The sequence below is a fragment of the Crotalus tigris genome, unplaced genomic scaffold, assembly GCF_016545835.1.
Source record: "Crotalus tigris isolate CLP2741 ecotype Arizona unplaced genomic scaffold, ASM1654583v1 scf7180000017952.28453644438:3035480, whole genome shotgun sequence".
Classification (NCBI taxonomy): Eukaryota; Metazoa; Chordata; class Lepidosauria; order Squamata; family Viperidae; genus Crotalus; species Crotalus tigris.
This window is the reverse complement of record NW_024096741.1, coordinates 2,984,982-3,035,814: the sequence shown is the minus strand read 5'-3', so window position 1 is coordinate 3,035,814 and position 50,833 is coordinate 2,984,982. Positions and strand designations below refer to the sequence as shown.

The window sequence follows — 50,833 nt, the reverse complement described above, 5'->3', positions numbered from 1 at the left end:
TACAAACACCCGCGAAAACCTCAGAAAACATATATATTTTTATATATATATATATATATATATATATATATATATATATATATACACACACACACACATACATACATACATACATACACATACGCGCACACATATATACATACACAACTCTGAATGTACACACAAAGATTTATCACACTTTATTAACATTCCTCAAAATATACAAAATAAAATAGGTTTGCAATTTTTTTTAGAAAAAAATTGTTTTTGAATTATTTGGCTTAAACTTGAAACAGACTACTTCAATAAACCTTGATTGATTTAAACCTTTGTTTGATTTGAATTACTCCTTTTGAACTTATCACACCTCTGAAAGGCTAGAAATCTCTTGCTTCAAATGTGAAGTGACTGTTTTGAATTTTGAAACAAATTCTAAGCACAGTAGTTCGAATTCAAATTGAGTAGAGTTCAGAACATTTTCCATGGACCTGAAACAATTCTCAGAGTAGCAGAAAATTTGATAGCCATGTGCCTAAGAAAATGCCTGGCAAATAAGCAAATATTTAAATGGAAGCAAAATTAACTGTGCTTGAAATGTGCCTGAATCTGACTGAGAGATTATTCTGCAGTGTACGTGCCTTAGCAGAAAAATGCACTTCTGCTTCCATTAAATGGCATCCTCATCAAAAAGACTAAAGACACAAAAACATTTTATGGTTGAAATATTCTGACTTTAGACCATATCATTCTGACCTTACTAGAAATGTTTTTACCAGTGTGATGTGGTTGTTAAGGTATATCTTAAGCTCAAGGGTGACTTGAGATCAATTATTCTCTCAGCCAACCTATTCCATAGGAATCTTGATGTGAGAAGAATTGGAGCAGAGGGTACTGTATATGCTCCTTGACCTCCTGGAAGAAAGCTGGGATATAAATATGCCAAAGAACTAGACCAATTAACCAGTACTATATCCTAATCTGCACTTCAGGGTTTCACACAGAGAATTCCAAACCACAAAGAATTTTGCTTGCAAAGACTAGATCAGGGGTGTCAAATTGCTGGCCCGCAGGCCTGATGCATCATGCCAAAACCGCACCCACCCCTTTGCCAGCAATGGAAAAAAAAGTTGCGATACGTCGTGACATGTCATGTGACGTTGCGAGTTTGACACCCCTGGACTAGATGAATGGAGTGGCTACAAATATAATAAATCAATTAACAAAATAATCATAAGAGTTTCAGTGCTAGAGTTAAATATTAGAAGAAGATGCTACTGAATTAGCTGCGGTTCCAAGACCATTCTCAAGTTCAGTTTTGAATTTACCACTATGTGGATTAGTTTGACTAGGCCAGGGGTAGGCAACCCAAAACACTCAAAGAGCCACTTGGACCCGTTTCCCACCAAAAACAAAACACCGGGAGCCGCAAAACCCTTTTGATATCTAAAATGAAGATAACACTGCATATATCCTTTTTTATCTTTATTATAGGTGTGTGTGTGTGTGTGTGTGTACACACACACACACACACACATTAAAAATAAAAGTAAAAATATCACTCTTGGGAATATCCATACTATTAAAACAATGATCACCAAGAGAATGCTTTAAGAGAATAAAATTACATACACACACAGGTAAAAAAAGGATATATGCAGTGTTATCTTCATTTTAGATGTCAAAAGGGTCTCTCTCTCTCTGTCTCTCTCCCTCCCTCCCTCTCTATCTGCCCTTGGTCTGCCACTCCTCTTCCCTCACTCTCTTTCTTTCTCTCTCTTTCCTCTCTCTCTCTCTCTCTCTCCCCCTCCCTCTCTTTCCTCTCTCTCTTTCTCTCTCTCTTTCTCCCCCCCCTATCTGCTGCTTACCTGGCAAGCTTCAAGCTATTGTCCAACAAGCTCAGGGGTAGGCAACCTCGTCTCTTTTATGACTCATGGACTTCAACTCCCAGAATTCCTGAGTCAGCCTAGCTGGGCTAGCTAGCTCTCTCCTGCCCTTCCTGCTTCCTGCAGAGGTGCAGCAAAGGGAGGAGCTCCGCCCAATAAGCTTTTCAGCTCCTCGGAGAACACTGTGAGTGCACTCTCTTTTTTACACACACACACACACAGAGAGAGAGAGAGAGAGAGAGAGAGAGAGAGAGAGAAAAAAGCAGGGAAGCACAATTGCCTCTCTCTGTCTCTGTCTCTCTCTGCAAAGGCAGAGGAGGCTGGGAGCCACAGGGGAAGGCTCAAAGAGCCGCACGCGGCTCCGGAGCCGCAGGTTGCCGACCTGTGGACTAGGCAATCCCTGTCAAAGAAAGTTAAACCAACTGCAGTTATTACAGGAATTCTAAATCCCTCAGACCACTTCCAAGACCTCTAAGCAACAAAGGCAAGTCTTGAAAACATCTACAATTTTTTATTCATACTGAGAAACCCCGTTACCTACCTCTATGATTCAATCTATCTGAGGTATTGAATAATGTATTTATGATATCATTTTTATTACCTAAATCCATCAGGTTGATATAGAAAGAAAGAAAGCTGACCAACAATTCATATGGAATTTCTGTCTGTAATTATTTAGAGTCAGACTATTCTTGTGAGCCTGAACATTTGCAGCCTTGTTTTCCAAATACAAGTCTCTTTCATCCTCAAATTCTCTATACTATTAGACCCTAATGAAAACGTCTTGCTTTTTAGAATATTGGTCTTTGTTTCCTAAGAATAGGCAGGGAATACTACTTTGTATCAGAGCAGGATTTTCAATTGGTACAATGTGTGTCAGCCTTATATTACCCTGAAAGGCAAGCAATCATATAATTTATTTGCCAAAAATGTTATTATTACCCCAGCATGCTTGCTACTTAAAGAACTGAAGCCTACACACTATGTTGCGGCTAAGTATTCAGCTCCTAGGAACTTAATATAGAGGGATGGTATAACACATATGTGGGCCACAACGGTATGTCAGTTATGCAAGTAGAAATCACAATAGTATGAGAGGAAGGAAAGGAGGTTATAACGTTTATGTCCCCAAATTTATCTTATAATAGTTAATACTTTCTTAATTTTTATTAAAGGAAAATCACTGAAAAAACAAGAGTAAAGTAACATGAACACCGCTATCCTTTCTTACATATAAAAAAGTATTCACCTTGTTGACCTGTCTATCATATTAATCCATCCTCTCCTTATATTTAATACCATTAAAGTCAATCTTTAAGAACCTAGACATGGTAGAGAAAATCACATATTTTCCCCCCTTTGGGAGGTAACCAGATGTCAATAGCTGCAGCTGTGACTACATAATTACCTGTTTGCATTAACACAGACCACAGTTTAGATTTAATAGGTCAGATGACAATGCAGCAAAATGCATTTACCCTATGATTACTCCTTTTCAAACATTCTCTCACTCGCAACTTCGACCCTGGGAACATTGCAGGCACAGACTTGGGTCAATAAGAAACATTGGCCAGCACAATAGGCCTTGCCTCAAACAGCGCTGTTGACAGACACCAGCACAAAGAAAGTGAATAGAGTCCCCCTCAGTTCTCACACAGAGCGAAGAATGACTCAGTGTACTGCTGCTTTGGTGCACTGTTTGTACAGTGTATACAGCTTTTGTCCTCAGCCACTGTTCCTGGCTCAATGCGGGCTAAAGAGCCTAGGAAATGAAGGAGGAAGAATAGTTCTGCACTCTTTCCTGCAGCCAACAGAATATCCATATGCACATGACAAGGTCAATGAAAAGCCTAAAGTCACCAGTTGACTCTCTCCCACCTTAATTACTTCCACAGTACCTCTGGATTTATACTGAAGCTCCAGCTGTACTACTCAGGACAATTTTGCCTATTAGAATATTAGCTTGACTTTCCTTTTCCTTTGAAAATGTTTCTCCTGTTGGTTCTGGAACATCAGTAAATTACCATATCATTGGGACATCTGAGAACTGAAAATAGAGAAGTGCACCAGAATTCTGAGCTCATATTTACAGAACTGTCAGTAGAAAATGGGGAAAAATAAATTAGGTAAGGCAGCTTATGCACAAACAACTACCATGCATGGTCCTTTTTTAATAAAAAAGTATGAACACTCACAGAATGTATTTTAGAGTTATTAGCTGTTGCAGTTAAGAACTCACATACTTAAGTAGAGTTTCTTGAATCAGTAGAAATTAGAGCAAAGAGGGCTGCCTCCCCTCTCTTTACAAGTGTCCAATAGACATTGAGATAATCTATGTGCTGGATAAACTATATTATATTTGATCAAGAACAATAGAATACACTTTATATCTTAACTATTTCAAGAAAACAACATGCTTATGTTGAAAAATCTTGCCCACCCTACACAACCCAATATTGAAATGGGATTAAGTGGGCTCAACTGTGTGTTCATCAAAGGTTTTAGACCCAATGTTGGGCATTCAGTTTAAAGCTTCCACAAATTTACAGCAACTATAATCAATGGAAAAACTGCTCTATAATCATTGTTCAGCACAAGCACAGAATAAATGTGTGCAACAGATATATAATAAGTATATAATTAATAAACAAGTAGTCGTAACTAAAAGTACCACTATTCCAATTACATTGGCCTCTCCCATTCTACAATTTTCTTCTTTAGTAGCTATGCCATTTGTTTATTATATCAATTATAAGTTCAGACCTGAAACCATACATTGCTGAGTATCCCTAATTTATAACAGTAGTGGTCTTGTTCAAAACATCAGGCAATTCTAACAGTAGCCTTCTTCAAAGCTCCCAGGTTACACAGCTACCAGATTAAGGAAGAAGGGAAAGACTCTCTTTCTGATATGATTTCTCACCAAAAAGGACCAGGATCCAGGATGGCTGCTTATATCAAATTTTAGCATATTTTTGCATTTCACTGACAGACTGGATATACTTTTTGAAAATGGAGAGAGGGAAAAGTTAGGAAGAAAAGCTTGAAGAACACTCTTCCTGTATTTTCCTTAAGTTTTAACACACAAATACAAAATGGATTGTGGGGGAGAAAGGAGTAATTCTACATAAAGAAAAAGAACTGGATGATTTTTAACCTCTCAATATCTATTATATAAAGCTTTTCCATTTTGTCCAGGACGTTTAGAACAAAGTTACTGAATGCTTTTCAGCCCAAGCATTTCAGTCTTCCAAGCTAACTTTCCAAAGGCTGCATTTTCAGTGTAAACTGCTTTTAATGTCAACCTATCAGCACTACAAATGTTACAAATACAAAATGGCATTTTACATTTTCATGACCTTAAAATGTATCTATGTGCAACATGATGAAGTATATAAACTACCTTAACTGAACTTGCTAACCAACCATGCATCCATGTTGCTCCATTTCATCTCACTAAATTGCCATCTTTATTCCTTCTAATCCAAAATAATATTGCAAAGAAATAATGTAGAGGTAAGCTCAGGACTCCGCCTCTCTGCATGTCAGCAAGATAACCTCAATACAAGTACCAAATTTAGTGAAAGGTGGGTGGTGAGTGGGAGAGACGTCTGCAACAGGAAGATTCAAGTTTGAAATTGGGTAAGATTCAGCCTGTACAGTAAACCATTTTAGAAAACAAATCTACCAATGCAATCCTATGGGATAGATGATTATGCTGTGGCTTGAAATACTTCCAGCATTTCCATTCTAAGTCCCCCTACATCTTCCTTAGTCAATTATCCAGAACAAAAAGTATTGGAAAGTATTCCAAAAGGCATCTTCTGCATGCTTTTCCTAACTTGGAAAATTTTCTTTTTAACTGACACCATTCTATGATTACAAAGCTTTTGCAGTCTTTTATTTTTCTTAAATGGTTAAGATATCCTAAACCCAAGCATCTTTTTGTTTTTTAAATGTTCCAATTGGCTATATGCTTAATAACACTGATCACTTTTTGGTTTTAAGAGTGATTAACTTTGCAGCATCGAATTAGAATTTGCTTTTTATTTTAAGGTACCATTTATAACGATTGGTTAAAAATTGAGTACAATTTTGAAGTTATGCAATTTTTTGCAAGAAACATACTCATAAATAAAAGATACATCTGCATCATAGGCTTTTTTAAAATGTTTAAATCTACATCTGATGCAATAAAACAGTGCTAAAGTCTATAGCCATCTTAATGTATTTGCTACCCCTATACACTATCCCATTATATGTAATTATACTATTTAGGGAAAATTGAATTATTAATTATAATGTCTATTCTGAGGAAGGTGATTTGTAATGACTTGCATTTTGTCTCTAGGTGTGAACTCTGCTAGCTGTCTACATGATTAAAAAAATAGTCCAAAAATATTTACAGATTTATGGTTTCATCCATTTCAGCAACACCATCTTTGTGAAATACTGAACCGCAAAAAGCACGTCAGTTTGAGACTGAAAATAACTAGTAGAGAACAACGCAGTGGGTGGCAAACAAAAAGTGCACTGTAAGGCATTTAAACAAATAAGATGAAGTCCACAAGAGATAAAAAGTTATAATTTCCTAAGTGTACATTACTATAAATAATCCTGGGAGCTATTTGCTGAAAAATGCATAGATTCACTCTGCAATCACATTGCTAAGTCTGTAAAAAAAAAAAGCACTCTTGTGTTTGACAGTAGACATAGAGGCACCACATGCATTGTTTGGGCAAAGAGTTACTGTGAATAACCCTTTAAAAGCAGCTTTTTAAAAGCCACCTTCTTGAATCTAACCTTCTTTAAATATAAATAGTTGCTACTTTGTCCTTCCATTTCTATAATCTGTGAAAATAACAAAAGGAGAACAATCTTACCAAAGAGCTGGGATTTTAGTAAACTACATGACTAAGAACAAATAAAATAAACAATTTTTATCAGTCAACAAAAATTACTAAAAGTAACTGTGTCAGACCTGCCACCACTTAAACCTCTAAGTAGAAATGATCCTTGGCTCCATTGGTTGAGAAAGGTATAGTTTATTAGAAGTCTGGTATATTGCACTACTGCAATTCACTTGACTTCTAATAAAACTATGCCCTTCTCAACCAATGGAGCCAAGGTCAGACACACTGAGAATTACAACTAAAAAAAGTTAAAATCAATGCCATGCCATTTCTCTTTTTTAAAAAGGGGAGAGGGGAAAGGAAAATATAGAAAACCATTCTTGTCAGCAAATGTAATCATTTACAAGTTGAAAGTGTCAGGAGCAAAAAACCAGACCCACAGGTAAGATTTCAATTAGCTGTTTTATTGTTCTAGCCCAGGGGTGTCAAACTCGAGTTCATTGTGGTTGCCCTCAAGGGGGGAGGAGGATGGCGTGGCCAGTGCTGTCATGGCCAACTGGGTGGTCATGGCCAGGATGGTCATGGCCAGGTGGTCACAATTGACTGGATGGGTGTGGCCAGGATGGGTTTGGCCAGCTCGACATAACTTGCGTTGGGGGCACCTGTGGGGGCCTGGGCAGGGCTGGGGGGATCCAGGGGTCTTCCAAGGAGAGGGGTGGGACAGGGGTGGGTGCTGGGGCTGATCCACCAGAGAACCCTCACCAACCCTCTCGGGCCATGCAGGAGGCCCCGGAGGGCAGCACAGGCTGCCGGGGGCTCTGGATGGCAGATGTCCTGGCCCTCGAGTTTCTAGGGCGCTCGCTGGAGGATGTACCACCTTGCCCCATCTGCCTAGCTTTGAAGGGCCCAGATTTGGCCCAAGGAGATAGTGAGACAGTAAGATTTGGTCAATGGAGATAGAAAGGGACCAGTCTATCCCGCCCTGGCCCAGCCTGGTGCCCCCTGGCATGTGCGAGGTGATGAATGCACAGGGACCGATGGTGTTTAGCAGCAGCAGCCCACCGGATCCTCGACTGGCACACTCGCTGCGATGATTGGGGCCTGCCCTCCAAGCAGCAGGCGTGGTGATGGTACCAGCAATAGGTGGAGGCAGAGGTGCCAGCGGGAGGGCAGACATGATCGAGCCTGTTAAATGCAACGGCTGCGCAAAGACAGAAGGTGGGATGGAGCATGTGTGTTTGGTGGGCCAGATCACATGCCACCCACCCCCCATACCTGTGCTTCCGTCTGCTGCCAGCTCCAGAATGTGCCGGCTGAGGGGCAAGCAGGCTGCGGCTGCTGCCGGACACCATCAGTCTGTGCTCGCCTCCCATGTGTACACTGGGGAGGCGACCAGCTGGGCTGAGGCCAGGGCGGTGGGGACCAGTCTCTTGCCGTCTCCAGGGTGGTCCCATGGCCCAAATCTGGGCCCATCACGAGCCAGATCCAGCCCTTAGGCCTTGTGTTTGACATGTCTGCTTTAGCCCATACACTGGAATCTTCTCAGAATGATAAGTTGCACCTGGGTGAGACTACATAAGGTTCAATGGCATTCAAGAGGGATCTAACTTCGCCCTCTTGTGCCCACATAGGGATTCCAAACTAATTCTCCATTTGACCCGCTGGCTCGGCCAGTCTTTCTCCCACAAAAGGGGAGGTATCACCTATGTGATACCTCACTATTTCAGAGAAAATTACATTTTTCACATTCATATTTGATACTGACCTTATCTGATGATCAAATGCTACTGTAAGAAAACAAGGAATACATATATTCACACTGCCCCTTTGCTCTACTTGGACAGTGAAACAAATATGGAAGCCATAAAATTAGAAAACATAATGAATTCAGGAAGTAGCTTGATCTTGACACATTTGCCTTATTTTTTCGTAGTTTATATTATACTAATTATCATGTAATATAAATATTTATTTAATCTTATATTGCTTTTGGATCTTTTGCCCATTCTCATTTTATGGCAGTAGGAAGCTTACCAATTTTTATATTTTCTTGTGATATGTTATTATAAGGCAGTTAATAACAACTACATATATAACAAATAAATCTAGATTTCTTCACTCACCCAAACTTACATTACGATCAACCCACTGGCTTATGTAGCATTTGATATATGAGACAATCTTTGGAGATTTGTCCAGAATGCAATAGCCAGATTAGTAAAACCATTCCTCCAGAACAGAAAAGTACCACTTTTGAGATTGCTGCAATTCTGAAGTCCAATTCAAAGTACCAGTTACTTCTTAAAAATTCATTTGTGTCAGAATACTGGACTACATGAAGCATTGCCTTGCCAAAGTTGACTTTTAGTTATCATTAGAGAGTACCTCTTGTGAAGTTCACAAGACTAGAAGAAGCAGCAACCTACTCTCTAGTGATCCCTGTATAATGCTTGTGGTTTTTACATTTTTTTCTAGGCTGAATTGATTTTCTTTGCTGATTTTTTATATGATTGACCATCACTCAGAGACATATGATTGGTGTGGTAAATAAGACACTATAGTGCACACACACCCAACTTACAGAACTAGAATATGACCATTTAAACATGATCACTATTGATAATTATAACTACTTTTAAATGAATATACAGCATGAAAAAAATATGAGATTAAGGAATTCTGAAAACCGTATACTACAAATTTGGATACAGTGCGGTGGGCCTTCAGCAATTTTACTGAAAAAAAAATTAAAAGCCAAGTTATGATTTCAGGGGAAAGCTATCAAGATAACATTCCAAGAGAAAAGGCTTTTGAAAATATGTCCAGATCAAGTTGCTGGTGCTATTTAGGTTAGTCCACATAGGTATAGGTCTCAGACCCTTCAAAGACTTTAGTGTAATTCACAAAAGTAGAATTTCTTTTCTATCTTCTCTCTTTCTTTTAATTAGTTTTATTCTTTACATCTGAATAGAACACTGGAAAGAAATTATGTAAAGGGGCTCAGAACTCTGCCATCCTTCTAATTCAACAACTGATCACTCTCAGAAAATGCTCTGAACAGGACTGAATTAGGTAAAGCTGGAACAATCAGCAAAAGAAAGATCAAGCGTGAAAATGGATGAAATCTAGATGTGAACTCCAGACAAAAACATCTTACAAAATATTCCCCCAGGGTAGTCCTATGGAGAAGCATTTGGGCAGTTGTTCAAAATGCTGTTAATAGCTCAATTCTACATCTTCCTGATCCCATGGTCCAGAGCATATGGGGTTCATTCTGTGCTTCCTAGTGCATGCATACCAACAAACCACAAAGAGAAACATCAGGAAAAGAGTAGAAACACAAATATAGACATATCCCTATAGTACACAAAAGATGCTTCTTATGGCCACTGTGGGTACAAATGTAGATACTTCTTATGGCCGCTGTGGCTACAAGTGTTGGAAAGAATTTAAGAATTCATAACCTATATGTTTTCCCTTTATTTTTTCTTTAAATTTGATCACTTTGCATACTAACTACGAAGCAGTAAAAGTTTATACCCACATTGGGTTTTGTGAAAAAGGGCCCACTTATTCCAATTCGAAGAAACTGCCTCAAAATGTATTAGTAACATGAGGAGCTCTTATCTTTGCATCTTCTCCACACAACTGTTAGTACAGCTTAAGGGCATTATGGTAACTGCAATTCACAGTAGGAATAAGAGCAGAATGTTTTAGGAGAGTGTAATTGTGGAGAAAAATGATCTTGGGAAAACTATGCAGCAACAGTTACAAAATATAAAAGCCCGGGAAATGCATTTAAGCATTACAGCATTTAAAACATTAGAAAAAAACTCTCAAACTGGCTCTGCCTTAATACTCTGGAGCAGTATGGTCTCAACCTTGGCAACTTAAAGATGTATGGACCTCAACCCCCATGATGCTGGAGTTGAAGTTCATACATCAAGTAGCCAAGATTAAGAACACAGTTCCAGAATATAAGAAGGAGGGAAAAGGGGAAAAATCCTGAGGCTTTCAAGATTCTTTTACTATAGGCTAACTCAATAGAGTTCCAATGAATAAACAATGAATGTTTCCTAACCTAGTCTATCTCAAAGGAGAAGAGTAATATCATCAATTTTTGGTAGTATTTTCACTTGGGACACAAACCAAAAAATAGTCCTCTTCGTAGATTCAAACTTGAACAAGGATCTAATAAATGGCTTTTATTTATGGACACTTCCTCCTCAGTTTCTGCTCTTTCCCTCTACTTCCTTAAAGATAGCACATAGCTCCAGAGCCCTTTTCTCTGCAAAATATTTTTTCTTCTCCTCTCAAGCTTGATTTTCTAAGTCATTCTTTTCTGTTTCCTGCGCGTCTTTCTGGAGATCTGCCTCATACCTTTCTCTCTATTTAAAATGCAAATTTTAGTCTTGGCTGGGAAAATTCAAAAATTAAATGCAGCAATCTTGAATACCAATTTGATTTTCTGTTCTTCTGGATGTTGATTCATCAGGAAAATGATATTCTGTATAAATGTTGCCATATTTAAGAGGCAGAAAGATGTAAATTTCCTATATGCTGTTGAAGCTTTGCACATGCATGATCTCTTAAGCTCACTACTCTTTGTAAGGAAAAGAACAATTTAAAATGCTCAGTCAGTATTTTAAAAAATGAAATATTTAGGAAATTTGAAGAAATGTTATTCAACAATAATATCATACAAGTAGTTCATTATAATGCATATAATTTAGCTTCATGCACACTAAATATCTGTAATATGACTATACTTACTTGCCATCTGCTGGTCGCTTGCAAACACAATGAAATTTGCCACCAAAATCAATGTACAGATCATCTTCTAATATGTAAAAAATTTGTCCCGTGACAATTTTGTCTTTGGCAGGCCCCATCTGAATTAAAGGGCAGGACCTCAACATTGATGCAAAGGATTCCACATTCTTGGAAGGCACCTAGAGAAAGCAGTCATTTTAATTTAGGAAATTATCAGATTTGATTTCTTAACATTCAATGTAATCTTTTACAGGATTTTTTTTATTTTATAGAGAAATTAAAGATATTAAGAAACAGTAGCAGCAATGATACGAAGAATCCGAAACATCCATTCATTCAAAGAGCATTGATCTTGATCGGGATTTAGGTAGGGTTACACTTATTTATTCCTAAATAAAGACTTTTGCAAGAATGTTCTTCCTATCTCAGGATTAAGGATGGTGAACTATTGTAGCCTATCTGATCTCAGGAGCATGCACACATGGTTGCAATTATTATCTTTGCAATAATTAACGTATCTTTCCCTTATGAACTTAAGGTAACATGTAACACAGTATGTTCCATTTCGTAATAGTTAAAAAACAGGCAGTATAAAATAGAGCTACAGAACATCTTAAAGGCTAGACAATGTGATACCATACTAATTTTGTACCTGTTGTATGAGCATATACACACATCTGGAGGCAAGGGCATTTTACACAGTGGGCATGCAAGCTTAAAAAATATAAGACTGCTTTAAAAAAATTAAAAAGTTCTTTATATCACTTTTGCATTTTAAATATTTCTAGTGAAGATCTGCCTAGTCTTACAATGAAACAGGACTTTTTCAAAATCTCTCCTCACAAAACTTCACATAACCTTTCTTTTACAGTATTAACAGTTATATGCCATGATTTTAATCACTGTTTAAAATAATTGTAAGAGTGGTTTCTACTTTGAAAAATAAATTTAGAATAATGGGGTCCTTACAGTCTCTGAACTTGGTTGTTTTCTTGCAGATGTTTCATTACCAAATTAGATAATATCATCAGACTTACCTAGTTTGGTAATTAAATGTGTGCAAGAAAACAATCAAGCTCAGAAAGCACCGAGCCCCATAATTCAATCCTGAAATACAAATATTCTCTTTCAAATTTAGAATAAGATTTGCTGTGAAATTCCACATTCACTCAGATGCATGAGATAACACAGTAGATCATAGTATATTAAAAAGCAAATATGACTGGATATTTTAGGAATAAAGTAAATTAGGCTGAGCAGCACAATTTTAAATTATACAATATGCTATCTAGGAGACCCAAATGAAATGAAGGGGCAATAACACTAAAAATGCACTACTAATTATATGCTCAGCTACAACACAATAAATAACAGGATTATTTTCTATCATATTGTTGCAGAAGTGTATAAGCCAACTACAAAAACAATTTCAGAAGGTAAATTGAGAATCTTTGTGGAATAGCTATGTCAACACATGTGGAACAAATCTCTCTGGGCCTAGAAATTAGAAGACAGGTGTACTTAAGTGTTCTTAAACTAACAATAGAAAACCAAAGGAACATACAAATTACTGAATTTATTGCACAAATTCTTTAGAAAAGGTTTTGTTTACTAAAAATAGTGCCATATGTGGATACAGATAAATCAAATGAAAAGAGAAGTTTTAGAAAGGCTGAAGGACATAAAACCAGATAGTTAACACTGAATGAATAATGGAGAGCAAGCAATATACTTGAAAAAGTTTTCTTTTGGATTACTGCTTACAGAAAAGCCTTTGACTATATAGAATAGATTATGCTAGAAAATTAAATATACACCTATTGGACTGAATATGCCATAATATCTAATTACTTTTCTATGAATCTCTAAAATGACCCATTTAGAAATCAAAAGAAAGACTCCGTGCAGCCTTCAGGTACCGGACTAACTCAGGGTTAGCCTCAGGCTCGAGAACCTTAAAGGACCCGTTAAGGCTGCACTTCTCCAGTTCCGGAATAAAGTGGACACGCGAAAGAAAGCCGAGGGAAGAGTAAGAAAGGATGCACAAAGCCGCACCTTGCTTCCGCTATCGCCGCCAACTTCCCCTTCTTTTGAAGAAGCCTCCCGGCGACAGCCAAGCGTCACCCCAGGACTGGCGCAGGAGACGCGTCTTCCTACCGTAGAAGCTCCCCGATGTAGAGTTCGTCCACCAGCAGCAGCTAAGAGAGCGGCAACTACCATGACTAAATCCAACCGCGGCTGACCAAACTCCGCCCACACCGGAAGTGGTAACTTTCCAACCCGCCTCCACACAACAATCTTAGAGATTCTGAATAGGAGGGGCTTTAGGATCTGTTTGGAACAGAGCGGAAATTCACCGGATGTCACAGGGGGAAACTCTCGGGTTGAACAGAACCCGATTCCTTCATTCCGCTGAGGCGCAACGTTGTTGACGCTCGGCCGCTTTTACGCACGCGCTCTCGCCGTGTCTTTACGTGATGCATGTTTGGGAAGCTCAGCTGGTCTTTCTAGGAGCAGGGGTAGGCAACATTGGCTTTTATGACTCGTGGACTTCAACTCCCAGAATTCCTGAGCCAGCCATGCTGAGGTAAAAGGGAGGTTTCCAAGCTGAGCTATGCTAACTCAGGAATTCTGGGAGTTGAAGTCCACGAGTCATAAAAGAGCCAAGGTTGCCTACCCGTTCTAGGGCGACGTAGCAGGTGCTCGTTCTCAGCAAAGCCAGGAATTAGGAGGGAGTGTAGGAATCCCAGCTGGGACAGAGAATTCTTAAATGCTCTTTTTGTTTGTATACTTTATTATTTTAAAAAATAATTTTAAGGCTGTGAATATATCCAGCAAACCTTCCTATTTTCCCCACAGCAATCCCTGAGGTGGGTTGGGCTGAGAGAATGTGACTGGCTTTCATGGTTAAGGCAGGACATGCACTCAGTTTCCAGCTCTCTAGTTCTGTGCTAGGCTATTCATGATCTTGAAAGTGTCACACCTTAGTAATATGTTTTCTAATAAATCAATTAATGGTATTTATGTCATCATCATTGGACCACTTAGGGCATTATACTATAAGTGAATTTCAGGGGTTTTTTTTCAAATTGTCCCTTGCAGCTCCATCTGTTTCTTCATTTCTCAAATAAATATCAGTAAATGTTAGTCTTCCATTCAACTTTTTAACATGTTCATGAAGTTTTCTCAAAAATATCCAGAATTAAGCTATGGTTGATAATTATACTGTAAAACTGAAAACTCAAAATAGTTGCACGTATATGAACATTCTATTGCTTAATTCAGAGTAACCAAATCAATTGTGTCTTAGTTACCAAAGTTTAAAAAGATACTGTTCTTATATCAAGAGTTCAGTCTTTTTGTTCAACTACTGCCACCTTGTGGTTTTTACTTAGAAGTTATTTATAGCAAGAATTGTTTTTCTAAAACCTAAAGTATTTGTTTTATTCACCTAACAACTACAAACTGGCCTAGTGGGTTCACAATCCAGATTGTATTGTGTGTTGGGCAATTGGGTGGAATAAATCTTAATTAAACATGGTTAAGCATGTTATAGTAGCACACCAGTGTCAGTACCTAGAGCAGGCATGTCTAACTCACGACATCACATGACGTCGTGCAACGTATCAGAGCTTTTTCGCTATTGCCGGAAATGGGGTGGGAGCGGCTCCGGTATGATGAAACCAGCCCATGGGCCGGCAGTTTGACACCCCTGATCTAGAGTATCTGGAGGATAAATAAACTTTTCAAAGAGGAAATCCTGGATTTAGCACTTTTAGGATGCTACCTAAAACCATTCAAGCCATCAATCAATTGGCAAAAGGACAGAATGTAATACTTATCTGCAAATCCATTCTTGGAATATCAAGTGTTTGATAGTGTCTGTCTATATTAATTATTGTACCTGTGGAGAATGATTTCCTAAAACAAATATAACAACAACAACAATAATAATAAAAAGTTGGAAGGGATCTTGGAAGTCATCTAGTCCAACCCCCTGCTCAGGCAGGAAACCGTATACCATTTCAGACAAATGGCTGCCCAGTCTCTTCTTAAAAACTTCCAGTGTTGGAGCATTCACAGCTTCATTCATTCATTTCATTCATTCTTATATCCTCTATGTTGTACCTTATGATGTCTCAGTATCAGGCTGCGTCAAAATATATCTCCATTTGTAAGGAAAACTAAATTTTATCTGTAATAGTTATTTATCACATGCTTTATAATCCAAAATTGTATAATGCTGCTTTGTTTATAATTATGACCACGTGTACACATACAGCCAAAGATTATAAAATACTTTATAATCTTATAATCCTATTTGCTTTTTTACATGGCAGTTTTCATTTTGTTTTCCACTATCTAATCTCTAACATACCAGTTGGAAGCCAATATTTATTTTACAAAAGTTCTAACTGCAATTGCAGTGCAGACTTTTTTTGTATGTGGAAGGGCATATGAGTCCAAAGCACAGCAAAAAGTACAGCCTGATTATATAAATAGGGAAAAATTCAACTGAACAAGATTGTTGTAAACAAAAACAAAATCACACTATATGAAACTGACTGGAATAGTTAAGAAGAGATTCTCTTGTTAAAAGGACCTATACTCAGCACAACTTAGTTCCAATGGACCTGGGAAAGGGTGGTGGAATAGAGCTAGAAGGCATGGTAAAGCAAGAGAAAAATCTGTGGAAAAACGGAGTACCTAAAAGCTGGATGTGCAAGAAATAAAGCTTTGGTCTGGTATATCAAAAATCAGAAAACTGCCTACTTAATTCTTTAAACAAGTTCATATAATGACCACAAGCAGATCCTGGGGAAACTATGTTAAGAAGTATAGCTAAGTATTTTAAAGTAACTAATATCCAACTAAACTTCAATATGTATACAAATGAACTGTATGAAATATAAAACCATGTTTGAAAACATTCAGATAGCCTTTTGTGTTTGACAATACAAAGCATTTTATTTGTATACGTAATCAAGTATTCAGACTAAATCTGAAATGCTACAGAAAGCTGTCAAATACAGCGTAAGTTGACTTATATGATGTGTAGCCTTTTTGGTGCAGCTATAAAGTCAAAGCCCAAGTTACCATGCATCTTAAGGATGTGTTCTAGTTCAGTTTAAGCTTAGTGATTAAAAGAAGCAAAAACATCTTCAAAATATGTTTTATAATGTGCCAGAAAATAAAACATATTAATCTTTTTAGAGCAACAAATTTAATTAATATTTTATATATGAAATTGACCTATGATTGCAATATTAAATATATTCTCAAGCTTCAATATGGATTTTCAATTTAGACAGGCTCCTATTTCATTGAAGGCCTTTTCTTACAGATGCAAACTCCCAGAATCCACATACACATGTGTACAAACTGCCCACAGCTTCTACCAATTGTAATGGAGAGGAGGATGAAATATACTCTCCCATAATTTAAATTCATGAGAGTGGAATAAACATATAATACTTTTAATAGCATGGAATGATTTGAAAGCTGTATTAAGCTTTTACATTTATCATCTGCTTCATGCCTATAAACTCATTTTACTTCTGCAACATTCAGTAGACAAGGCAAAAACAATTAAATCCACTTGTAACCTTGAAGGGAAAAAAAGTACCGTACTTTCCGGCGTATAAGACAACTTTCGCAAGCGTTAAAATTGGCGCCGAAGTCAGGGGTCGTCTTATACGCCGAGTCGTCTTATACACCAGAAATAACGGTAGTTTCCGGTGTATAAGACGACTTTCTAGGCATGCAACTCGGCGCCGAAGTCAGGGGTCGTCTTATACGCCAGGTTGCTTTATAAGCCGGAATATATGGTATTTCGGGCTGAGATCTGTCAAAAGACATATTTTCTGGAAAATTTCAATAAATGACAGATGACATGCTTGGAAGCTACCCTCTTCAGCTTTCATAACTGCAAAAAAAAATGTGGTGCAATAGCCATTGCAAAACCCAAACCAAATTATTTGGCCAAAGAATATTGGTGAAAGAATATCAATTAATATCCATTTAATGGCTAGACAAAGACTTCCAAGGTTTGTCTGTGAAAGCAGACATGAAGTGATGACTCATAATGTCACATGGGCATAATGTTCCAGCTTTGTTTTTAATTTTTTGTAATGCAGTAACTTAGTGATTACCTAGACTGGAATTAAGCCTAATACTCAAAATACATAAAAATTCCTGTCCTGCAGATTAACAAAGGCAAGTGTATTTTCCTAGTTCAAAAATACTCTGAACCTCAAGAAACTATTAAATATTTAGAAAGCTAAGTGCTAAACAGAAGAACATATTGGAGGAGTCAATAGCAGAGGTGATGCACTTCAGCATTTGCTTGCAGCATCTGACAGTGGACAGTACAAAGGTGAGGCAATCATTGAGTCTCCTCTTCAGTCTGCTTTGGGGTAGCTTCTGTGGCACTGGCGTTGGCAGCAGAATTCAAGACATCTCCAAAGTCAGCTCCAGCAGGCTTATTTCCCCCAACCTTAGACTAAAAGGGCAATTAAAAAATTTATGAGGCTAATCAGTGGATACTATAAATCAGAGGTCCTCAACCTTGGCAACTTTTAAGACTTGTGGACTTCAACTCCCAGAATTCCTCAACCAGCATGTAAATTGAAGTCCACAAGTCTTAAAGTTGTCAAGGTTGATGACCTCTGCTGTAAATAATCTGTGTTTTAGACCAATCTTTTTCAACTTTAGCAACTTTAACATTTGTGGACTTTTAACTCCCAGAATTCCTCAGCCAGCATGTAAATTGCTGTACACTTATATATTTAGCAGTCATTTACCAATTTAAGGTAGCAAATCAACTTAAGAAAGGTTCCCATAGAACTCCCCCCCTCCCATCCAAAGTACCCTTTTAGCATTTTTCTGGGAAATGTGGCATTTCAACAGCTTTCCAGTAATTTGTGGCAAAATACTAGACTGAGGATTAAAAAAAAAAGACCTCTAATACTGAAGAAAGCAATTTTTCCACTGGAATATATTCACGCCCATTTTCTGTTAGAACACTATTTTTATTTGCATATTTTTTCCATGGAAACTATTACACCTAGGAAGCTTCTCATCTTGCCTTGCTAAGAGTATCAACCCAGAACTTTCTGCCCAAAAGCAATTCTAAAAAAAAAAATTATGAGTTCTTCAGATCTGCTGTAAGTATACCACCCAGAATTCCTAGCAAGCTTGGCTTTAATTGGTTTCATTGATAAAAGTAATGAATACTACTGGATTCATAATTTCCAGAATTCTGATATCATATTATGTACTAATGAAGTTAAAAAGTCTCGAAATGGAATAAAGCACTATTCCACTACAGTACAATATTTCCAAAGGTATTCGTACTGAATCTATGTTGTTCTATTTTCAAGAATAAAAGCTCTTCTCTATTCTATCTTGTAGTTGCAGTAAGTGCTAAATGTAAAATTCATTCCATAGATGGGAGAAACCTAAGTGTTAAACTATTAATATCTTGGTAAGTTACTTCCTTTATAACCAATTCCTTCCCCTTTAGCAACACATTTTATTGTTAAATTTTACCTTTAGGTTCTCCACTTTTTCTTCAAATGACTTGAATGTTGGAGAATTTCTAATGAAAGAAAAAAGAAAAGAAAATTCAAGTTAGAAATATACATGCAATCTCAGACTAAGCAGGGAGAACCTACAAACAAAATTAAATAGTATTACATAGTATTTAAAATGTAACCTCTGATACTTTAAATTTAGTAAGCACCCTTTTTCTTCATCACCATCTGGTTAGTGATGATGAGGAATGTATTAATTTTTAAAAGGATTGTCACTCATATGTAGTACTTATCACCATCATTTTAGATTTGTTACTGATTTCTATAGTTACATGAATTTTACTCTGAATTATGTTCAGAGCTGTAGTTTTACAGCTTTACAAATAGGTTCCCCCCCAAACAAGCTATTCATCACATTTTCAGTGTATCTCTTGCTTTAAATACAGATGATTGCCAAGCAGCTTGTATATAAATCTGATACTTTTATATACTTAATATCCTGGTGCAGTTGTACCAAACAAACTGAGCCATTCCTATTCACATTTTGTCAAGTTTGGGCACTCTAGTAAACAATACATACTTTACCTCATAGCAGGCATACTAATTGAATGCTGTAGACAACGTATACTAAATGGCAGCATTAAAAGAAAGGAAAATCTGGTTATAAAAACTGATTAGCATGTCCCTGAAGAGAATATTTTTTTGACAGTACTGTAGTGGTAGAATTTGTAAAAGAATAGAGGAATTTCAGATGCCTTTATATAATGACTCATCCTTTTCCCAAACCTTTTAGCCCAGGGGTCCCCAACTTAGGGTCTGGGGCCAGGCCGCAAGCTCTTCCCCAGCGAGCTGCGGAAATGGCTAGCCGTTGTGCGCATGCGTGAGCACGCATTCTCCACTTGCACTAGCACCCATGACACCATTTGCACATACTAGTGCGGGGCAGGTGTCCACAGCCCATTTGCGCATGCACCGCTAGCCTGGATGGTTTGCGTGGTCTATATGCACATGCGCGAATAGGCCGCTAGCCCCCGTGGGGGTGCATGGCCGTTCACACACGCGTACAGTGTTAGCGCATGCTGCATGCACGAACATGGCTGCTAGTGCTGTGCCAGTGGGTGTAGCTCCAATTTTGAAGCTGCTCTTCTTCCCTCCGGTCTGGGAGACCAGAAAGGTTAGAGACCTCTGTTTTAGACATCTCACTTGAAAGAATAAATGCATACACTCTGTAGGATAGCAAGCAACATTTAGAAATAAGAATATGATTCTATATAAAAGAATATATCATATAAATACTTTTTCTCAGTATTGTAAATATGTAGATATCTGAAGTTTTCAATAAGAACCAAAATAAGATTATTCTCTGCATTAAAATCCAGCTGTTTTTCAATTCAGCAGTTTTAAAATCAAATACAGTGATTTATTTGTGTAGATAGATCAACCAGATGATTCCAGCTTTAATTTGACATCTATATTTTGCTTTATCTAAATATTATTATATTCAGTTTTACTAATAACTGTCCTGCCTTCAACCTGCAAATCTATAGCCTGATGCTAGGGAATGGAATTCAGAGCTATAGTCTGTATAATATTAGTTTCCCAGGACACCTAAAGATCATGCATCACGGTGCAGAAGCATTTTTCTGCAAATTTCATCAACTGTACAATAATTCAAAACCATATTAACAGTTTAATTCTAAGCAATTCTGAGGTTTACAAGTCCAGGCAGGGGAATTCACAACATTCACAACATGCTAATGCCTAGAAAATTTTCTACTTTTATAGTCTGAGCTGCTTATTGCTCCTAATGCAAGTTTCAGAGCATTTCCTTTTGTCAATTTGTGCTTCAAGAGAAGCTTGTAGAAGTGGAGAGTTCATGTACATGTGAGTTCAATGGAACAATATTCCTCACGCCAACTGCAAATATATTTTAGTCAAGTCTCTGCTAACTATCTAATTCAGTGTAAATTGCAAAATTCTAAACCAATCACATACAAAAAAAAGTTCTAATACAAAAACAACACTATTAGAATCAAAATTATATTTATAATAAAAATTACTTGAATCAAAATTATATCCATAATATAGGCAAAATCTCTACGGCCTTTTACTGTCCTTTGATCATTATTTTGATTTATTATGCTTCACATTGTTTGGCAATCAAAATTCTTTTGAGTCTATTACAACAGAGTTCCCCAACCCTTCCGGCTTTGCAGACCGGTGGTGGTAGGGAAGGGAATGTTCTGTGAGAGTGATGAGCAAGCATGTGCACGCAGCTCCATTCGCCCAAGAGGCAGGCATGCACACATGGCACTCATGAAAATGGAGCACATGTGCACATGCTCACCAGCCATTTGCGCAAATGGAGATGCACGCGCATGCTCGCATGCCACTTCCATGGCCTGGTTTCAAGGCTAGGTAGTGGGCCGCAGCGCAGGAGTTGGGACCCCTGCATTACAACATTATTAAAATGTATTAAAAAGCAATTAATCAGTGGTTTAATTGTAAGTAATAAAATAGAGCATAGAGAAACCATTGTATTAACGTTCACCATTAGAACTCTGTTGCCTATCTGTTGGTGATAATCTGCTGAAACATTTCAAAATGACAGCCAAGAAAGAAAATAAGGATCTAGAGATTCTGCTGCATAGACAGCATTTTGTTTATATTTTGTTTTTAAAAAACTGATACAATTAATCTCCATTACAACATAAATAACTAAGTGGAGGGAGAAAATAAAACATACTTCACATCTTCCAGCTTCTTTGTGATGGCAGAACCCACTGTTGAGAAAGCAGCAGATGCTTTCTGTCCAGCCTGAGACAACGTTTCTGATGTCTTCTTATACCTGTATCGGAAAGTTAGTCAATTTCTGTCATCATGGTTTGTACCCTTGAACCTTAAAGGTTCAGATTGTCTATTTCCCTTTTCAGCACATTTAAAATTAAGAGATAATGTATCCCATGAAAAACATTAACAAAGTCTCTTAATAACCACTGAACATCAACTTTAGATTGAATTTTAAACAAAGCTTTCATCTATTAAGATAAATTAAGGTTACTGGTTTGTTATTGTATTTGATTTTTAAAAAAGGAACTACATAAAAGAAAAGTCAGACTGCTTTCATCTTAGACAACGGTTGGCCTTCAGCTACCAACATTTTTAAAAATTAATTATTTAGTAGTAGTAGTAGTAGTAGTAGTAGTAGTAGTAGTAGTAGTAGTAGTAAATTGAGCAAGGATGTTGATATATTTGTTTAGCAGAATTCTAAATATTACTTGCCTGGAAATGATCTGCCACTCTATTTTAATTAATAAAATTGCCATGGCATAGATACTACATACATATTAAACATTTGAAAGCTCTCCTCATGGAAGACAACAAACAACAGCTATATTCACATGCCATGCTAAACCATCATTTGTTTTGTTTTGTCTACCTGTGATGTGTGAACCCAGATTTTACATTAATAAACTTGATTTATAGTCTAACATTTTGCCTAGACTATAATGACTTATTCAACAACCATGGTTCATATGAAGTACATCAGAAAAAAGCAATAATGAGATATCCATGCAGAGAATTCAACTTCCCTCTCCACTAGACCCCAAATTTTAAAAAATGCTGCCCCATTAGATCTCAAATTATAGTTTTTTCTGGATAATATTCATGAAACTCAATTAATTAATTAAACTCAAGCACTTTCACATCACTCCCAAATAGCAAAATAAACATACGCGTTTGTTGAAGTTACATCTTGCCACCCTTTAGAAATATTTTGTTTCAGTTCTTGCAGTGAACTGATGCCTAGTTTCCTCTTTATTTCAGCTAGATGCTTCTCTTTGGCAGCTAACACCTGTGACAAAGTCTGGATTTCTTCTTCTACCTATGGGACAGAATCCACAAAGCAAAGCAATGAAAAGAATGTTATATATAAAGAAAATGCTACTTCACACAATTACTAGCATTTCTTTCAGAAGATTTGTGTCTATATTTTACTGCAGACTTCAATATACACATTAGATAGAATGGAATCAAATACATTAGGCCACTTCAAATTTAATAAGTATCTGGTATTCAACTACTGTATTCTAGTTCATATGCAATATCTATACCAGTTAATAAATTTAAGCAAGAAAACCTTTATATATCATAAACTTGCATAAGTGCTTTATCAAATCTCAACTTTACTAAGAATCTACTACAACACTATATTTTTATTTAATCAATTTGTATAACTGTATATGTCAACAAGTGACTAGGGGCAGAGAACAGTTTCAAGTAAAAAATAACTGCATCACAAATATAAAAATTAAAATGCATAGCAGCTGAGAAAAATATCACAATCAGCCAAGTCTAACACAACAAGGAGGTGGGTCCTCTCACAGTCAGGGGTCCAGGCCAAGACAGGTCTTTAGGACCACAAAAAAGGCTAGGAACATTAGGGCCATCCTAATTTCCAGGGGGAGAACTTTCTATAAGGTCAGCATAATGGCAGAAAAAGCATGTCTTCTAGGTTCCACCAACAGGCATTCCTTAACCAATGGGATCCAAAGCACTCCCATCCTACTGGCCCAGATTGGATGGTTAGAAACAAATAGACAGAGATGGTCCCTCAAGTAAACTATAACTATTTAGATAGAGATCTAAAATAACCCTTAATTACTGTATGAGGATTTTTTTTACAAAAGAGCAATCCATAGGAAGTATAGTTTGGGATGACATCACTAGACAGATAGCTTTTTTAAGTTCATGGGGATAGTGTTAAGGGAAGACTTAGATTATTTTAAAAAGATGAAATGAGTGCCTTGGGTCATTCATTTGCTTCATTACTCCACCAAATGAGAAATTTGTACATTTCTGTTGATTGTGAAAATTGAAATAGGTACCTTTAAGCCTCCCATTTCATTCCAACTCACCCAAAAGATGTTTAACATTTTAGCTCCCCCCACACCAGGGATGCTGCAGGAGCCACATGCTGATATGTGACTTTCCTAGAATATATATCATACCATTCAGGCCTTCTTGAAAAACTAAGCTTATTTTATTCACAGCAACATCAGAAAAAGGCATATTGACAATATACATAATTATGCCAATAATATGTAAGTCCCCGTGAACAGCTCAAAGTCAACATGCAGGCAGTTCTTGTAGCTCCAGAACCTCCAATAGAGTTAAATGGGGTTAAATTTTAGATCCTCCCATTCTGATGACATCCCTAGGTATAATCCTTGCAGCCCTTCAGAAGGACAGGAAGCAAAAGTGTGGCTTCCAGCCTACCGTGGTTTCTTAAATCATGGCTAAATACAAAATGACTTTGCACAATCTGTTAACTCAATCATTTTATCTTTGTCAAATATAGGTGTATAAGTAAATGTTTCAGATTAGTGTTAAAGATAGCACAAGAAGTTGTCATTTCAAATTAAATTTACCTTAGCAAGCTCTCTTCTAAGTTCTTCTTGTTCTTCTTCAGAGAGAGCTTCTATATTAATTGCAGCAACCACATCTTCTCCTTCAGGAATGGCTTCATTTTTCAGCAGACCTTTAAAAAGCAGATCAAAATTGTCAACCTGGCATCACACTACAAAGATGTTCTATAGTGAGGTAGAATGGAAGCCATTAAGACGGGCTCAGTATGAAAAAAAGGACTGATGTAGTGCAAGGTGTGAAAATATTAAGATAATAAGTTCAACTGACTAAAGCTTATTTTAGGGAAATTATAAAAATTATAAGTCAAGGGGCAAAGAAGCAGAGGTTTTTTTTAAATTTAAATATCAAATCAAGAATAAATTCCAATAAAAACCCAGACAGACAAGTTAGTTTCAGACATAACATTATCAACCATCATAGAGCACACTATTGATGGTTGCTCCTCCCCCTGCTCTGTCCAACAGTAAGCTGTGCCAAGCAATTTTACTTAGCCACCCTTTTAAACTCACATGACGTCAATGTCCTGTTCTCATTTAGTGTGAAAACTGAAAGTATGGCTGGACAGAACTCCCTAGCTCCATTATATTTTTTTTATTATGATCTACAAATAAAAGGCAAAAATATGTGTCCCAGGATAATGTGACCAATATGGGTCAGTCATCGGAGACCAGAGGTTCTGTCTTCTGAGCTTTCGGACTCGAGCTAGAACCCATTTTTAGGGAGCTTCTTTCTGGCCTAGAATTCGAAAGCTCGGAAGACAAAACGCCTGGTCACTGGTCCCCAGTGACCGACCCAGATTAGATCCTATAAACAAAGTATTGGATCAAAAATCTGTGCCTCACTGAGGGCTCCTTATATCCAGGAACCAATCCTGTAAGTGTACCTGAACCGGGTTAGGGTTAATATTACAGATTATTATTACATTGCAAAGCAATTACAGTAGCAGTATCTCCAAACATGACCCTTTTCTTTTAGGTCAAGGATAAGCAACTCTCCCACGGGTCTAACTATGACTGATGCCCTGATTTGCCAGTAGGTTGTAGGAGCTGCCACTCCTCTCCCCTCAGTGAGTTTAGCGTATTTTGAGTGGATGCCAAAGTCCATTTTCCATTCTTACTTAGTTATTTTTGATCTTACAAGCCCTGCATAGAAATCTGGCAACTCAGTCTTGGGGTGCTTTAGAGTTGCAAATGAGGTGGCAAAGTCCTATATGCATTACAGCATATAATCTCCACTCCCTGCTAGTAAATGTATTTATTTATAGAAGATAGGGGGGAGGAGCAGAAGCATGAATTTCTGTTGTGGAGAATTACTTCTGATGAAAAACCAAGATGTCCTCCTTAAAAAACACTTTAATAAAGACGGAAGAAACCCCAGCCATATTTGATAGTGATCAGCTAAAATAGTAAAACATTCCTAATAGTGACCTGTTTTGTTTTAAGAGGGGAAAAAAGTCACTTGTGATATTTAAATTGTCTACTGTGTGGCTTCCTTCTCCAGCCTTACTGTCCTGCCAAGATTTCTCATTTCACACTTTCAAAAAACTAGCCCCCTTAGAACTTGGAGAAGTTCATGACACAGCTTATTGCAGTAACTGTAAACAATGAGCACATACCTATCTCCAGACACAAGATACCACAAAGAGTATGCCCATCCTACTCCCCACCCCATAATATACTGCTGTCACAGAAATTTCTTTCTACAGCTCTCATTTTAGAGGAATGACATTTAATGTTACAAACAATGAAAAAGTGGCACACCACTTGTTTCCAGACCTCAAGAAATTAATACCATGACAATTTATTAGAGCCCCTGTAATTTGAAGAGTCAGAAGTTACCCGCCTGATGTGCTACCCATTTGCAATAGGATTGAGTTTATAAGCAAACTGAATCCCAGAGTATAGTTACATTGAATGAATGAATGAATGAATGAATGAATATAAATAAATATGAAAGAATTACAGGGTATGAGAAAAGACGCTTTTACAGAAAAAGATCAAAATATTCTCAAACCTGATATGCTAATTTACTGCAAGTTGTATGGAATAGGCTTTTTAAAATTATTGTTGATTTATTAAATTTGTTTGCTGCCCATCTCCCTGTCAGGTGACTCTGGGTTTCTTACAACATTATTGCAATATTTGCAAACTCATGCAAATTCATAATGAGTATTTTCCAATATTTAAAATTTACAAAAGTTCCACTCAATCTATTTAGAAATTAAGAGCAGCAGGGATATATAAAATGTGGGATGTTCCAGAGGTTACTGAATTTTTGCTGAACTCTTAGCATTTTACACCATGGATCACATTGTCTGGGACTATTTAAGCACTGCCATGAGCAATATTAAAATTTTTACTCCTGATTTAGGAATTAATGCTAATTAATGCTTATTTAACTCTATTTGTAAATATTCCTACTGTATATGCTTGGAAGTATCCAAAGCACGATTTGCATCATTGTGAATATTTAAGGGTAGGTAGCAGATGAAACAAACCAGTGAGTTTTTTCATGAACGAAGGAAACATAAAATCTACAATTTTCTTCTCTGAAGCCAAATTATACTCTAGGCTACCAGCTGCTCTGAGGTTGTTGTAATCAGATAGGAAATTCAAATTATATATCAATCAGAAGGCCTCAAAATCATTTTGAAGAATACTATTGCTTGTTAACCAAACGCAAAGGAAAAATTGCAAAATATGAATGATACCTGAACATTTTTATTAGCAAAAAATCTAGAATAATGTTGCAACTTGTTTTTTTATATCAAAATAATATATTATGAACAGCTGCATCCATCATCTAAGATGAGTTCTATTTAATCCCTAAAAGAGAACTCAAATCTAATACATTTGGAACACTAGTTTTCAATAATTACATTTTGGGTATATAATCATTTTTATTTCCCATGAATCAGAAACCAACTGTTCTCCCATCCTAAGAGACTCAAGACAGTTTTAGGAATTGCATGGCAATATCAAATATCAAGTATCAAGATTCCATTTCATATATTCATGTTCTAAACTAGGCTTTCAATAGTTTCTATCTAAGCACTAATATCACTGTATACACTAAGATTACAATATAAAAAAGATTTGTTTCTAAATAGAGAATCTTTTTACAGTATGACCATTTTCAGTTCCAGCAGATAAATCAGAGCCTTATTAAACTCTAAAAGCAAGCTGAGCTGTTATCTCCTCTTATAATAGATATTAAAACACAAGAGAGTTACCAGAATTCTTCAGTACAGGAGATTCAGGAGGGGAGAAGGTCATGCTGGGCAGTAAATAAAGGTAGTTTTTATTAACTCCAGTGTTAAAATCAAAAGGAGATTTATAATCTTCATACAGATCCGTATCTTGCCAATCCATCACAGAGATCTTCGAATGCATGAGCACTCGTTCTTTCCTGTACCTAGTGACATATTCATCTTTCTTAGCCTCTTTGCACCACTGTGCCTTTACCCTGAAGTATGTCTGAAGCTGATCTGATCATAAGCTTTAGGCTGCCAGATTGAAATGTCACTGCAGAAATACTCCTTTATTGCATGGACTAATGCGGGCAGCAAACCAGAAATATGTGGTTTACGCCCCCTCAATGCACCAGAATGGTCTTTAGACATTAAATATCTATGATCCTGGAAAGCCTTAGCCCTTGCTGGATTACACCAAGAATTTTCAGGGTTGTTTTTTTTAAGTGTCAGCTGACTGTTATTGCACCAGAATATCCTTAATCTTCTAGGACACAAAAGGATTACTAGACATAATCTATTCTATCAGCCATCTGTGTAAGACTTCATGCTTGATTAATGGAATAGATTTTTTTCTCCCAAAAACACAAGCTGAGTTTTGCAGCCATTATCCCTGCAAAAAAAATAATTACATCTATTTCTTGCATTGTAGCAATGCATATTTAGCAGTTATACAAAAGAGAACTGTATTCTGTTTCCTAGTATCTCCATATAAACTTTGAAAAATACACCTTTCTTAATTCACACCCATGCAGCTTCTAGCATTAACTGGATATGAAGCTATTGTGCATTCTAAGTTTTGAATAAATAGACTTTGGATCAGTGAAAAAGATCCAATGCCTCAGATGAAGCTATCCAATGTGTTATTTCAGCTTCAATAATATATTATCTTAAAAAATATAATTTGGCTACAAATTTTGGAGACTTCATCCAAGACCTGGCAAATGGCATCTATGCACCAGCATAAGATTCTCATTTAAATTCTAAAATAAATCATAGATTATTATGTTGAATATATGTGCAAGCATGAATGAGTAAACTTCTGCATACAAATTTAGCTTGTTTCTTAAATCAAGAGAATAGGACTTGCTTCAAAACTCTCTCCTGTTTTTCAGCTGAGTGCTTGATCAAATTGTTTTATCTGTCTGTCATCCTGGGTACTTTATGAATGCTGTTATTTCCCCATATTCATTTAATGCAGTGTTTCTCAACCTTGACAATTTTAAGGCATGTGGACTTCAATTCCCAGAATTCCACAGCCAGCAATGCTGGCTGTGGAATTCTGGGAGTTGAAGTCCACATGCCTTAAAATTGTCAAGGTTGAGAAACACTGATTTAATGGAACACTTTATCTAAGGGCTTTTTCTGAATACAGTAATTCTTCCTTGTTACTGGAAATCAGAGTAGTTTCTTCTTAAGTTTGTAATTCCAGTTCTTTGGACAGAGAGCTGTCCAGAGAGACACTATTTTATCACTAAAATCTATTAATAATCTGCTATTATGCAAGTCTTACTTGTTGAAGTCAGAAGTTATAGCAAAAATATCTTTTGGGCATGGAGCAAAGTTAAAAAAATTAATGATCCTTTTCAAGATTCATAACTGGTAAAAGTTGATTTGTTCCCTTTACTTGAAGTTACTAAAGTCAATTATTGTAATTTATATATTGAGTCAAATGTTATTAGCCACTGGTGACATCTTGGGTTCATTAGATGTTATTTTCTACAATCTACTGTAGAAATAAGGATATCAAATCTAGTCTTCTAAAATCCAGACATCTGCCTACATGGCAGCAAAGAGGATTAGAGAGAACTAGAACTCACAGTCTCCTGTTTCTAGCCTGGCGCCTTAGTCATAGACCAAACTGGTTCTCTATAGACCCATTACAGTAGGGGTGTCAAACTGCCAGCCCACGGGCCGGTTTCATCATACCGAAGCCGTGCCCACCCCATTGCCGGCAATGCAAAGAGTCGCAATACGTCACAACACGTCACATGACATAGCGAGTTTGACACCGGGGCATTACAGTATCTGAATATATTTTCCACAACCTCCATGGCTGCTCTATTAAGTGCTACTTTGCAGCCTGTTTCTTGACTACAGGTAGTCCTTGACTTAAGACCACAATCGGGCCCAAAATTTCCATTGTTAGGCATGATAGTTGTTAAGTGAGTTTTGCCTCATTTTATGACTTTTCTTACTGCACTTAAGTGAATCACCGCAATTGTTGTGTTAGTAACACAGTTGTTAAGTGAACCTGGCTTCCCTATTGATTTTGCTGGTCAGAAAATCGCAAAAGGTGATCACATGGGTATGAAGATATGCGAAAATCAGAATGCAGAGTCACTTGAGAGAAGCTGTCACTGCAGATGCTCACTCTTTACAATGAGGGGTCTTTGATGCTCTCTGCGCTTGCTTGTTTTCTTGCAGATGTTTCATTATCCAAACTAGGTAACATCAGTGCTAGTAAGGCGTGCTGTTTGCTGTCAGTTTATATTCTGGTGGCTTGCCTGTCAATGTTGGATGGGATGGTCTTAGAGATTCTTTGGTTGGGCTGTTTATTATTGGCTCTTTGGCAGTTTCTTGATTGGGGCATTGTTTACTTGATTGTTGGTCTGAAGTTAACCTTGGAGTTAATCTATCCTGATCTGGGTGCTGATTGCTGGTGGAGAGGTGTTTAGGTCTTTTTGTTCCCTTTTGGCTGGTTGATAGTCTCTTTTGCATAGTCTATAGATGTTGTTAATGTCTATGCATCTATTGATGGCTGATTTGTCAGAATGCCAGGCTTCTAGAAATTCCTTAGACTTGGCTTGATCTAGGATGGTCACATTTTCCCAGAATTATAATTGTAAGTGGGACTGATTATTAAAGAGTCACATGATCACGCCTAATTTTATGACCTTTATATTGCAGCAGTCATTAAGTGAATAAAACGATCATTAAGTGAATTCGGCAGTTGTTAAGCTAATCCACTGTCTGCAATGGGTATTTTTTGGGCCAAAAACTGGAAGTAAATGTCTGTGTACAGCAAAAAAAAGTCATAAATTGTGGTCATTTGACTATGGGATGCTGTGGACCAATTATCGAGTGCCCAAAATGCAATCATGTGATTGCAGGGAAGGGGCAACAGGCAGAACACAAAATGTTTTTAGCTACATGAGTTACCAGGAACAAGTCCAGGAAAAGATGCAATTGGTGCATAAAATATGTTTATGCAAAGGCTGCCACCTACCCCTTGAGCAAGAGCTATGAGTCTAGAACAGGGGTAGGCAACCTTGGCTCTTTTATGACTCGTGGACTTCAACTCCCAGAATTCCTGAGACAGCCATGCTGTCAAAGATGTAATATCACTCAGCTGGGGGTGCCAAAAAACTAATCAAGTGTCTTGCCAGGGTTTCTCCCCATTCAGACTGTTACAGCCTCCAAACACTTGACCAGCAATGCAACAGCATCACCTATCCAGTTAGGGATGGATATATGTAATTAAGCATACTGACTTATACCACACCCCATGTTGGCATCCAGAGGCAACCAACACTGCAGAGCCTAGGACTCGATCTCTTCTCACTCAATACTGAGTGAAACTGGATATGGAGGAAGGAGGAGAACCACTGTAACATAGTGCCTCCCAACTCTTGAAACCAGTTAAGAAGCTTACAGTATTTTGGTAGAAGGTATCAAAACCCAGGAGAGGTCCAGGAGGGCTAGAACGGTTGTACCACTCCCATCCTGAACTTTCCAAAGTTCACAGGCATGACCAATGCTACTTCAGTGCTATGTCCTGGCCCTAACTCACACTGAAAAGGATAATATTGCAAAAGTCTTGGCCCAGAAATATATCTTGATTTTTATTCCAATTATAAGCATAATCTCTGAGACAAGCCCAGCCTGAAAATTGCAGGTTTTTTTAAAAAAAGAAAATGCATGGGCCAACAGAGGTAATAATACTTTGAATCATCTAACTATCAATCAGGCTTTTGAATTATTGCAAATTTGAGTTTTTGCAAGAGGAATCTGTATTGTATACTGCCACTGTGCTATTTTAGACAGTGGGTATGTTTTTTGGTTTCACGGTTTGGCTGCATCTAAAATTCTTATTTTCAGCACTAAAATGCATACAGGATGATTCTAAAACCACAGTATTTTTATAAGAAATTGAAGGGTGTTTTAAGGTATTATTTATAAAAGGTTTGGAATAAAGTGTTGGAATACTCCATGTTAAGAAATAAAGGTTTTTAAATAATATTAAAGAATATTTTTGTTTAAACACTCTGAAAATGTTTACAAAGGTTTTGGGAGCATCTTCATTGTACCAGGAGTATAAAATAATAGAGGCGATACATCCTGTATGAATATGATATGGGATTGCTACTACCGGTGTTGCCTGTTTGGTTTAATAGCTGTAAGTTTTGTAACAATTCTGGAAAGAGTAATGTGGTTTACATATGTCAACATGGTTCTACTTACATAACATCAGTGTGAAATCTATAAATATCTCAAAACTATGGATCATGGAGCACAGCAAATTACATATGTAAGCAGTAAAAAATATTGCCAACCGAGATTTACAGTCTTGGATCAGTTTTTTCCCTGTCTGCTTCTGAACTGGTTGTCTATGGAAATTCCTCCTCTTTTCCCCACAACAACCCGCTGAGGTGAGTTGGACTTAGAGAGAATGACTGGCCCAAAGTCACCCAATTGGCTTTCATACCTAAGGCAGGACTAGAATTCACAGTCTCCGATTTCTAGTGTGGCTCCATTTAAAATCTGTTTTCTATACATGTGATATGTTTTTGTATTTTGCCTTTTTTCTTTTGTTTCTTTTTTATTTATGTATACTAAAGAGAAAACAAAATATTAGAAAAAAACCTTTCAATCCACCTCATGTGTTCACTTTTATGAAACAGTACTTTTTGCTCACTGCAGAAATTAATATTAAATCATAGTCTGAGGTAATTCACCATTTTGGTCAACTGACAGAAATGTATGTATTTATGTATGCAGATTTACTGCATACGCCAAATCAAATTTTTATTTATTTAATTTTCCAACATTATTCTAATTTAGGGGTCTTCAAACTTGGCCCTTTTATGACTTGTGGACTTCAACTCCCAGAATTCCTCAGCCAGCATGCCTGGCTGAGGAATTCTGGGAGTTGAAGTCCACAAGTCATAAAAGGGCCAAGTTTGAAGACCCCTGTTCTAATTTATCAATACAATGCCACTGCTTCTTTGAGGCTTCATTTGCTCTGTTATGTGTACCACTGTGTACTGCTGTACATAACTTTCTTGGAATATTCTTGGAATATGTTTTAACAGAAGAAAGAAGAAAGTTGATTTACTGCAGCCTATTTACTGTTTTACCAGATAAAAATTTGCTTCGGATTGGAAAAAAATGGAACTACTTTCTATCCATTTTTAAAATACATATTTATCTCATAATATAAGCATTTTCACTCAAATCATTATGCACTGAAAAATAGATATCAGAAATAAAACATAACATAAAAATAGATATCAGAAATAGATATCAGATATCAGTGGTGGGATTCAAATATGTTAACAACCAGTGCTCTGTGTAGATGCCGCTTCCGAAGTCCATTCTGAGCCTGGGCAACAAAAAATTAGCTACCGGTTCTGCCAAAGTGGTGCAAATCGGCTGAATCCCACCACGGATCCATTGGCTTAGAATCCTTAAAAAGAGTTAAAAAGTCAAATCTCTAAGAGATCATAACCAGCACCAATACAGCCCTTCCTCTTCAGGCATATTAAGATCAAATCCAGCTATGTTGGCTACAAATTCTATTAATGGTCTCAATAGATTTAAGGTTATGTTTGGTAAGATTAGACCTTAATGTTAGACTTTTTTGTCTATTTGAAATGATATGGCCATATAGGAAATATGAGGTAATGCAAATGAGGTAATGCATCTACTCTGTGCTACTCACCTATTCTTGGACTTTGACTATCAGCCCCAGCAAGCATGGCTAAAAAAAATCTCACATCCAAAACTTTATGGAAACTACTTTTTGCATACTTGTACTCCAGTCCATAGGCAAACAAAAAATTAACACATGTGGAAATGCTACGCAATAGATAGTCATGTAACAGGAAGCTTTATTCTGGGCTGTTAAGCAAGCTATGAAATGTGACTTGCCACACATTGCCAAAGTGTGCTCCATAAAAAATGCACATAAACTCTAAATGTTCATTTGTCTAGCAGAACTTGTTCAAATATTCCCTAGAAAGCTTTCTACTTATTCTTGGGACTTTAAACTAATTTTTGGAAAAGATAATCTGAAATTGGACAAAGACTATTTTGAATGACAAGATTTGCTCTACTGTAAATTTGGAAAAATTACAACATTTCTTTGGAGTATATTCTGTCAGAATAATGCAGTAGTACAAGAGAAATTCATTCTCTCTGAAATTAAAATAAGCATTTATAGTAGTTTTCTGTGGTTTAGTTACACCCTCTTTAAATAGCCTAATAAAAAAGTAAGATTTAGAAAGTAAAACACAAATTGTTTTTTTTTACATAAAACCCAGTTTGGAATCTTGGTTAACCTTAATCATAGTTAAGCTCACAAACAGCACTTAACACTTCCAGACTGTAATTATCTCTTGGTACATCATTGTAAAGAATGATCATTCAGATTAAGAAATTAGTTTATATGTAGTATTCACCATTTAAAACTAGTTAAAATGTTTTTTAAAAAGTAAACATTAAAAACACACTTATTATATATATCAGAGGAGCAAGGAATGGAGGGAACTACTTTCTCCTTTGCATGAAAAACACTGAAAATGGTAATTTCATTTTAAAAAGCTGGTTTTTGTAAATTGCACAAATATTGAAATGACTCAATCTTGAGCATATTAGTTATTATTATTCAGCTCCATTGTGAAATGGACATTACCCAAGACTTTGTTCTATGTTTCTTTTTCCCTTCCAGTCTATTCTTCCTCTGTGCTATCTTTAATGGAGAGTCAACTTCCTTTGATGTAAATATGGTACTAAAACAATATGGAAGACAAAGGGACTTGAGAAAGCATTTTACGATTAAAGATTCTGTTACTAATAATAGTCTTCAAGTTATTAGTACAGTGCATATTATTATGAGAAGATGCAGATCAGCTTAATTATTACTAAAGTAAAAACTCCCTCAAGTTGGCTTGTGTTGTTTTCTTGGCAACAAAATATAAGAGGCTTGCCAATCAATGTTTATTACTATCTCATTAAACCAAACCAATTTCTTCAAACTACAGATTTCAGGCTTGTGACCATAATGAAAGTCACCCATTATGATCGTAATTCATGATATTCATAAAGTGGGTCATCTCATAACCAACCAATTTTATGACCTTTTTTGCAGTGGTCATTTAGCAAACCACCATGCTCATGAAGTGACTTCGAGAACTCACTGCTTGCTATGGGGTGTTTTGCCAAAACCTTGATTTTGGCAAAAACATCATAAATTGTAGTCATGTGACCACAGAATGCTGCAAACGGTCATATATATGAGCTGGATACCAAGTGCCTGAAATGTATTAATATAACCGGGGGGAGCCATCTATCAGGACTGGGTCCATAAGTACTCTTTTGGGAGAGGGGTCCATCCTAAATTCAAATGGTCAGTAAGCCACCAGTCATTAGTTGAGGACTACCTGTATACATGAATTTCATCTGTTTTAGCATTTTACCCATTAAGAAATATAAATTGGGGAGAAAAAATAGAGCACATCAAGATGCTGATGAAGATTCTCAGTCATCCAGATAGTCTGGAAGCTGTTTTCTAGAAAAGAAGTCCAGTTCCTACAACTCAACTTCCAGGTAGAACACATCAATTTAGAAACCAGAAAACTGAGTTCTAGCCCCAAACTTTGACTTTCTCTTAGCCCCAGGAATGACAAACCACTACTAAAAATATTTGCGAAGAAAAGCACAGGGACTATATTCCACGGAGTTGCCATGAGTAAAAAACTGATTTGAAGGCACACACAAATTTAAAATAAATTAGCTATTAAAGCAGCTACCACACATGCTATGAAAAAAGTCCATGTATTAGCATTAATAGCCAACCATTATCAATTTGCACAATACACAGAGCCATAAAGTAAGCAAACACATTTGAGGTTAGCATGCTGTACAAATCCAGATGTGCAGTTAATTCATCATGCAAACTGTGGGTTATTCCAAGTCTTAAACAATAAATCATTATTTCCTTTCAGAAGCCAAGGACCTAGCAAATCAGTTGCATTTTCAGCTGCACTTTCATACAGAGCTTCTGAGGCTCTGAAACAGAAGTGATTCTATAGAATACTGGTGTTAAATGATGGATAATCCTTGTTTAGCTTCAGTTTATCCACACAGAGAAAGTGAGCATGGCACAGTCTGCCTTACTCATACAAAAGTGAACCTTTATCTGTTTTCTGCACTACCGGTATATATGAAAAACGTTTAAGATACTTTATTTACTTACAAGATTTATATGGCTGCCTATCTCACTTGACTTTATATGGCAATTAAAAGCCATAACAACCACTAAATCTGCATGCAACATTTGCATATTATTGATTATTGTTGCTTTTCAGATGTGCTATCTTACAATTTCCATCATTTTCAGGAGGTATATTGGGAACTATAATTCTCTACTTCTGAAATAGTTTTTGTGAGAACATCAGCATAGTGCATAAACACATTTTGATCACTATATTGCACAAATTCATTCAATATCCTTAGTTTATGATTGAGAACAATCAGAATTCACTAAATCGTGACTATGAATTTAGTGTGTGGTCCTTAGAATTTTTTCCCCCAGATATCTGTTTTGGTTAATACTAAAAGATGGATTAAAGCTCACTGCATGTGCAGTAATACACACCCATATACCTAGCAATGTGCCGGCTGGAACTCGTATGGTGTCCCGGTTCTAAGCATTCCTAGATTCTCTTCCTTTTAAAAAAGATCCTACAGAGTAAAAGCATTGTTTATTTTCATGTAGTAAACTGCTCCTGGAGCTGCTTTAGTAGCAAGTACAGCTGTCTAATTTTATTAGATTTTCATTCACACAAGCAGCACTCTCTTTGGGAAGAAAAAAGTAAGACTGTGAGTTTCCCCACCCAAATTCAGTCTAAACCAGACTGTTAATCAGCTGACTGGCAAGTTTTCCAAGATCAGTTCAGATGAGAGAAAAGGACAGAAGCAATAGCAATCTCAGCTTCTTGCAAGTTGCTCATGCTCGTCTTTGGGCCCACTATCAAGGGATTCAAGGACTTCATCTGCTGCAATCTGAAATTTGGCAGAAGCAATGGTAAAACCAATCCATAGTATCAGAGTAAGTCTTACCTAACTTTGCACTTCCAAAAAGCAATACTGTACATGTAACACCAGACACAAAGGGTGGAAGAAATGTTATACTAAAGTTGAAGGTTTCAGTGCTACTTCCATATGCTGTTATGTTACCAAAAGCTGAAGATGTCTCAGAAAAGATACCCTGATAACTACCATAGGAGGAAAAGTGTATTGTACTAAGTCCTGGCCTGATGACCACGTTTGTAGGGCGGTAGCCACACCTCTGGCAAACAAATCGAATGTCCTCACCATGTAGCAAGAAAGAAGACAGCTGTTCCTGTTCTGCCCCTCAAAGCTTTCCATTTAATTTCTAAATTCGGGTGTTTTTATTTTTTTTTTGTAGGGGAGCGTCTCCAAGTTTTGGAAATCGCTCCCCGCCTAAACAACACCGGTGAGTCCACGTTCTAGTGGCACCTGGTAAGAACCAGGCAATTCCCACTTCCTGGGTGCAACAAGCACCACGGCAAGAGGGAGAGGAGGTGCGGGAGCACAGAGAGTCTCTAAAGCAAACACCGCCGCTGGTCGCTCTGGGTGCTCGCCAAAACTCCACCGTCCCGAGCGGCTGCCGTGTGTGCTCTGTTCTTCGGGCTTCAATCACAACGGCTTCGCCCCGCTGCGGGCAAGGGCGGACCAGCTAAGGGCCTCTGGCGAAAGAGGCGCCCAACGCGCGCCACGCCTCTCGCTCGAAAACGCAGTTCGGAGCCAAAGACTGGGGTCGCAGAGGGGAGAGAGCGGGCGGCGGCGGTGGCTTTCGAGCTCCATAGCGGGAGCTGAGCTTCCTTCCGCCGAGGCAAGCCCATCCCCAAGTGTAACGCGGGGTCGCTACCCAAAGCTTTTCAATGTGCACAGCTGCTCGCCCGCCGCCGGAGCCCCAAGACAAGGGCAGGCGGGTTTGAACGGAAGGGAACCGCGACCAGAAAAAAAAAAAACCACCCCTCTCGCCTTACCTTGCTGGCTGCCGGGGTTCGTCTCCGCAGCCATCCCCGTCGGCCTCTCGCGGACTCTTCTTCCCTCAGTGGCGCCCAGAACGGAGAGCGGCAACGTCGAGGCACCAACTGCAGCCTCCCAGCCTGGGAGCCGCCCGCCAACACGCCCCACAGCGCCGCGCCGCTCTCGCCTTTCGCTTCGCCGCGCGCAAGACGCCCGCGCCTGTTAAAGGGCGGATTCCCGTTGGCGTCCACGTCAGCCGGGGAGGCGGAAAAGCCACCCGATCATCTACTAGCCCCTCCAACCCCACGGCGGGAAGGTGCGCAGCAGGTGCGGAAGCGGGAGCCCAGGTTAAAGTCTAAGGAAAAATAGGCCGCGGGCATTGTTGACATCCGCTTCAAGAGGGCCTGGCTTCTAACAGGACTTGCCTTAGTCTAGCAGGAACAATTAAAAGTGTCGAAAGGCTACGGATGTAAGGACTCCGCCCCTACCAACAATACCAGAAGTAAACTTGCATGAAAAAAATGAATATGTGCAGAGTATTTTCTTGCAAAACATTGCTTCCCAGTTATCTAAGATTGGAACGACGAAGACTTCCATCATAAACTGAATCTAGCCATCACTTCTTTAGTTTAGAAAGTACCTGCTGGATATTTCCAACCATATAGTATGAGCCCCAAACTCTAGAGACTTGCCCAGACAGCTGCTAAGAGTCCAGATGGGTTGGGAGGGACCAGACTGAAGTGAAAAAAATGACATTTTCAGTATAAATTTATATACATTTATTATGTATGCATAAAAAGACTCACTCAGAGTGATGTGTTTCACATTCTACTTACACTGAATTATGAATGATAGAACTATATCCAATTTAACTCTTTACAATATGAAATTTCATAATTCATTTCTCCAAGGAGGTTCAGACTGCAAACTCTGGATCTGCATTAAGTTCTACTATACCTCCAGGACTTGATAGCACTGGAATTCAGAGTAATTCAGCTCTAGGAGATCTGAGGCCTTAAGATCCCAAACAGGCTTCCAAACCTGTTTTTGCAGCCCCAGTGTCCATCCAATGAAAACCAACAGTATCATTCTGAAAACTTTTAAGATGGGAAAAAATGATAAACATGGTAGACCTAAAGCAAGCAAGTCCTCACAAAAACTATGAAAAACAAAAATCAGGCCACCTATCTGTGTGATTTAATCCTATCCCACTTGCATGGTCCTGCCTAATGTTAATTGAGGTCTTGAGCTGTTTAAAGGTGATGCACAGCTTTTTTTCTCCAATACAAATAGACATACCCATAAAGCCGGTCTCTTTCCCTCTTTTTATTTATTTATATCCCACCTTTATTATCTTTACAAATAACTCAAGATGGCAAACATACCCTCCTATTTTCCCATAACTCTGTGAGGTGAGTTGGATTGAGAGAGTGATTGGCCCAAGGTCACCCAGCTTTCATGGCTAAGAAATCCCGGTCTTTGGCTTTCTAGTCTGGTGCCTTAACCACTAGGCTCTTTCAGAGTAAGCCCTAATATAAAATCAGAGAAAATAAGCCAAAGAAATAAAAGACAAGAAATGAGAAAATGCATCTAAATTTATTTTACACTAATCTGTTCACTGTTTCTCACTTTGCTGTCTTTGTCAGCCACCCTTCCTTCCCTCACATCAAAATATAGTACTGGTTTATAACTTCATTGTGTTTAAACTTGATGGTATTGTGGGAAGTCAGCCCCCCCCCCCGCAGAGAAGGAAATATTTGGGGGGATATTAAAAGGGCAGAATATTATATTTTCCCAATTATCTTAAAGGCAGAAAAGCAGGCCCAGTTTTTTTTAATAGCCCCAAGCAGAAACTGAATAAGCCAGCTCTGTAGATATGCAGATTTGATAATCCTTTCAGAAAGACTGGAGCCAGGAAGCTTGGAGTTGATGGGATTAGAAAGACAAAGATCCCTAGAACCAGCAACTCCTCACCCATCCAACACAGGACATAGCATCAGCCCCAGCCCCAGGGAAGCAGGACATGACCTTTAGGACATAATCGGATTAACCCACTACCATCACAATATGAAAGGACACGCTCAAAAGATCAGGTTAAAGTTCATGCCACAGGAACAGGAACAACTCCAAACACAAAAGCCCAAGAATGTATAAAAACCCACCACTCCCATCACCAGGCGTTCAGCTGCTCCAGAGCCACATGCTGTTATGGTTCTGTTCTTCAATAAACTAGAATCTTCTTTCTAAAGCAGTCTTCCATTTTGTTTATTCCCGGCTTGGACTGGACCCTGATGAAGATTTTTCTTTCAGTAGTATTCAGATCAATACCATCTAATATGACTTCTCAACTTATTCACTCTTATTTCATATATTTGTTTTGTGATTTGATCTTTTTTATTCTCTCTGTATTAATGACAAGTGAGGAAACAGCCTTGACCTTCATCTGAAGAAATATGAATGCATACAAATGCATTAAAAGAGTTAATTTGTTTTATGGTCAAATTTAGGACAGATTTTGAAGTTTTGTCTTCAATATTGAAAGGTAAAGATCTGAAGGGTTCGAGTCTTTTCCTTATATATCTTGGTAGTTTGCCCTACATTTTCTGGATTTAAACACTTCTAGAAGGTTTTAAAAGCTTGGATCCAAAAATCTGTTTCTATAAATGGAAGTTCTTTTCTGATGCATGGATGGTTTCATCATTCCCATTCCCTTCGCCTGACACTTTCTATAGTGGTCCTTGCACTTTCATCCAAGCATGAAGTTGCAGCAATAAAGGAAAATCTGCAAGCCCCAAAAGTATATAAGTAGAAGTGTTTTCTTTTATGCCAACAGGAACTCAAATTGCAGCTGTGTAGTTTTATTTAACAGCAAATTCCACTGAGCTTAATGAGAATTTCTCTGTAGTTATGCAAAGACATACATAATGTAAAACAATTTAATTAAATCTGAAGCAATAAACCATGATCTATCTATAAACCACAGTTGCTAGATTCATGCTTCATGCCAAAGAAATAAATCACCTAATGGCTTAATGTGATTGTAACCTCAGATGTGATCCTGTATTTTCAATATTGTAGCAAACTAACCAGAAATGGGAACCAGCTTCAAACTGTAATTTCAAGTCATTTTTTTTAAAGTAACAGCAGAAACTTAAAAAGAAGCAAATCAGGTGCTGTGCTTGTGGCTGATGCATGGTAATAAGAGACTATCAATGTTCTATAGGGCGGTATGCAAGGTAAATCAGGAAGAAGGGCTCTGATTCACACTGCATAATCACATTCTTCTCCCCTCAGTTGTTTGTTGGGGGGGGGGCTGGAATCTAGCTGATAAGCATTGGTAGGTTGGTCTCCCCATCTGCCTTTTTACTGGGAACAGTTCAGGACTATTTTTATCTGCCTCATGTATGGTATGGAACAAAATAATGGGTACATTATGAAGACACAGACTTTTTTTTTTAAAGTAACAGAGCAGAAACTTAAGAAGTTCTAAGTACTCTCATTAGCTAGAACAGTGGTTCTTAATCTTTTTGAACAAATCTCCCCCTTGAGCCAATGAGGAAGTTGTCATCGCCCCCCTCCCCCAACATAACCTCTCAATCACAACATAGGAAATAATTCTTCAATTTATGCAAACCCTTTTTTTGTTTTCTTTAAAATTGTCATCAGGACATAGGATGCAAATAATTTATTTCCAGTCTTTTTCCCATATCTCAACTGTGTGAAAAATTTTGGTGTCACCCGTCACTTTATTCCCAAACTTCATGATACATGTATTTCATTATTATCTTATTTATTCAAGACACTTAAATGTAATGACCACTGAAAACAAAACACTGGGAGCCGCAAAACCCTTTTGACATCTAAAATGAAGATAACACTGCATATATCCTTTTTTACCTTTATTATATATATATCTTCAGTGTTATCTTCATTTTAGATATCAAAAGTGTCTCTCTCCCCCCCCCTCTCTTCCTCTTTCTGCCCTTGGTCTGCCAGTCCTCTTCCTCCACTCAGTGTGTGTGTGTGTGTGTGTGTGTGAGAGAGAGAGAGAGAGAGAGAAAGAGAGAGAGAGAGAGAGGCACTTGCTCTTCCTCTCTCTCTCTTTCCTCTCTCTCTCTTTTTCTCTTTCCCTTCTCCCTCTCTCTTTCTCTCTTTCCTCTCCCTCTCTCCCCCCTTCTTTCTCCAGGTGAGGAGAGAGAGAGAGAAGGAAAGGCAGAAAGTGCCGAAGGGGCAGGGAGGGGGGCAGGAGGCAACAGAAGACTCCCTGTCGCAGCTGGAGGCACCCAGCTCCACTGCCTGCCGGGCCTGCGGGGAGGCCCTGGCTCACGGTCACATTGGCAGGTCGTCCCACCTGCTGCTGGTGTCCCTGGGCTCAATTCGGGGCCACGGGGCATCTGCAGAATGTCCCGCCCATCGGCTGCATCACCAAACCTCCCCTCACACCACCGGCGTCCCCGGGCTTAAGTCGCGGGGCATCCACTGAACGCACCCCCGTCAGCTGCATCGCCAAACCTTCTTCCGCACCACCGGCGTCCTCGGTCGGAACCGGAGCAATGATACGCCTCCCGCCACGACCAACACTGGAGCCTCCCGTTGTGCTGGAGGAGCTGGGGCCACACTGCACCGTGCGGCGCTCCCAGCAATCCATGACCCACCAGCATTGCCCTGGGAGCGATGCCCCCGCCAGCCGCCGCCCCAGCCAAGACTGCCATCCGGGGGGCAGCAGGAGAAGGGGAGGAGGAAGAGAGCAAGGAAGTCGGCACTGGGCCCCAGGAGGCACTCCCGCAGGTCCGGCCGGGGCTCTTCTGCTGCTGGTTGGAAAATGCCTCCCCCCTCCCTTTCTCTCCCCCCATCTTCTGCTCACCTCACATTCTTCACCAACAAAGCAGCCGGGACTCCAGCGTGCCTTCCTGACCAGCTGGGCCAACAGTCCCATGGCTAGGGATTGCAGAGGTTGCTCTCCCTCAGGGCCACAGCTTGCGGGAAGCTAAGGCTCTGGCAGGCTGTTCCCAGCGGGGATCCCGGGGCTTCCCCGCACAGTTCCCCAGCCATGTGCACCTCGGACGGGGCCAGCCAGGGAAAGGGACTTCCTGGCTGCGCTTCTCCCAGGGGGCGGGGCACCTTGGCGCAGGGCCAATCAGCAGCCCTGCGAGGGGGCAAATCCGAGAGAGAGAGAGAGAGAGAGAGAGGGAGAGAGAGGAGCACAAGTGCCTTTCTCTGTCTCTGTCTCTCTCTGCAAATGGTGGAGGAGGCTCAGAGCTGCAGGGGAAGGCTCAAAAGTGTCCCCAAAATATCTCACTCCATCACCCCCATATCGCCCCCTTTTTGTTCCTTCGCCCCCGCGTCACCCCTTTTCATTCCATCACCCCCCTGAAAACGAAATCGCCCCCTGGGGAGCAATATCGCCCAGGTTAAGAACCACTGAGCTAGAAGAGCCAAGTAGAAGCAGTGAAGTAGGGCTAGGTGTGGGTAAGAAGGGACCTTAATCCTTTGGATTTAATGTAATATCTTTTTATCACCTTGAGATCAGAAATTGAATTCTAATTCTGCATTTTCAGTCACATTGATAGAATTAGCTGTCACTGTCCTAGTTATCTTAGAATGTATGATTATTATGATATATTTATCTGTACTTCTACCAGTACTGACCATTGGACTACAGGTTCTTGATTTTCCAGGACTAAGTTGCACTTTCCTTCTGTATTTCTATGTCCTACTTAGCTAAAAAATGTTCTAAGCAAGCATAGATACTCTGACTTCCTGAAGTGTTGCATGTCTCTTTAATTAAACTGTGTAGCAATGGTTACAGTTTAGGTATTTAACTTGGACTATCCCCATTTGACCATGAAGCTCACTAGATGACCTTTGGCCACCCAGTGCACTATACCTGTTGTAATTGTAGTTGTGGTCTGTAGTTCAGACACCAGAATACACATTCCCACTGTTTCATTGATACAATTCATTCAATATTCCCTTGAGTGAAAATGACCCTTGAGTTACATAGAGTCAGATTACCTTTTTGCATCTCTTTCTTGAAGGCAGGAAAACAAGAAAAATTCTAGGAGATATCTGTAAAGAATAGATATGGCCATATATAAAAAATGAATTGCAAAATGAATAGATGAAGAATGAGTGGATTGAGTGGAAAATGATTAATTGTCATTGGATGGTGTTGATGAGATTCTGAAAGACAGAAGACGTTTAAAAGACAATATATAAATTGATATATGAATCTGTGGAAAGGATGGCTTGCATGAACAGAATGGGAAGGAGCATTTACTAAATTTATTTAAATTTACTTTTATTTACTGCTCTTAATTTTCTCTTGTCACTATTTCTTAGTCTTTTTCTGCTCTTTAACTAATTCTGCTTATGTTGAAATATAGGGTTAGTTCAGATAAATCAAGTTTGTGTTGTTAGATGGACCCCTGAGAGAAGAAGCTAATCGTAAGAGGGAAAAAATAAGGTCAGGAAATGATGTTCTAGATCAGGGGTGTCAAACTCAATTTCATTGAGGGCCGCATCAGCATTGTGGTTGTCCTTGGGGGGCTGGGTGGGTGTGGCCAGGATGGGTGCAGCCTACTGGGTGGGTGTGGATGGAGTGGGTGTGGCCTATTGGGTGGGCATGGCCAGCTCTACATCATTTGTATCAAGGGTGCCTGTGGGGGCCTGGGCAGGATTGGGACAGATCTGAGGGTCTCTGGCAGAAGGGGGTGGGACCAGGGCAAGTGCCAAGGCATGGTCCACTGGAGGAGCCACACTGTTCCTCTCAGGCCATGCAGGAGGGGGCTGGATGGTGGTATAGGCTGCCCAGAGCCCTGGGAAGCAAATGCCCAGCCTGGCCCTCGAGCACCTGCAGTACCAAGCCCAGCCCCACTTCCCCAAGGGGGCACGCAGCTACACTTACCTCCTCCTCAAGGCTGCTGCAGCTGTGCTTGCTCTCCTTAGCCAGATTGCTCATGATGGGTACGAGGGCAAAGTCAGAGGGAGGCCCATTTCCTCTCCATGGGAGGGCCAAGGCAGCGGGGGCCGTTCCCTCACTGTTTCCAGGATGGCTTCGCAGGCCACATGAAACCACTTCGCGGGCCGCATCCAGCCCCTGGGCCTTGTGTTTGATATGTCTGTTCTAGATCTCTAGATAGATCCTTCTACTTTTTTTTTTCAAATCAAAAAGTTGCCCATAAAATATGATACGTAATGTACAGGAACATCAGATTTCGTTTATTTCCCTGCTTAAAGTAGAATAAATATTTAATATTTATACATCCACAGTACTTAAAAATAAGACTGGGCAGAAAAAGCACACATACATGGCTGGTATTCATTCTCTTCTATGTCTAATCTGATTGCTCAGGGGAGTTGTTGCCATAGCCACTTCCACATCCCTCTGTGATTGCACTGCCTTTTAATTTAAAGGGCAAGTTGCAAACAAACCTGAGATTTCATTCGGATTTAGGCCTGAAGTATTCTGGTTGATTTCAGCACAATGCAGTAGTGTGATTCAGGGTCTCTTAGCAGTTTGTGAGGCATAAGAAAGTTTGATTCAATTTTATAAGAAATCTATCTAATAGGAATAGTAGGTAAAGTCCTACACTGTGTGATCAGACTTCTGTTCCCCTTCTGCACTCCCCTGCCTTCAAGCCCAGAAATCGCTGACTTCCAGAGAGATTCATTTATTTGCTACCTGCCAGGTTTTATATGCCCCATTTCTTGATGCCTTGAATTTTGTGAAGCTCTATTCCAAAGCGCTGCTGTTCTTGAAAGTCCTGGATATGCTTTATATTTGCTGCAGAGCCTCAGTTGAAAATGGATGCTGCTGGAAATAGCTCTGCCTTTACTTCTGTCTACAAAGGAACCAGAAGTTTCTCAACAACACAAACTGGATTTCTGTAGTTTTATATTGATAAGTAATAAAATGTCTTTGGTACTCCTTGAGCTTAAGCAGCACTTTTTTTGGCATAGAACGCCCAGAATGGAGTTCCGGCACCTTTTTTGGATGGAATCTTGTAGGGTAGGCAAGGCGGGTTATATGACATGTATGAGTTCCATCACTTTTTTTTTTTTTTTTTACAAAAAAAGCACTGAGCTTAAGTGTTGGCTTGCAGATGTTTCATGACCTGATTACAATAGGCAGCATAATCAGTGCTAGTGAGCGCAAGTTTACTTCCCGTTTCTATCAGTAGCTTGTCCTGCCAGTGTTGATGGGGGTGTGGTTTTCTCCTGGGTAGTTCCTTGATTAGGGTATTGTTTTCTGCTTCATTGCCTCAGGGATTAACAACAGCAAACAGTCAGTGAACTTAATCATAATAAAATGTATAATTAGAATAATAAATAATGATATACACTATAACTTGATCCAAAATAAAAAAAGAAGAGGACAATGAAAAGGAATGTTTTTCTCTGCATTGCTACCGTATGCTGGAGCTGGCTCATTTTCAAACACAAACTTTTCAAACACTTCTTTGGCTTAGTTGCCATACCTAATTGGTTCTGGCTCTGTTCAGTTTTCTAGAAGCTATCCTGCTGAAAGACAGAATCCAGAGTCCCTTCATATAATTTCTTTTCTACATTGTATTGGGTTGGAAAAAATATTATCAGCTCTAATCCAATGCATTTCTTGGCCAGAAAAACTCTCACTAATATTTAGTGAGATAAGGAGAATAAAACTCTTTACTCTGCAGCAATTATTAAATGCTATTCAGAGATGTGCTCTTCTCCTGCTCTTCTTATATTCTCCTAGGTCTAAAATAAAGCTGTACTTCTACTTGTCTTAAAAAGTTCAATCCACATCTCAGGAAACGTTTGTGCTTTGAGTGTGCTTCAAAATGTAGCTTTACAACTGATATCTTTAGCAATGATTTGGAAGTGGAATATTCGAGGTCAATCTCTTAGGTTATAGCCTAGGTACAGTATGTTGTAATGAAGCATATGCATGCAGTGTGATGGATTGAGACTTTGCTAATTCTCTCTCTCTCTCTCTCTCTCTCTCTCTCTCTCTCTCTCTCTCTCTCTCTCTCTCTCTCTCTCTCTGTGTGTGTGTGTGTGTGTGTGTGTGTGTGTGTTTGTGTGTATTGAGAAAGTATTCAGACTCCTTCACTTTTTCTCATTAATCTACATTCAGTAGCCCATTATGACAAAGTGAAAACAGAAGTTTAGAAATGTCTGTAACTTTATTAAAAAGAAACTGAATTATCACTGTTGAAAGAAAAATCTTCAGGTCCAGTCCAAGCCAAGAATACACAAAACGGAGACTGCTTAAGAAAGAAGGTTCAGTTTACTGAGTTGCCAGAAACTTCAGTGACAGAGCATGTTTCTGGGGTAGCTGACAAAATGGAGCTGGGAGTGAGTGGATTTTTATACCTTTTTGAGGGTTTGTGTTTGGAGTTGTTCCTGTTTGAGGTTGTTCCTGTTCCTGTGTCATGTACTTTGACCTGAGCTTTTGGTATTCTAATGGTGGTCGGTTAGTCCTATTATGACCTAAAGGTTATGTTCAGTTCTTGGGAGTCTTTTTTCTAATCCCATCAGCTCAAATCTTCTCTGGGGCTGTGGCTAAAGGCATTTTGCTTATGAATAGGTGGCCCGGTCTTTCTGAATAGGATTTATCAAATCTGCATTTCTACAGAGCTGGCCTGTCCAATTTCTACTTAGAGGAAAGGGAGAAGTTTATGCCTTTAAAGATTTTCTCCATTATTCCTTTGAGAAAATATAATATTCTGCCTTTTTTAATATCCCCCAAAATATTTCCTTCTCTGGGAGGGTGGGTGGGTGCTGACTTCCAACATCACATTGACATAAGTATTCAGACCCTTTGCAACAACACTTGAAATTTAGCTCAGGTGCCTCCCGTTTCTCTTGTTGCTGATATGATTGGAGTCGACCTGTGGTAAATTAAATTGATTGGACATGATTTGGAAAGGCACACACCTCTATAGAAGGCCTCACTGCTGACAATACATACTGTAGCAGAACAAAAACCATGAGGTCAAAGGAACTGCCTGCAGAGCTCAAAGACAGGATTGTTGCAAGACACAGATCTGGGGAAGGCTACAATAAAATTTCTGCTGCACTGAAGGTTCTGAGAGCATGATGGCCTCCATAATTCTCAATGGAAGAAGTTTGTCACAACCAGGACTCTTCCAAGAGCTGGTCACCTGGTCAAACTGAACAATTGGGGGAGAAGAGCCTTGGTAAGAGAAGTGACCAAGAACCCAATGGCCACTCTGATTGAGCTCTAAAGATCCTGTATGGAGATGGGGCAGAGTTCCAAAATGACAACCATCACTGCAGCCCTCTACCGATCTGGGCCAGATGGAAGCCTCTCCTCAGTGCAAAACACATGGAAGCCTGCATAGAGTTTACAAAAAAGAACCTAGAGTGGCCCAGCCAGAGTCCTGACTTGAACCCTATTGAACATCTCTGGAGGGACTTGAAAATGGATGTCCACCGATGGTCGCCATCCAACCTTACTGAGCTTGAGAGAATTTGCAAAGAAGAATGGCAGAAAATCCCCCAATCCAGGTATGCAAACTTGTCACATCATACCCCAAAAGACTTGAGGCTATAATTGCTGCCAAAGGTGTTTCAACAAAGTACTGAGTGAAGGGTCTGAATATTTATGCATATATATAATGGGGACACGATGGCTCAGCAGCTAAAGATGCTGAGCTTGTCAGCTGGAGCTGACAGCCTGGGTTTGAAACCCAAGCTCCATGCAATGGGGTGAGTTTCCATTTCTTACCCCAACTCCTGTCTACCTAGCAGTCTGAAAGCATGCAAATGCAAGTAGATTAATAGGTACCACTTCAGTGGGAGAATAACAGTGCTCTGTGCACTTTCGGGTGTACAGCCATGCTGGCCATATGACCATGGCAACTGAAAGGAAATGTAGATGAGCACTCGCCATAGAGTCAGACAACTCCACTTCAGTATATAAGTAGTTGGTAAGATCAAAATATAACAAATGGAAAACATCTACGTAGAGTTGCATGGTGAGTAGCAATCATAGAAACTGAATAAATCTGCATAAGTTACTGGGAATCAGGCAGCATATACATTTAATATATTTTTATTATTAAATAAATAACAACATAGCATTTTTTCAAGGTTAAAAAAATCCATTGGCTTTTTTCTTTATTTATTTGAAGATCATTTCATCAATTGGAAGCAGTACCATATAATTCAAACTCAGAGGACAACATACATAGAAACTACATTCTACAATATGTTAAACCTCATATGGTTTGCTTAGTTTTGGCTTATTCTATTGTGTAAAGAAGCTAAATGTGGCCTATTTAAGCAGTCATGATTAAAATATAGCAGTGCAATGTGTAAACCTAGTAATTGCTGGGCTTATACATCATCTTAAGACATAATCTTTTCAACACAATTGCTTGACAAAATCAAAGTGTTTGATTTATGCATCTCTAATTCTAAAGCAATTTGTGGTGGTGGTTGTTTTTTAAAAAAAGCCAAGCCACAATGGCTAGGTTTCCATATTATTCTAAATCAAAACTGAACAGAAACAATTATAGCATTTGCCTTTCTGAAGGTTGAAAAAGAAATGTCAAATAATATGTTTCCAATTATTGGCCAGGGGAATACTTGAGTCTTTTCAAAATTCCACACTATGAGATAGTCCAGTGGGAGAGTACTCCATTTATACAATAATCATGTTCTGTAAAGGAATTCTTAAATTCTTTTTTGTCTTGATGGAAGAGACTGCACAGACTTGAAATCCTTGCTAGCAATAATTGGGTATCGTGGCATTTTCATTCTTCTGTAATGCGAAATAATTAAGTGGGAGCTCTCAATTTGCATATCCTGTGCAAATAGTGTTATGTTGGATTTGAAGTTTTAAAATATGTATAATTATCAAAGCCACTCCAAAATACTTATTTCAAGCAAGAACTCTGATTTATTTGTAAAAATTGCCTGATCAGTGAGATGGGCAGCATGTAAATTTAATAAATAAATAAATAAAAATAAAGCATATGGCTGATCAATTCACCATTTAGTTTTGCAGAATGAGCTGATCTGTGCACTGCAGCAGTTTTTATTGTATGGTATTATATAATATTTATTGTACAATATTTACTGTACATTTCCTAAGTGGTTTCTCTCTAGTGCCATCTTCTGGATTCCTATGGCAGTAACCTACCTTGTAGAAATAATTGAGCTATTCTCACCAGAAATGCATCAAAATTTTTATCTTAAAAATATTTACCCTATAATTAGAATGACCTAAATGTCCACTTTTGGAAGAATAAAATGATGGGTGTATAAAGTCTCTATCATCCTAGAAATTAAAATCATTTTATTTATAATATAATCTTCCAGTCAATACTATCTGCAACATTATTTGACCTGCTGTCTTCAACCAACCTAAGAATACTAATTATAAAATGACAAATTTGTTTGGGATAATTAGAATTAAATTAGCTTCATTTCATTTTAAATGTTCATTTACATCCTTAAAAGATTATGTTGTAATTATGAAAAATCATTTATACTTTCTCTTTCAAATATAAACGCAAGTTTGTCTTCAGCATTTTAAACTATCATCACTTTTCCATTCAATCTCTGACCTGCTTAACTTCTTAATTTAAAAAATTCCCTGAAATGTTATTAAACAATACATTAAGGACACTATATACTTGCTGCACAGGTTTAATGTTGTGGGTATTTTGTGGCACTTGCTGGATATGTGTGCATTTTACTACTGTACACTAGCGTTTGGAAGTAAAAATGAAAATTAATTTATTTAAGCTATTAACAACTGTGTACACAGAGGATCTTCCTTGTTAATAAATTACCGATGCTTTGAGGTACTATGGCTTATTATCTCTGTCT

General features: G+C 38.5%; 2 protein-coding genes across 4 annotated transcripts; both read right to left on the bottom strand.

Annotated features, from left to right (window-relative positions):
• Positions 1–11,484: 11,484 nt before the first annotated feature.
• On the bottom strand, positions 11,485–13,764 carry LOC120308889 (28S ribosomal protein S28, mitochondrial-like). The gene is made up of 2 exons (XM_039345539.1): positions 13,544–13,764; positions 11,485–11,667 (listed from the first exon to the last, which is right to left on the bottom strand). Exons 1-2 carry the CDS (start codon positions 13,706–13,708, stop codon positions 11,485–11,487), a joined length of 348 nt encoding a protein of 115 aa, XP_039201473.1. The 5' UTR covers positions 13,709–13,764.
• Positions 13,765–16,429: 2,665 nt separating this feature from the next.
• On the bottom strand, positions 16,430–38,393 carry LOC120308888 (tumor protein D52-like). 3 transcript variants are annotated; one of them, XM_039345538.1, is made up of 7 exons: positions 38,002–38,393; positions 24,456–24,565; positions 22,761–22,909; positions 21,770–21,871; positions 19,609–19,650; positions 19,040–19,088; positions 16,430–17,990 (listed from the first exon to the last, which is right to left on the bottom strand). In XM_039345538.1, the coding sequence occupies exons 1-7, from the start codon at positions 38,033–38,035 to the stop codon at positions 17,874–17,876; spliced, it is 603 nt and encodes a 200-aa protein (XP_039201472.1). In that variant the 5' UTR covers positions 38,036–38,393; the 3' UTR covers positions 16,430–17,873. The 3 variants fall into 3 exon arrangements, with proteins under 3 accessions (XP_039201472.1, XP_039201469.1, XP_039201471.1); XM_039345535.1 differs by lacking the exon at positions 38,002–38,393 and adding an exon at positions 27,686–27,923; XM_039345537.1 differs by lacking the exons at positions 19,609–19,650; positions 38,002–38,393 and adding an exon at positions 27,686–27,892.
• Between the last annotated feature and the right edge of the window lie 12,440 nt (positions 38,394–50,833).

Excerpts from the sequence above, each read along its gene's own strand:
- LOC120308888 (XM_039345535.1), bottom strand. The coding sequence starts at position 27,845 with ATGCATTCGAAGATCTCTGTGATGGATTGGCAAGATACGGATCTGTAT. Across the intron at positions 21,872-22,760 it reads GATGTAACTTCAACAAACGC|GTATAAGAAGACATCAGAAA; the intron begins GTATGTTTATTT and ends TTTCCGATACAG. Across the intron at positions 19,651-21,769 it reads AAGAAGCTGGAAGATGTGAA|TATACGTTGTCTACAGCATT; the intron begins GTATGTTTTATT and ends GCTGCCATTTAG.
- LOC120308889 (XM_039345539.1), bottom strand. The coding sequence starts at position 13,708 with ATGGTAGTTGCCGCTCTCTTAGCTGCTGCTGGTGGACGAACTCTACAT. Across the intron at positions 11,668-13,543 it reads GCGGCGATAGCGGAAGCAAG|GTGCCTTCCAAGAATGTGGA; the intron begins GTGCGGCTTTGT and ends TGCTTTCTCTAG.